This window comes from Lactuca serriola, chromosome 6 (genome assembly GCF_051521515.1).
Source record: "Lactuca serriola cultivar US96UC23 chromosome 6, Lser_US96UC23_V15, whole genome shotgun sequence".
NCBI classification, from domain to species: Eukaryota; Viridiplantae; Streptophyta; class Magnoliopsida; order Asterales; family Asteraceae; genus Lactuca; species Lactuca serriola.
Genome location: NC_136413.1, coordinates 186,976,498 through 187,039,592, shown reverse-complemented (window position 1 = coordinate 187,039,592; position 63,095 = coordinate 186,976,498). Strand labels below are relative to the sequence as shown.

At 36.7% G+C, this 63,095-nt stretch overlaps 4 protein-coding genes, 1 long non-coding RNA gene and 1 other non-coding gene across 6 annotated transcripts; 2 read left to right on the top strand and 4 right to left on the bottom strand.

The window, feature by feature from the left end:
• The first annotated feature begins 8,172 nt into the window (after window positions 1–8,172).
• Window positions 8,173–9,009, top strand: LOC145056758 (uncharacterized). The gene is made up of 3 exons (XR_013685914.1): window positions 8,173–8,235; window positions 8,657–8,840; window positions 8,953–9,009. It is a non-coding gene; the product is annotated as an uncharacterized LOC145056758 (long non-coding RNA).
• Window positions 9,010–15,183: 6,174 nt separating this feature from the next.
• Window positions 15,184–17,500, bottom strand: LOC145057568 (uncharacterized). The gene is made up of 3 exons (XM_079005435.1): window positions 16,462–17,500; window positions 16,126–16,375; window positions 15,184–16,020 (listed from the first exon to the last, which is right to left on the bottom strand). The coding sequence occupies exons 1-3, from the start codon at window positions 17,485–17,487 to the stop codon at window positions 15,746–15,748; spliced, it is 1,551 nt and encodes a 516-aa protein (XP_078861561.1). The 5' UTR covers window positions 17,488–17,500; the 3' UTR covers window positions 15,184–15,745.
• Window positions 17,501–18,045: 545 nt separating this feature from the next.
• On the bottom strand, window positions 18,046–18,968 carry LOC145060488 (uncharacterized). Its single transcript, XM_079008141.1, has 2 exons — window positions 18,751–18,968; window positions 18,046–18,641 (listed from the first exon to the last, which is right to left on the bottom strand). Exons 1-2 carry the CDS (start codon window positions 18,812–18,814, stop codon window positions 18,046–18,048), a joined length of 660 nt encoding a protein of 219 aa, XP_078864267.1. The 5' UTR covers window positions 18,815–18,968.
• A 3,750-nt stretch (window positions 18,969–22,718) lies between these two features.
• Window positions 22,719–25,904, bottom strand: LOC145057566 (putative receptor protein kinase ZmPK1). The gene has a single exon (XM_079005433.1). It carries the CDS (start codon window positions 25,242–25,244, stop codon window positions 22,755–22,757), a length of 2,490 nt encoding a protein of 829 aa, XP_078861559.1. The 5' UTR covers window positions 25,245–25,904; the 3' UTR covers window positions 22,719–22,754.
• Window positions 25,905–26,040: 136 nt separating this feature from the next.
• LOC145057567 (putative methyltransferase PMT25) lies at window positions 26,041–30,073 on the bottom strand. The gene is made up of 9 exons (XM_079005434.1): window positions 29,923–30,073; window positions 28,314–29,135; window positions 27,935–28,084; window positions 27,565–27,835; window positions 27,354–27,464; window positions 27,104–27,278; window positions 26,756–27,028; window positions 26,480–26,674; window positions 26,041–26,386 (listed from the first exon to the last, which is right to left on the bottom strand). The coding sequence occupies exons 2-9, from the start codon at window positions 29,103–29,105 to the stop codon at window positions 26,158–26,160; spliced, it is 2,196 nt and encodes a 731-aa protein (XP_078861560.1). The 5' UTR covers window positions 29,106–29,135; window positions 29,923–30,073; the 3' UTR covers window positions 26,041–26,157.
• Window positions 30,074–61,071: 30,998 nt separating this feature from the next.
• LOC145060752 (small nucleolar RNA R71) lies at window positions 61,072–61,178 on the top strand. The gene has a single exon (XR_013686936.1). It is a non-coding gene; the product is annotated as a small nucleolar RNA R71 (small nucleolar RNA).
• Window positions 61,179–63,095: the final 1,917 nt, after the last annotated feature.

The window sequence follows — 63,095 nt, the reverse complement described above, 5'->3', positions numbered from 1 at the left end:
GCCTTGTATCTTTCAATTGATCCATCTGTGCATCGTTTTAATTTATAAACCCACTTGCAGGAAATCGGTTTTATATCTCTTGGTCTTGGTACCAGTTCCCACGTTTGATTCTGCTTTAAGGCTGTAACTTCTTCTTCCATTGCCTTCTGCCATGCTTTATTCTTAACTGCTTCTTCATATGTCTCCGGCTCTTTAACACCGTCTTCTAAAATGGCCGCATTAGCATACTTAGGATTAGGCTTTCGGATTCTTTCCGTCCTTCGAAGTTGTGGAGGCGGCGGCTCCCTTTCACCGGCATCACTTGTTTGAGTTACTTCTTGCTCAATGACATCAGTGTCGCTCGGATCTTCAGGTGTATCAACACTTGACCAAATATGTGCAGTTTGCTCCCCCATCTTTTGTTTTAAAAATTCTTCAATATTTTCCGAGTCTGGTAGTACTTTCTTCTCTGAGGACCACCATGAAGATGCTTCATCGAACACTACATCTCTTGAAGTGTAGCATCTTCCACTTGTTGGATCACAACATCTCCACCCTTTTCTTTGATTGTCGTATCCAACAAATATACACCTGACTGCTTTCTTGTCAAACTTGCTACGTAAATGACTAGGCACAAATACGTAGCAAATGCAGCCAAATACTCGGAAGTAGCTAACAGTAGGTTTCATGTTCCATAGTGTCTCAAATGGTGAGATGAAACCTAACCTTGGTTGTGGAAGTTTATTGATCACATGGGCAGCAGTTTGCATTGCTTCAGCCCAAAATCTTCCTGGGACATTCTTCGCGTGTAGCATGCTTCGACAAATTTCTGCAAGATGTCGATTCTTTCTCTCAGCTACACCATTTTGTTGAGGTGTGTTGGCACATGTGAATTGATGACGTATACCACATTCTTTTAGATAGCGATTGAATTCTTCTGAGGTGTATTCTCCTCCATTGTCTGAGCGTAGACACCGAATCTTCTTTCTCACTTCTCCTTCGACCGTTGTCTTGAATTCTAGAAACTTTGAGAATGTTTTAGATTTTTCTTTCATGAAGAAAACCCACACATATCTCGAATAATCATCAATGAACGTCACCATGTACCGCATCCCGCTAACTGATGTCTGCTTGACTGGACCGAACACATCTGAGTGAATTAACTCTAATGGCTTATTTGCTCTAAAATTTGACTCCTTGTATGGTAATTGATGAGCTTTACCATACTGACATCCAGCACAAACAACATCTGTTTTAACTTCAAGTTGAGGTAAGCCATTGAGCATGGATTTCTCCATTATTACCTTCAACTTGTGATAACCAACATGTCCCAGCCGTGCATGCCATAGATCTGCTGTCTCATTCTTACGAGTCTTATCTACATAGGCAGACTCTGCGGAGAGCACATAAACGGACTCCACTCTTCATCCTTCCATTGTTGGCGTTTATGATATTTTAAGATCTCGATAGACCTTCACATCTTGTGGGCCAAACAAGACGTAGTTGCCTGACGATGTTAGTTGCGATACTGACAACAAGTTCTTCTTCATACCTGGCACGTGATACACATTATGTAGTGACACCATGTTAGATTTATTACCAGGCATGATCGTCGTTTTTCCAATCTGAGCAATTGGAAGTCGTGCATTGTTGGCTGTAAGTACCATGCGACTCCCTTTGTACTCCTTCACGTCTTGTAGTTTGTTCTGATCGCCAGTCATGTGATTGGAGCATCCTGAATCAATGATCCAGTCATTTTCATAGTTGATACGCTCTCCCATCATTGTCATGAGTGCCAACTCATTTTCTTCTATGGCACATAATGCCTCAGCATCCCATTCATCCTCTATTTCCTTTTTGGAAGTTACTACATTGCTTTCCATAGACTTTTTCTTTGACCAACAATCCTTGGACATGTGGCCCCACTTTCCACAGTTGTTGCAGTTGCCTTCGAACCTCCTCCCTCGAGAACTCTTATTGTCGGTCTTTTGAGATCTCCATGGTTGTGAGGTTCCTGGTTGACTCTTCCCTTTGTCAGCATTTTTGTATCCTTCTTTAGGAGGTGGCTTAAAATTCCTCCGACTTTTACTTATGTAAAGTGCTTCTTCTTCACTCTTCAGCGTGATGCCTCCTATTTGCTTAGCCATAGCTTCTTGGCTAGCCAGCAAATTCTCAAACTCTACAAGTGATGGTTGAGCGGGCCATCCTTGTACAGCAGTAACAAAGCTTCTATATTCCGGCCTCAGTCCATGGATAATGATCCTCTTCATTCGAGCTTCTGCAATGACGGATTGCGGATCTAGTTCAGTAATCTCCCGACATATCGACTTGACCTTGTGGAAATATTGAGCAATCGTCATGTCACGTTGTGAGATTGATAATAGCTCGTTCTCCAAAAGTTGTAGTCTCGTATCATTCTTCTTTGAGAAAAGCGTCACAAACGTATCCCAAGCTTCTTTCGGGGTGTTCTCATCCCGAATATGCTCCAACATCTCTTCTTCGATTGTGGTCTTCAAGGCAAACATTGCTTTGCCTGCTTTGATTTTCCATTTACGTAAAGCACCATTAACGTCTTCCTCTGGTGGCGTAGTTTCGCTTCCACCAACGACCTCCCATAGATCTTGTCCTTGTAAGTAGGACTTCATACATGTTTCCCACGTTTTGTAGTTGTTGTTGTTGAGTTTCTTGATTCCTCCGACGACTTGGAGATCACCCATCGTGTTGGCAGTACCTCGGTAATACCAAACAAGCTAGTTTCGATACTAAACTTGCAGAGTCACAAACTACTCACGATACAACGAGAATCACTCGTTCTCACTATCAAGAAACCTTGCTCTGATACCAGATTGTAGAACACGACTCTTTTATATGGGAAACAACAAGACTTTTATTAAGACACTTAAGGAGAACTTACACTTTGTGAGACTACTACACACTTTGCTTTCTTGGATGGTTTGGAGCAAATGAGCTCCATACCTATTTATAGGCCTCTTAGGAAGGTTCTAGATACTAGCATACACTTACTACATACTAGATAACTCTAGAACTATCTAACATACTCTACATGCTTCCATATGTTTCTAGAACGTTCTACCATGTTCTGGAGAGGTCTAGGTTGCTCCAGTGTCTTCTAGAATGATCCATATCCTTCCAGGGTCTTCCATGTCGTTCTAGAGTATTCTAGACTCTTCCGGTATATTCCAGAGTCTTCCATAGTCTTCCATAATGTTCTAGAATCTTCTAGAGCATTCTAGAACAAGCTAAAGTCTTCTAAATAATATTTGTTTTATTGGGCTAGTGATGATCTTTAACAGTGACGAACAAGAAATGGTGCAGCCATGATTTTGGTGGTGTATATTGACAAATTTATTGATCTAAAGATAACCGCCGAATCATCATCCAACGTTTGAGAGGGTATAAATTTGGTTAATCCGAGGTTGTCGAACGTTGTCTATACAGATGATCAAATTGGATAGGTGTGTTTGTTTGTAGTGAAGAGAGTTGGCACAATGTTATCACGCCAACTTTTATCAAGACTAGGAGGCTAATTTATAGTATTAGCAACTAGTTGTGAAATCCGTGTATTACACGGGTTTATTAAAAAACGTTTTGATAGCCATATAGACCATGTTTATAAAAACATTAGCAACGATTGAGTTTGTGACCTTTTAGTAAACCGCATGAACTATTTATGTAATTTGGTCATAATTAATGTATACTAATAAAATTAATTAATATGAATTCACAAATGGAATGTAATATCTCCATTAATATACATATACATTAATTAATATATTAATAGAAAGAGGATTTTGAAAATAGAAAGTTATTATGTATATTAATTAACTAGTTTATAACCCGTGAGAACCACGGTTATAAAATTAATTAAACTTTCATATAAAAAGTCAAAATTATTAATTAATTACTTTAAATAAATTATTATTTAAGAGAAATTTTTTTAGTTATATAAAATTATAATCGTTGATTTAAATAAATACATGAAGTTATATCATCTTATAATATGTATTAAATTTATTTTATTTTTCAATCTAATGTTATTAATTTAATATAATTAGAATGGCAAAATTTAAAATTTGAAATTTAAATAAAAGAATCAATTATTAGTTTAATGTAATTAGAGTGAAAAAATTTTAAATTTGAAATGAATAATTAATAGGTTGACAAATGGCATGATAATGGATATATAACATTAATAAGGTGTTCTAATTGTATGACACTTGTCAATAGGAGATTAAACCTATTCTTTTATTAGAATAAAGAGATATATTTATAAAATTAATTAATATGAGGTGGTATTTAATAGGTGAAATTTGAATATAAAAAACTATAAAAATGACAAGTGGATATTAAATAATTCAAAAAAAAATCTAGAAAATGACAAGTGTTAAAATGAAGGAGAACATGACATGTGGCAAAATGATTCTTATTTATTAGGGTAGATTTAGCATTTTTCTTGAACATCATTTCTTTATATTCTCTCAGGTTAAGTCATATTTTTATTTATACATTTTACTTTTTAAAATTTATTTTTACTCCAATTACATATCATATACAAATCTATATATTTAAAGTAATTTATTAAAACTTATATATATTATTTCTAACAAATTATATATTCACCTTGAAATTGATACCAATATCAAACAGGGTCGGCCCTAGGGGAGTTCAAAGTGTTCGATCGTACTGGGCCCCGAAAAAAATAGGGCCTAAAAATCTTCCTATTAACCTAGTAACGTTATATTAAATATAATATTACAGCCGTAATTAACCAAAAGTTGTTTAGTGCAGATGGTTGAAGGCGTGCGACTTATAAACTATGAACCCTGGTTCGATGCTTCTTAAGAGCTTTTGTAATTATTTGATTGCTTTAAAGGTAATATATATAAGCAGGAACATTTGTGTTGCACGTGTATTACTCTAGTTGAAATGGTAAGTGTGCTTGGGCTTCTAAACCATCGGCTAACCTCTAATCGATTCCTCCTAAGACTTTCGTGTTTGCCCAGGGCCTAAGATAAGTTAGGACCGACCCTGATATTGAATATATTATAATGTTACAAAATTGCATAATAAATTAAAAAAGAACACTATAAAACTAACACAAAATTAAAAATAAAAAAGAATAAAATCGAAATTACAAGACCCTGATATTGAATATATTATAATGTTACAAAATTGCATAATAAATTAAAAAAGAACACTATAAAACTAACACAAAATTAAAAATAAAAAAGAATAAAATTGAAATTACAAAATGTACGGGTCTAATAATTATATATATACTTAATTCCCGGGAGCCTTAAGTACAGTATAGTTTGCCCATTTGAAAATTTTCCACTAAAGTTTTTCATTTTTACCTGCTCTCTTTAACATTTTGGCCACCTAACATTTCTGTTTTTAGACTTTTGACACTATGTTTGTTTCTTTGCATTTGTGACTCGCTGCCGCTCCTTTCCTCCAATAAAATTCTCCACCGTCATTGACTGGCTGATAAAATTTTCCACCGCCATTGACTACCGTCTTTCTTATTCCCAATTTGATACATAGCCCCTTCCTACCTTCTTCTCTCTCGCCGAAAGTCGGTTCCAGAGGAAAGAGACTATACCTCCGTCTCCGCTTCCTTTCCTATGTGTGGGTATATGTGTCTAGAATTTCTGTTGTTTGGCCTCCAACTGTTCCACCGATTGAAATAAGTGGCAAACCACTCTGTTCCTGCGTTCCAGCTCTCAACATCTCCCGAAACTCCTAAATCGACAACTTCATTCGTCTTTCTTCATTCAAGATCAACGATCTTATTTTGTTGATTTTAATTTTTGTACAGGTAAGCACTGCGATTACAGGAAGATGTTCGATTAGGAGTAACAGTAGATTCACATGGGTGAAAGTTGCAGATACAATTGACAAAAAGTTTTTGACATCTTTTCGCATTGAGATGACAAGAAAAGGTTACAGTTTGGCCCAACTTTGTTTGCAGTTTAGTTTCGTGTTTCTTTTTACTTCCAATTTACACACACCAACTGTTTGATATAATGTATGTGTGAAGGTTAGCTAGACTATGATATAAGGTACAACTTAGCCTTCCTTACAACTTACAAACGTCATACTTATATGAAGATGTTCTTTGTTAATGTGACTGAAACTTGATGATTTATTAGTAAGCAAATATACTGTTAATATTGTTAATATTCTTGGTATTTCAATTTTACTGACCCCATTGCTTCTGAGATTCAGATGCAGATTAAATTCATGGATAACCTTTTACAAAATGGATTTGAGATTGATGTTGTAGATAAGGTATTGTTTTTATATATAATGGTTCCAAATCAGCAATTTACTGAAATTTAAAATAACTTATCTAGAAATGATATGGGTCAAAGTCAATTACGAAAAGTGGTTGACATTTGTCCAAAAGAGTTCTCTAATGCTTACAACTAGGGATGAGCATCGAAACCGGGTACCCATTTTTGGAACCGGAACCGCCTCTGAACTGCCGGTTTTGGAACCGGAACTGTCTTAGGCGGTTCCAGTTCCGGTTCCTAAAGTTATGGAACTGCCTTAAGCGGTTCCGGTTCCAGTTCTCGTTTTTTCAGAACCGCTACCCGTTGGGTACCCGCCGGAACCGGTTAATATATATATATATATATATATATATATATATATATATATGTGTGTGTGTGTGTGTGTGTGTGTGTGTTACTTAGACCAATTTAGAATATATATTGGCCCGGTTTTGTCCGTCTTTGGTCCGAATTGACTTGATTTGAATCGAACTAAATTGCGGTTTTATCGACAAAAGTTAACAAAATTAATGTAACTGGGTTACCCGCTCCCGGAATCGGAACCGCCGGTTCCGGGACTGGTTCCAAACATTTAAGAACTGCCTAGAGCGGTTCCGGTTCCGGTTCTAACTTTCTAGGAACCACTGGTTCCAGTTCCGGTTCCGGTTTTCGCCAAATGAGGCGGGTACCCGCCTATGCTCATCCCTACTTACAACCTCATATATCACTTTTTTTATAAAAAAAAAAAGAGTATGTGTTTTTGCAACTCCTTATGCCGAGTGAGACCACCCTTCTCCTTCAAACTCCATTTTCCATGTCATTATTCCTTTCTTTTATTTTTTCTCAAAATTACTAAAATGCCCTTGTCATAGGATGGTGCTACTCCACTTCATTATGCTATTTAAGTGAGTCTCATGCAAACGGTTAAGTTGCTCATCAAATGCAAAGTTGATGTCAATGTTGCTGATAATGTAATATTAATATTGATTCTTTTATTAATTTATTTATTTTACTTAAGTTTTAATTCAATCTTATTGTTTTATAGGAAGGGTAGACCTCATTGCATCAGGGAAAAACAAGACTCTTTGATTTCAACAACCCACCCTTTCTGTTAGATACAATAACACCGATTCAATGTAATGTAACCCTCACAAACACTGTTTCAAATTTTTAATTGCCAACAATTAACTATAAGTGCTAATAAATACTATTAAATATTTGCTTTTGTCTTTAAAGAAGGAAGCAGTTAGGCAGCAAGAAGAAGAAATGCAAGTACGTAAAAATTTGGTTTATTAATACATTAATCTTTATTCGCATGAAATTAAACAAAAAAAAACAAAATCATACATTGCTTAGCTTTCATTGATTTATTTTGACCACGTTCATGTGGATTTCAGTTTTGGTCGCCAAAGTGCAATCTATCAGTAAATTACTTGGACATATTACTTGTTGTTTATGAATTGCCTGTATATTTGGCAAGGTATGTCCTCTTTTACAAATAAATTCCTTATTTGTATGATATTTTTTAGGTACAATGATTATTTTGGTAGTAAGAGGTAATATGAAGACTAGAAGAGTTTTACTTTTATATCATCACGTTCATAATAATATCGTTCTTATAATATCACATCTATTTAACCTGGACAAAATTTCGAATGAATAAAATGGTTAAAACATTATTCACTCTTACTTGTATTGGATTATTTGATGTAGTTATCTTCTTTCATCCACACAAAAAATGGAGCTAATTAGACGTTTTCCCTTGAAATGCCAATTATTTTTAAATTGGCAACCATTTAAGGTACTACTACTGTCTTTTATTGGTTTGAGTCTTGAAACAACTCATAACGTTGAATTTTTTTAAGTTATTACCATGAGCAAATTACATTTTTAGTGCAGATGATCAGTTTTGATTACACTTCTCTTCATCGAATCCTATGTTGTCACTAATACACATAAGGTGAGCATATGTTTCTTCTTGTTTCCTTTTTTTATATTGTGAAGATTGAAAAAGTTGGTAATTTTTTTAATGAATATTTAATTATATATAAAAACTTATATAAGAATATGATTTGTACATGAAAACTTTGGAATGAAATGACCATGACTAAATCTAGAAACATCATATGAAAACAAAATGATTTTTCTACTTGGTAATATGGTATTTTCTTTATAAAGATGTTCAGTGCATATAAGGTGTTAGACAAAATGCCTCAGTGAGTTTTTTCTGATATATGATGTTTATATATTCTGAATATCACGGTGAAGAATATTCACAAGTAAATTTACTAACCACCTTAATGAATCTATGATAATATGGTATACTGTTGATTTCTTTGAAAGTGGCAAATAAAAGAACATGTATTTTCATGTTATAACAGATGGAACAGGCAAAACGAATCCACAACGCATTGAATACTATAACAACCTCATTGATTTCTATTTTTTGGAAAAATGTCCAGATTTGGAGTCAAAATGGCTGCTATCATTAGTCAAGGTGTTTATGAACTTACTCCCCTTGATGCGGACGATGCTTTTTGAAGTTCTAATATAGCTTCTAGAAATGTAAGCCTAAAATAGATCGCTCTATTGCTTACTATTTATTTTCATTTATTCACCACCTAAAGGCTAAAACACTATTGATTTCTCATTTTCACATATATTATAACAACCACAGGTAGCAAAATCCCATTTCATCCTTTCTAAGATCCCAGTGTTAACATGCAAAAAAAAATGTAAGTACTCATAAATTGTTCTCTAGTTGACTGTATACCATTTAATTGTTAGTATTTTTTCGATTTATTTGTTTACTATGTTTGATTAAATGCCAGTTCCAGGGAAAATTCATGGTGTTTTTGTTCCATAGGGACCTTTTTTTTTACTTAAGTATGGACTATTTCTATAAAATATTTCTGCATAAGACCTGTTTTGTAATCTTATTTATACAATATTAAATGAATTGAAATATCCGCAGTGATAAATGACATTTTCTTCAAGCTTTTGTTTCTTTTATACATACATATTTGAAAAAAAAAATCCTCTGTTCTCATGCAGTTTATGCTGTTTTTTTATCAGGTAAATGAATGATGTGGTATCACTGACAACTCAATTTATCATAACCTGATACTTCCATTCCTTTGTCATCCAACTCTTCAGCTCACTTTTGATTCAGAAAGGAGAGATAGGACATTTTTTCATGTGTTCATTTTGTCTTATTATTATTTCATAACCGATATAATGATGCAATTCTTCTATAATTAGTGTATGTTCTTACCTGACAGCCTCTTATAGCCTTTCTCTCTTACCAACGACATAATTCTTTATGCAATTTTGAATTATATATGGCAAATAGATTGGTGGAAGGCTATATATATATATATATATATATATATATATATATATATATATATATATATATATATATATATATTGTCGTCATACGTAATAAACTCTTGAGTAGAGTTATATGTTGTTTTAATTCGAGTGTTAGTTTGCCATGTCGAATTTGTAGATTTTAATTCTGAATTTTGATTAATTATGCTTCAGAAATAATGTTTTTATAGTAATTACTCTCATTTGATTGAAAGTCAAATTTCTTCTACAAATTTGATCCCTTTTCATTTGGGTGTCTCCTTTTGATTATCCTTTGTAATTATAAATTCACTTCTTTTTATTGAAATTATAGTTTAATATCTTTTCTATACTTGAAGCACATTTGATGATGGGAAAGTGGTTAATATTATTGAAATGAGATAATTATAATTATGTATTTTCCTTTCTAAATCATTATATATAAATCTTATGGTTTTGTATATGATTAGGTCATAAAATGGAAAATGTTAAGATTCTCATAAAAACTATAAAAACTTTACAAAAAATGATATTTAATCATAAATGCTCATATGCATTACATTTTATTAATAAAATACTCATTTTCTAGAAAAAGATAATATGATAACATAAAAAATTTACAAAAAAAAAAGAAAAAAAATCGGAACGATTGACTAATATCAGATGAAACATGGTTAAAAACATTCATATATGAGAACATCAAAACACATAAGTAACAACAACTAACCCCGCATCGCGGGGGTGATACTTTCCTAGTTTATGTATGAATTGCCATTTCAAGACAGCAAAAGAATCAAAATTAAAAGTTAAGTAAAAGAATCAAAAGAATCAAAATTAAAAGTTAAGTAAAAGCTACATTATTCAAAGTCAGAAAAATAACTATATGAACTGCCGAATCAATATGATATACTTTTCTCCTCGAATTTGTATTATTGGTTTGCATCTTCAGTTTCAAACTTTCCATCATCACTTGATATAAAGTACATACTCTTGTCTACAAATATTAAATATATTTAATGTGAAAACTTATGTGGTCTATTTTATTTTATGATTTATTCTATAATTACTTTTCGTATATTTATCATTATAGCTTTAGACCATCCGTTTTTATCAATTTGTAGTGGAGATGTAATATTGGTTATGAAAATTGATTCATAAAGGATGATCAATCAACTTTGACTACTCAAATTTGTTTGGCAGAAAAAGAGCTATGAAGAATTCAAAGATTTAGTTTATGCACATCTTAGAGTTGACAAGCAGACCCGGTTTTAAGGGGGGGGAGGGGGGGGGGGGGGTGCCCAGGGCTTCGGAAAAAATAGGGTCCGAGTTTTAATTAAATTATATATTTAATAATTAAATATATATTAATTTATTCAAGATATTGCATAAAGTTTGGGTAGTCTAATTGGCAAAGACGCAGGTTCGATTCTTTTTCAGGTATTTGGATGTTTAAAATTCAAGTTACAGATTTTGCCATTTCTTTATGCTATATATTTCATAATCAACCCCTCCTTCCAATATGTTTAACAAATTAGTTTTCAAAAGTTTCATAATTAGCTCTTGAACATTTTATAAAATTCCACATGTTCCTTTTTAATTAATTTATTTATTTTTAATTTTTCCGTATCCATAATTCATCGTCTTAAATTTGTTTTCCTTATATATTAAAAAATGGTATTTAGGGCCCCATTTTTCTTCTTAGCACAGGGTCTTTAAAATCAACGAGTCGGCTCTGTTGATAAGACATCATATAAGTCGAATATCTTACTATGTTACCAATTTGGCTGTATATCTAATATTTCATGAGTCATAAGTGACTCGAATTTAAAAGTGATGTATGCTTCATAATTTTGAGATAGCAGTTACGATCTCATGATTCTATGGAAAGCTCCTTTAATATACCATTTCCTTTGTAAATGATGATAAGGTTTAGGAGGATGATGACTTTGGATTTGGTCATTCCGGTGCATTTTATAATGAATATGATATTAATTAGTTATTAAGCGATGTTAGGGATGAGTCTAATTATATAAATGAAACTCTAGTTATGAATTTTATAGATAACATTCGAGATGTAGGAGATGATGATGTAGCATATGTTTGAGACAATATTCGTCTGTGTGTGTATATATATATATATATATATATATATATATATATATATATATATATATATAGGGGGGGTGCCCAGGGTTCCGAAAAAAATAGGGTCCGAGTTTTAATTAAATTATATATTTAATAATTAAATATATATTAATTTATTCAAGATATTGCATAAAGTTTGGGTAGTCTAATTGGCAAAGACGCAGGTTCGATTCTTTTTTAGGTACTTGGATGTTTAAAATTCAAGTTACAGATTTTTCCATTTCTTTATGCTATATATTTCATAATCAACCCCTCCTTCCAATATGTTTAACAAATTAGTTTTCAAAAGTTTCATAATTAGCTCTTGAACATTTTACAAAATTCCACATGTTCCTTTTTAATTAATTTATTTATTTTTAATTTTTCCGTAACCATAATTCATCGTCTTAAATTTGTTTTCCTTATATATTAAAAAATGGTATTTAGGGCCCCATTTTTCTTCTTAGCACATGGTCTTTAAAATCAACGAGTCGGCTCTGTTGATAAGACATCATATAAGTCGAATATCTTACTATGTTACCAATTTGGTTGTATATCTAATATTTCATGGGTCATAAGTGACTCGAATTTAAAAGTGATGTATGCTTCATAATTTTGAGATAGCAGTTACGATCTCATGATTCTATGGAAAGCTCCTTTAATATACCATTTCCTTTGTAAATGATGATAAGGTTTAGGAAGATGATGACTTTGGATTTGGTCATTCCGGTGCATTTTATAATGAATATGATATTAATTAGTTATTAAGCGATGTTAGGGATGATTCTAATTATATAAATGAAACTCTAGTTATGAACTTTATAGATAACATTCGAGATGTGGGAGATGATGATGTAGCATATGTTTGAGACAATATTCGTGTGTATATATATATATATATATATATATATATATATATATATATATATATATATATATATTGTGTATGTAGGATTAATTGTGGACCAATCATTTTAGTTATTTTAAGAAAAGTGATTAATAAATATTATTGAATTAAAAGATAATTGAAAAATATCATCTAATTTCATTGTAAGGGTATTTTAATTAATTAAAATAAATTAAAAAAAGAAAAATTACAGATTTTAAGGAATAATTAATTGTCTTAACTTTAGAAATCTAATTTTTCTAGATAATAATTCTATTAATTCGGACATTCTAAAAAAATGTGTTCTTGATTATCTTGAAAAAAACATTATATATTCAGACAGAATAATATAAACATATATTATCAAGATTATTAGTTTTTAATGAATACATATTTTATATGAAACGAATTTTAATAATTTAGAATTAGTAACTGAATTCATTCTTAAAGAATACAACTATAAATATAAATTACATTATGCTTAAAGAATATGACTACTAATGGTTAACAATTATATTTATTTTTAAATAATAAAATTTAGAATTGTTAAAAATAAAATAAAAATATTGAAATCTAAGTAAAACATAATACATTCTAAGAGAATATTGTTGTTAATCCATCCTGACAGATCCATTCTTTCACTTATCTTCATTCTCTTGGCCTATAATGATATCAATGTTTAGAAATTGCATTAATTACCACTTATTTAAAATTTCTTCTTCACCAATTGGTGTTGCACATGAGGAATTGAGGTCGATTTTCTTTCTTTTTGGTGAAATAGTTTATGTCAAAATTCATGCATCAAAAAGATGCAGGTTGGTTCAATTTTTTCAACTGGTAATTGTTCTGCCATAATGTTTTTGATAAGTGTAATGGTTTTGTTGATCTCATCTCCTTTCACCTTCTCTTAAACAGTCACTTGAAGAAAACGAAGTAGTTGTTAATGTCTATAATAAAATAAGAAAATCAAGTGATGGGAATGACACAATAAAGTGGGCTCAGAATCCAATATGAATGAAATCTAATTTGATTAACATCCAATTTGTTATAACCCACAAAATTTATCCATGATGAAATATGAATTTTAAGAATATCCATAATTGGTTAAGCAACAAACACTAGATTATATGTTCATTTCATTACAAATTAGATGAACTAAAATAAGCTATATTGAAATTTTCCATTCTTAGACCTTTACATCAAGAACTAGTTACATTTATGTAGGTTGGTTACATGTAAATCATTATCTTTATAGAAATTTATATAGTATCTTAAAAAGCATATCCAAATGCAGTGACAAAAAAAATGATAACATGGAATATTTGGAAGAAATGAAATGTCAACAAGTCATGATGCCTCTGTTCATGTATGAAAGTGAACATCAAAATTTAAAGAATAAGCTTTGAGAGGAAATAATTAGTGTTCCAATATGATTGAATCAATAAAAAAAAGAGTAAATTGCAAAAATGGTCCCTGTGGTATGCAAAATTTTGGGGTTTTAGTCCAAACCACGAGTTTTTTGGAACCATAGTCCTTTTGGAGTGGTTTCTATGTGGTTTTGGTCCCTGGACTTAACTCCCGTTAAGTTGGAACTGTTAAGCCCCCTCACGTGCCTCACACGTGAGGGTAATTTCGTCATTTCATGTTAGGGACCATTTTTGCATAAACGGTTTTTTGGATTAATTCCTTTTAAATACCCCCACTTCCTGCGATCTTCTTCCCCAACGTCTCTTTTCTTCTACCCTTCTTCTTCTTGAGCTCTGCTACAACAAAAATGGTGCTATGTTTTTGTGGAAAACTTGCTGTGGTGAAAACGTCTTGGACCCCTCTGAATCCAGGAAGGAGATTTTTTGCATGCCCTATGAATGATTCCGTTTGTGGGTTTATTGGGTGGCTTGATCCCCCAATGTGTGCTAGGTCTAAAGCCATCATACCTGGTCTGCTAAGAAATTTGAATTCAGTGCAGGAACGGTGCAATGAGTTGGTTAGAGGTATGAACATGCTACAAGATCAATGCAATGGACTGATATGCAAGAACAACATTTTGGTGGCAAATGTCAGAGCATTGAAGGATGATAATTTGAAGCTGAAAATGTACATGTTTGGAAGTTGGTTTTTCTTTGTGATTGTATTCTTTTATATTTGGTTTGTGTAGGGGTATACTCTGAAGGGTGTTTTGGTCATTTTTTTTGTAATTTTATGTGATCAAGTTTGTAGTGACTTATGATGATAATGATATATGTACAATTTTATGATGCAAGTGTAATGAATGTTTTACCAAAATGGTATGAATGTATAAGAATTAACATATGAATAGAAATGGTATGAATGTGTTACCAAAATATATATATTTAGAACCAATTGTACATAACCAAAATGCATATTTCATTAAGATTTGTAATATAACAACCAAAGTTTCTAAACATAACAACCAAAGATTCTAAACATTACCAAAAGGGACACATTACCATACCTAAGATAACAACCAAGTTTTCATAACAACCAACCAAAAATTTTCAACAAAATATTGTAATTATAACAACCAAGTTTTCATAACCAACCAAAATCACAAAAAACTCCATGCATGCATGACACATTACTTCTTGGATTGATTCCCACCTTGCCCTTTACAGGTCCTAGAGTTGTGTCCCTTGTTCTTGCATTTGCTACAAGTAACACTGATATGCTTCCTTGATAGCTTCTGCACTCCATCATTTGTTGGTTTTTGGGAACCTCCTTCTTGTGCAGCATTCACTCCATCACCTTGACTTGCCTTCTGCTTTTTGCTTAACCTTTCACCCTCACTTTGTCTTCTCTTTTTCTTAGGCCTTCCTACCTGAGTGCGATGTGGAGGAGGGATTAGCTTTGTGGGACATTCACTTTTGGGCCACATGGATCTACCCTTAATTGGCTCCACCTTAAAAGAATAAGCCTTTTTCCATGTCTCTAGAAAATACACCTTGTGAACCCATTTGTAAATGTCAAGGTCAGCCTCTGGGTCTTTACTCATCTCATTCAGAGTTGCAATTGCATGTCTGCATGGAATTCCAATTAATTCCCATTTTCTGCAAGTGCATGTTTTGTTCCTAACATCAACCACATGTTGATCCTACAAAGCTCCTGTGACTTGATACTTGTCTCCCCCATTCCACCTAGCAATGTATTGTGAAGCAACTGTTTTTCTTGCAGTTAGGATGTCTGTTGCTGTGGGTGTTAGTGGACCTTTAGCCTTTTTCATTTCCTTCATGACATTGCATATCCTCTTCATTAGATACTCCCTTATGAATTCTAAACATCCAATGACAGGTTTATCCCTTCCTTTCTCTATCTTCCCATTAAACACTTCACACATGTTTGATATCAACACATCAGAAACTGCTCTTCCTGTGTGTAAATTACCATTAAAAAACATTTAATACAATTCACATACAAGTAAAACAGTTCACTAAGTGAAAGACATAAGGATCAAATTGGAATATATAGATTTACCTGAAAAATGACTCCTTGCCCAATGTTTAGGAGGAATTTGCTTCAACCATTCACATGCCTCCTTATCATACTGACTAAACTCCTTCATCAAATGTTCAAACTCAGGAATGGTGGTAGCTGATGCACACCTCCATAAGTGGTCCCTGTACTCTGTTTGCCTCCATCTTTTCCTCATATTGTCATGAATATGTCTGATACAATATCTATGCTCAGCATTGGGAAAAATTTGCTCAACTGCAGTATGTAAACCCTGCAAAAATTAATTGTCAATCATTAGAATTAACTTACAACCACACTTTAAATGACCAAATGTATAAAAACTACTTCCAACTTTACCTTTTGCCTGTCACTTATGAAAGTAAAATTTGAGTTTCTTCCAAGGTCCAAGTCATCCCCAAGGTTATCTAAAAACCATTTCCAGCTTTCTGTGTTTTCAGACTCAACAATCCCATATGCTAATGGGTAAATTCCATTATTGGGATCAAGACCAACTGCTGAAAGGACTTGCCCAGGGAATGGTCCTTTCATGAAGGCACCATCAAAACCTAATAAGTCCCTAAGGCATGCCTTGAACCCTTTTTTCAGTGGACCCAAGCACACATAAATTCTTCTAAACTGCCTAGTTGGGGAATCAGGGTTAGGCTCAGAACATACATCTATTTTCACTGTGGTGTCTGGGTTGGTGGCTTGAAGTTCGAGAACATAGTCCCTCAACAGTTCATACTGCTTTGTGTAGTCACCAGTTATATGCTTTCTTGCCTTATCCTTTGCCCTGAACACCTTGTCCATACTAACACCCACTTGGTAGGTCTTTTGAAAGTGATCTTGTATGGCTCTCAAAGGTATATCTGGATTCGCCTCAACTTGATCAAAGATTTTCTTGCTGATTAAAGAAGCAGTACAAGCCCTGAGTTTCCTTGTTTGCAAACATGTGTGAGTTTGGTTTAAGGTCCTTATAAACCAGTCGGATTCAGGATTTGACCTAGATGCATGAATGTACCAACCACATGTTACTTTTTGTGTCTTTAATTCTTTACCCTTTCTTTTTGAAGTGGTAGCTTGACTACCCACTTGGCCTTTATTGGTGACAGGTACAACACCTCTACACTGTGCCCTAAGCCTTACATTGTCATTTTTTTTAAAGAAAAGATTCCTTCTTGATTCTAGTGCATGCAGATCAATTGCCTCCTTTAATTCTTTTTTACTATTAAATTTATCTCCAACTGAAAAAGATTGTTTATGTACTACCCCAAGACTGCACCTTTTTTCTTTTCTCAAATTCTTGATAAGAGCTCTTCTCTCTCTGTCTTGGTCGGATCCTTCATCCAAAGATTCAAATTCCTCATTGTTAATCACTTCCATATCTTCAGGTTCATGCCCACCTTCCACATCACTTTCAACATTGAGAGTGAAATCTCCCATGTCCACATCCACATCCTATATATTGTTGTCAACATCCATTATGTCATCCATATGATCTTCATCTTCTATTTGTCTCTCATCTTCTTCATACTCTGGATCACTATTTTCAGATTCATCATACTCTTCAAAATTTGGATCACTTTCTTGAGACTCATCATCCTCTTCATACTCTTGATTACCCTCTTCAGATTCTCCATCCCCTTCATACTCTGCATTATCATCATCACTCCCAATCAAATTTTCCATAAGGTTATCAAATAACTCATTCAATTGTTCATCAGCATTATTAACAGGGGGGTGTTGTAGCCTTCTTCATCAAAAGTTGATGCCTCTTGAACAACATTTGCAGCCTCCCTAACACCATCCATCTCATCAATATGAACACAAGTTGCTGCCTCCTGAACATTAGTTGAACCATCCAGATCATCATTCTTTTCCTTTGAAATGTGAACAACCTCATCAATATAATCTAAATTAAGCCTATTGCTACAAGAACTTTCACCTATTTTTGGAATTCCCAACCCTACCCCTTCTATACTCTGGTGAGAAACTATCATTCTTACTCCCAAAAAGAATCAGAGACATGAACTCACCAATAGGCTCACCATTACCATGGTTCACATTTTTCATTGGAGAATCTGCATGAACTTGACCCTCAACTTCAGCCCCTTGATCATCATTTTCTGGTAATTCCTCAATGACAACTTTACCCTTTGCATTTGGTGACATGAAGTAAGTCAATAAATTTGTCTTTCCATGCTCTGTGTACACCTCAATCAGCTTGTTATGTGCAATATATTTAGAAAGGTTGATCACATCCTGATCATTCCCTAAAGCTCTAAGACCAAATTGAAAGTCACCATTGGGTATCCTAAAATGGTAGTATATAACTGGGGATTCATCAGCGAATTCAAAATTCCGTGGGTCTGGGTAACCTAGGTCAAGCATTATGGCATCAAGTTCATGCACAGAAAACTCATCAATGTCCACATAATCAACATAACGCACTTCACCTCCAATGTACTTTATATCAGGTAATTTAGTAAATTTCCCACCGTGATGAAGCTTAATACTAAACCATGTGGGTGCACCAGCTAAAAATCAAAATTATACATATTAACAAAGTTAAAATTTTGCATTTTTTTGTTCTAAATCAATAAGAAAATGCAAAGTATAAAAGTTAAAGAAAACAGAGCAGCTTACCATATACAGTTGATACATCAACAACTTCGTGTTTTGGTCTGATATGCCACATTACGAACACCATTTCCTATTAAACGTATGCCCTTATATGTGTAGTGTCGATTATCTTGTTTAGATAAGCAACGAGGGTTTTTTGCAGGTTCAATGGAGCAGAAGCAAGAAGGAGGGAGTTGGGGAGTTGACGAGTGTTGGGGAAAGTAAATGAGGGGTAAATGTCAATTAATCCAAAAAACCGTTTATGTAAAAATGGTCCCTAACATGAAATGACGAAATTACCCTCACGTGTGAGGCACGTGAGGGGGCTTAACAGTTCCAACTTAACGGGAGTTAAGTCCAGGGACCAAAACCACATAGAAACCACTCCAAAAGGACTATGGCTCCAAAAAACTCGTGGTTTGGACTAAAACCCCAAAATTTTGCATACCACAGGGACCATTTTTGCAATTTACTCTAAAAAAAACTATGAAATCAACAGTAGGTGTTTTCTTGGTAAATACAAAAAAAGTGTAAAAAATGGAAAATTCAACATTAAAATTACAAAGGGCATTTTACATATATAAATCAAATATTAATATAAGTCTAATGACAATTATGAAAGAAGATAAATCAATTTAGTGTGTCAAATGTGAAATCCTAATATATGTCAAATGCAAAAAAATTAACGAAATTGGAAATTCAAAGAACCCTAGAAAGTAGAAAGTGATTACCTGACAAGAAATCATGAAATATCATAGCTGCGTCGCCTTAGTCTTTCTTCTCTGTCGTCACCTCTAACCTTCTCCCCTGAACAGTACCAACAGAAACCACATCTTTGTTTTCCTTTTCTCCATCTAGGCTCGATCTCGCTATTTATCATCATTGTCTCTATTTCTTAGTTCTAATTCCAAAGATATTTACATAAATTTGTTTTTTTTTATTCTTTTCATGTAATAGAACACCCACAAGATGTAGAGATGATTGTTCATTGAAGTGATTGTTGGAATCGATGAAGTGGATGAACAAAACGAATGCTCTAGAATAAAGAATGGAAGGACGGGAAGATGGTGGTGGTCGTCAGCAATAAAGATGATGGTGGTGGTCAGTAGCCGGTGATTGGATGGTCGACGTCAAGGGGTCTTCAACTGGTGTCTACAAACGTTGATGAACATGGATCCTACATCAATCAGGCACCTTTCTTGATGGGGATTTTGTAACTGAGATTTAGGTCGACGTTCTTTCTATGGCAGAATGGGGGGTTTTCAAAGTGATGTCAGCTGTATATATAAAAGGGATAAATTACGTTAAAATCAATGTAACTAGCATCATTATAGGGAGTATTTGTGGAAATTATTTATCAAATTACCTAATTACCTTTAATTATTTATTTTTCTTTTAAATTTTGATTGATCCACAATCAACCATACATCCATACAATACTTAATTAGAATACTTGAACCTATCTCTCTCTCTCTCTCTCTCTCTCTATATATATATATATATATATATATATATATATATATATATATATATATATATATATATATATATATATATATATGTTTGGGAGAAATCACTATACATAAGAAGGTTAGGAATATAGTTTGATAGTAAGTTACTGGTAAAAACAGTAGTAACACTTTGGTCGATCACCCAGAATGAGTATTAAGTGTTCGAAAGTAAAAGTAACTCAAGGGTAGCAAATTGTAAGACTACAGACAAAAGAGAAAATTCCAATAATTCGTCGTATACATCTCATTGCACATGGTAAGTTCATGCAATGAATAAGAAAACTTATCATATTTAGAAGATTACACGATGGGAGGATGCACACAATTATTTTGGATCTTGTATGTGTAATAATAATATAACTAGCATATATTAAAAATAGTTTGAATGTTGATATTTATTATTAGAATGAATGACGTAGTGGGAGAAAAGCCATAAACACTATTTATGGAACATTTGAGAGTAAATTTGTTGCATTTACAAAGTATATAGCAGCTTTGAACCCTTCAAATCCTAATACAATTGTGTAATGATTTCATAAACCAAATATATCATCATGTTTGGCAACATTTATACATATTCTTTAGGCTTTTAGACGATGTAACAACTGTATTTTAGGGCTAGAAGTTTTAGCCTTTTAGTAACATTTATTAAAATTTTATATAAAATATAAAAATTAGATTTAAATTAAATAGAAATAAATAAATAGAAAATTGTGATTTTAGGAGTTTTTCAAGGATAATAGAAGGTTAAACTTGGTTAAATTATTGGTTCGACCTTAGTGTTCAACTTGGTAGTAAGATGGCAAGCAATAGATCCAATAGCAAGCATCACACAACTCCATATTCCTATATTTTAGGTGGTCCATATGGATTATGGAACATCGAAATGAAGACATTATTCTGATCACAAGATGTGGGATCTTGTGAAATATTATGTGATTGAATCGAGCCAAGATGATGCAATAAGTAAGGAAATACAAAAGAAAGGTGCAATGTCATGTTCTTTATTCAACAAGTTGTACATGAAAGTATCTTCTCAACAATTGGAACAAGAAGATTAACAAATGAAGTTGATTTTGAAAAAACATTTTCTCCCATAACGAGGTTTGAAATTGTTCAGCAAATTCTAGCCATTACCGACCGATCATCACATTGGAGTGTGTTTCAATTTGATATAAAATCAGTATTTACTTAATGGTAACATGAAAGAGACTCTGTCTTCCAATATGAAGGATTTTTTATCCACGGAAAAGAAAGCAAAGTGTGCAAGCTAAATAAGGCCTTGTATGGCCTTAAGCAAGCCTTGAATAGTTAAAGTGTCTTAATGGTAGTGGTAGTCGCAGTGCAAGCTAAATAAGGCCTTGTATGGCCTTAAGCAAGCCTTGAATAGTTAAAGTGTCTTAATGGTAGTGGTAGTCGCAGTGCAAGCTAAATAAGGCCTTGTATGGCTTTAAGCAAGCCTTGAATAGTTAAAGTGTCTTAAATCGTTCTAAATTATGATATTTAGTCGAGATGTTAAAGTGTTGGTTTTGTAAGATAGTTATCAGAGTTCCAACCTTTAACCTTTAGGAGACATATTTCTTTTGAATTTTCCAATCACCCGTTGAATTACATAATTATATATATATATATATATATATATATATATATATATATATATATATATATATATATATATATATATATATATATATTCGTAGGTAAATAACATACAGAATACCTACAAAATTGATCTATTAAAATACATAATCTACCATAAATTAGTAGGTAATTACCTAGGGAATTCCATACACATTTATGATGTAAAAAACATATTTGGGTAGGATTTATGCATTTGCCAAAACATGTGACACGTGGCAAGTCATAATAGTTCTATGGACATCACAATCCATGTTTTTAGACAGATTCTTAAGGTTTCACACCCCCAAAATCGAGATCCTCTCTCTCTCTCTCTCTCTCTCTCTCTCTCTCTCTCTCTCTCTCTCTCTCTCTCTCTCTCTCTCTCTCTCTCTCTCTCTCTCTCTCTCTCTCTCTCTCTCTCTCTCCAATTTGCAAGCTGACAATTTTAGATCTTTAGAGTTTTCAAGTATTCAAACAAACGTTTATCTTCATTAAACCTAGTGGTTTTATGCTAAAGCTTACAACAATTTGAGTAATGTAAAAATCTTTAAGAACATGAATCATTTTGAGCAATAAGTCAGGGATCTGCAATCTTCAATTTGGTTTTAATTTTCGGCCTTATATTTTAATTCTCCAAACGGGGCAATTTTTTTCCTACAAGATTTAATCGCGAATAATCAATTTGATCTCTAGACGAAACTTGGTAACTAAGTAATGATAATTTAATTTATGACGTGCGACGATTCGCTATATAATTTTCAGTATTATTTATCGGCTTCTTTGCGATTGATTTTACCAACGATTTGATATTAGTTCACAATACTAATTGTGAGACAATTATTTGTTTGTCAATTCTCAAATACAACTATACCACAATCTTTCATACTATCTATCATTCTATTGATGTAGAAGCATATTAACCACCTGCTTCATCGATGGTCGCACCTTCATATCTTCGTCGGCACATTTCAGTGCAATTCTGACTAGATTTTCCATGGCGGTTCGATCGTATTCACCACTTATCGAAGAATTTACAATCTCCTCAACCCAAGATTGGCTTCCATCGACTTCTTTAATCCTATCCCTCACCCACTCCATTAGAGCATACTCCCTATGCCCACTTTCATTGATTCGTTGTTGCTTCCCAGCTGGACTCCGTCCGGTTATCATCTCCAATATCACAACCCCGTAGCTAAATACATCAACTTTTGAAGTGATTGGAAGATTAAACACCCATTCAGGAGCCATGTAACCTCGAGTCCCTCGTACTGTTGAAAAGTTCAAGTTCACAATTCGATCTCTATCGAATAGCTTTGAAAGTCCAAAATCCGCCACCTTGGGATTGTAATTAGCATCTAAGAGTATGTTATGAGGTTTTACATCGCAATGTAGAACCCACTCCAAGCACTCTTCATGTAAATAAGCTAATCCTTTCGCTGTACCTTTTGCGATATCAAACCGTGTCTCCCAATCGAGTTTCCCAAGACGCAAGTTTCCAGCCAACGATCGGTTCTCCATGTACTCGTAAACAATAAGCCTGTGCTTTCCTTCAGCACAATAACCCCATATTTCTATGAGATTCATGTGATTCAACCTCCCAATTGTGCTGATCTCAGCTTGAAATTCATCTTCATCATGGTGGTTTGTATTCTTGAGCTTCTTGATTGCTGCAATGCGGTTATCTGATAAAATCCCTTTATACACGACACCAGCACCACCTCGACCTATCTCTTCACTGAAATTAAGTGATGCCCTTTTCAGCTCACTGTATGTGAACTTCCTGAAGGCTGTTGCTACAGGAAAATAACTTTGATTGATTGTAACCGAGTGTTTGCTGCTTTTATACCAGAAAATTATTATGCCAATGATCTCAATAAACCCAATCACGCATCCTAACACAGCCACGTCGCTAAGTAGCTTGTTATCATGTTTTTTCTCGTACAATCTTATTATAGGTGTCCCCATCTGGCCTGCGCAACTGAAGTTTGATTTACCGAATCCCATTTTCGGATTAAAATATGACGCCAACTGTCTCGGTAATTTAATATACATATCACTGTAGAATCCCATTTGCATGTATCCATTATACAAAGAAGTCTTCATGTAGCAATAAAAGCATGCTCTGTCATAATCGTATGAATACTGGAACCCTTTGCAATTGCAATCATCTAAGCATTCTTTCTTGCATTCACTAACAGTGTAGTTGGGGTAATACCGAATATCGTAGCCATAGAATTCTGCTTGATGAATCACCACGAAACCCTCATCCTCTGGTGTACACTCCTCGAATTCGGGTGCACATCCGTAACTCCAATCTTCAGAATTCACCATCTTGTAGCCATGTATGCAAGTGCATCGCCTACCTGAATGTTGTGAATGAGTACAAAGACTATTTGGTCCACAAATACCATGAGCTTTGCAAGAATGGGAAACAGCTTGCCATTGGACTTGCCATTTCTGTCTTCTTTGATGCCCAATGATCCGACTGTAAACTCTTAGATTACCATCGACGTCAATCCTCATCATTCTTTGGGGTCCAATCCCAAAATCAGACGATAAAAATACAAAACCGTCTGATGAATTGAATTGACCCTCGGAATCAAGGCTCGCTCTTTGATTGTTTATGTACTGATTTCTTCCACCTTCCCGACCTAGAGATTCGGGATCAGGCCAGTAGATGCTAGTTGATTCTAGACCTTCGTAACGAATACGAAGAATGCTATCAAGGTCGAAAAAGAGCTTATAGAAACCAGAGGAGTAATTAGTAGCACTTCTTGAAGATACAAGTAGTTTGTTCCTAGTTAAGGGTTGATCTGGAAGAAGGGTGTCTGTTGGATGATCAAAGCTTTCCCAACGAATTTGTTCTCCTTCATAAAGAACAAGGTTACCCGTGTCATGAAGTTGCAATAGAAACGAAGAAGATGTTGATTTTGTGTGGGTTGACCAAATAATCGACTGACCAGCGTCTATTAAGGCAAGATTGCCATCTTTGAATAATGAAAGCTTCGAGTATTTTCCATTTACAGGTGCATCTCGGTTAGCCATCCATACCACAGTGGGACCCCCGAACTTGGGTTGATCCGTGAACCACACAGAGAAGCAATAAGCATTATATCCGACTTGATGAAAACCGGCTGTGAAAACCCGATTTGGTGAAACTAAAATGTCGTTGGTATTTTCTACAGATAGAGATGAACCTCCAGTTAAGCCATGAACGGAGAAGAAGAGGTAGGAGAGGAAGAAGAAGAAGAAGAAGAAGATGGTATTCTTGTGGTGATGAACAAGAACAACAACCGGTGAAGACATGATATGTAGATTGAGAGAAACAAGAGCATTTATTGATCTAAAGAGAACGGTCGAATCATCATACAACGTTTCAAAGGGCATAAATTTGGTTGATCCAAGGTTGTCGATAGTTGTCTGATGAGCAAATTGGATAGTTGTGTTTGTTTGTAGTTATTCATTGGCAGCAGTTTTATCAAAAATGGAATAGGCTAATTTCACACGCGGGTGATCAACGAATTAAGTGAAGGTTCAAGATTGTGAGAACTGAGAATATTGCCTAAAATGATGATTTCTTTTTTTTTTTCTTTTTTTTTTTTTAAAATTTACTATTGAAATGGGGTATTTTTTCAGTTAATCTCTTCACTTCAGGTAGTTCGTTTAGATGTTTTCTCAACCATGAATAACTCATTTATTACAAAATGGTTGAAAATGTTAAAATGGTTTTCTTTTATTTATTTATTTATTTATTATTCAGCAACTTTCCCAAATATGTTTTTATTTTCATTCAAGCATCTAGATAATGCACCCTCTAAATTAGGGATAGCAACCCATGTCATGACATGAGAAATTAAATTTCGAATTCGTGTTCATATCAATATTCAACACGATATTAACATATGTTTGTCGTGTGTATCATCGTTGTCATGTTTTGTAAGATTAATTTTGAATTAAATAACTAAAAGATTATTTTATTTTATCTTTTTCATATTTTGTTTTTATCGTGTTTTAATTTGGTCATTTTCCTGTTAGTAAAAGAAAACACTAACATCGTGTCGTATTCGTTTTATATACAAATTTCTTTGTCGTGTCGTGTCAAGTAAAAAGATCTGTCACCCCTAATGATTTCCTTCCATAGACTAATGTTATGGTCATGAAACTCATGTTAGAAATCGTAAGCTTTTTCACAGATTAAATTTTGATATCTTTCACCTTATATCAAATATAAATACAGGGAATTAGCTGTAAGTATTCAAGTCGAAAGATTCTAAGACAACTGAAACCAGAATCACGAATTCTATTGAATGGCATAGGCTAAAGTTTCTACCTCAATTGGTCTCCATAATGTTTTTTCAACACACAACAACCCTTCATTATCCTTGTTGTAACTCAAACGAACATTCCAATGAAGAGACTTAGCCATATTTTCAACCTCAGCAATTGTCTCCACATTGTCACGCACAATTAATTTTCCTTCTGGCCTTAAAATCCTGTCCACTTCTGCAATCACAGATGCTAACTTGCACCTGTCACATGAAACAAAACACACAACGCTATAAAGAAAAACAATTCCACAAAACTACATCGAAAATGAAAAGAAACTTCCGAATGATGTATACCTTTTTTTAAGATCTGAGAAAAGATGATCAGCATGAAGAAGATCATATGAACGTGGGTAAGTGCTGAATGATTCACACCAGTTATGATATATCCCAAAGAGTCCACGTTCATATATAATTGGAAGTGTATCTGGTGAATCAAGTGGGACCACATTCATCACCCATACGTTTAAATCTTTCAATGCAGCAGCAAATCTACAAACATTTAACAACAACAACAATAAGAATATATAACAAGAATCAAGACAAGATATTGTTATGACTTCATTTACTTACCCTCCATAGATGGATCTCATGTCCATGATATTTCTTATAGAAGACCAATCAATTCCTAAACCATTCAAATATGACTTAGACACAACACGTTTCCAGTGTTCATAGTCAGCAGTGAAGTCTTCAGGAGCTGGTTTTCCATAAACACCAGATTCTGTGGCTTTTAACCAATAAGGTGGTGATTCCAACCTTTGAGGCCATGTTTTTGGCCACTTTGTTCCTCGAATTGATTCATCAACAGGGGCTTTATGCATGCATGCTTCAAGTTCTACATTCCTGTATGTATCAACACAATTATGTTAGGTATCATTGAAACTTACTTTTTGTATCAAGAAAAACAAGAAAGTTTACCAGATTGCATCTGGATCATCATTGGTTTCACATATAGGTGGATCGTTTTGTTGTCTGTTGTCATAACATTCATCAGAAGTTGGCTTTTTGTATATTGCTGCACCAACTTGGTTCAATTTGTCACTATAAATCACCACCAACTCCCAACACATAGCCTTTGTTAATTTAGACATAGCTGCCACAAGTTTTCACATAACAATTTAATCAAACATTCAATGTGATTATATATAATTTGTTGATTTACACATACCTTTCCATATTTCAGAATCTTCTGTATTGTTTTGGTAAACTGGAGTAGCAGACCAAATAAAATAACCACCAGGTCGTAAAAGTCGGTTGAGCTCCAGTAGAAGTTTTCCACCTGAAAAAATATTTATATATCATACTGTATACTGTATACTGTGTACTGTGTACTGTGTAAAAAACGGAGACTTTAAAAAAAGAGTGCATGGAAGAATGACCTTCAATGTGCCATGGGACTCTGCAACGAGCACAATGAATGGCATCAAAGATTTTACTAGGGAAGGGCAATCTTTGGGTACCCATGACTGCTGAAATGGCAGGAATACCCCTCTCAAGAGCAAATTGAACTTGAGCTTCATGCTCATCTTTTGGAGCAAAAGACATTGTAATTACATCACGCTCAAAAAGATACCCTCCAAAACTAGCTACTCCACATCCAACATCAAGTATCACACGGGTTCTTTTGCCCCATTTGATATCAGGAAGTGACTGAAATTATATAACGAATAACGAATCTTATTTTCACAGAAAATTACAAGAACAGCTTTTTATATATGGGAGAATAGAAAAGAAGCATTGGTGGCTTACTTTTTTGATATGATCGATATAATGAAGGGCGCCATTCTTGAACTGAGTTCCACCCCCTGGAAAAGAAAGATACTCTCCTGTAACTTTGACCCAATTTTGATGCCCTTTGACCTCAGCTAGCTTTGTGCGTGGAACATTATTGTACCATATCTGAATGATATAATTAGAATCAGAGTTAAAAAATGAAAATCCACCAATCGTTAAGAAGTTTGACTTTTCAGGTCAATTAAACTACTTATAAGTTTCATTGACGTTATTGGAAACTTTCGATCAATCAACCAGACCTTATATTGAAATACCAATATGTTGGTATCCGATTTCTAATAGAATTCAAACTTTTTTAAGAAATTATAAAAAAAAAAAAGTCGAACTTTTTTACCTGGTCTCGGCTTCGAGGCCACCTGATTGGGGTCTTGTAACCTTGAGGAAGAGGGACAAGGCATGTAGGGGATTCAACAGGGCAATGGCGTTCTCTGTGTTCATAGTGGAGTGTAGTACGAATCTTTCTAAGAGCTCCGATATTGTCAAGACATGGAATAAAATCTGGACCTGTGGTCACGTTACATGTCTTCCATTCGTATCCATCTTCGTTCTTCAAAACATCTGGTTGTCTTGATTCTTTCTCACTTGCTGACTCAGCTGCTTGTGTTGAAAAAGCTCCATTTTCGGTTCGGGATTCGTTCAAAATTTCAGATTGATCAGCAGCTGGGAAAGATTCTGTCTTTTTATCGCTTTCTGGTTTCTTTTCTTGTTTATCAACCTCAGAATCTGACTTTAGGGTTTCATTAGTATCACTATTAAGATCATCCTCTGACTTTGACTTGTCACTTTGACTTGAACTAGAATCATCTCCGGTGTTTCTTGATGTGGGTTCTTCGTCATTTGTATTTTCAGCCTCAATTTTTGATGGCTCCTCTTCATTACTAGTCTTTTCATCTTCAGGTAAATCACCAGAATTGTCTTCAAATAGGGGAGAAGGGTTTGTGGACACCTTGGCTTTTGACTCTGTTTTAGAATGCTGAGCTGGCAAGTCTTGATTTTGACCAGGGGCAACGGATGTTGACATGAACATCCATACACCAATTAAACAAACACCGAAAACAACCACGATTGTTGCTGTGGAACATGATGACTTCTTGCCATCAACTCGGGAGTATTTTCCCTGAGCCATGTATTAGAATCCGGTGTTTCTAATAAATACCTGAAGGGCCCAAATGGAATTTGCATATTTAGTAGAAACTCACAGAAGGTCATGCATAATTTACAGAAAAGCCGACATTTTTCCCACAAGAAAATGGACAAAAAAACAAATAGTTTAGTAATGAAGACTGGGGTCCGAAAATAATGCATGTATAATAAAGGAAAATGGCATCATGAAACCCTTGTATCATGTCATCATGTTGCAAAATAAAGACAAAAAACAACCATGGCTGATGTCAATTCAATGTTTGAACCACTAAATTAAAAAAAAGGTGGAATCACCCTAATCCTAAAACTCGAAGTTAAGTAGTAAAAAAATATGCATTAATTATTGGAATAAATGAGAACATGAAACGACTATAGTGATAGATACATCAAATAGCACATATTAAGAGCAATAGTGTTCCTTGAGCTTGCTATATAATGCAAAATCAAACATGCAAACACCAAAAATCAACTAATTTAATGAATTAACAATTCGTCTCATGTTGCAAAAGAATGCATTTAATCTGAACTAGATTAACGAAATTTAGTAATTTACTACCAAGATACTGTTTGGAATTCCTCGTAGCCCAAACACTGCGATTAATCTAAATGCCAAATTCTTAAGCTATCAAATCAAAAATAAAAGCAAAAAGGTCTATGTCCATCAAGCTTTACAGCTCAATTAAAGTGTATACCAGGGGTGAAAACGTTAAGTAAAATATTAGAAGCTTCTTCGTACCAAAAGTTTTGTTCTTGTGTATGAGGCTTACGAAACATAAATTTAGTAAGAGAGAAGGGTTTACCTTTAGGATTGTTCTTCTGGATCTGACAGAAGAGTTACCCTTTGAAGCTCATCTCCTTCAAGAATGGCAGAAAAATTAGTACGGAGGAGTAGAGGATATATAGGGAAGATAGAGCAAATGGTGAATATAATAAGAAACTGGTGTGGGGGCGGAAGAGGATAGTCGGATACGGTGGCGACAAAACGGGAGCAGATCCAGGGGTTCCGGTTCGCCGACTACCAATGAGGGGGTGATTTGTAAGTTTTGTAGATTAAGGGATGAATCATGGATAATCACAAACTTTAGATTTCTTTTACTTTAATTTAGAATACACACCCCTGGACTTTACCCTAAAGTCGGATACTTCCCCAAAAGACTTCATAATAAGAAGGAATAATATTAGCCAATTCAGTAAAGATATGATGGAGTAAATTAGATTAGGATCGTTTGGTAACTTCCGATTGAGAACAAATGCCCCAAAATAATCATAATTATCTATTTTTTAATGGAACTATTTAAGGAAAAAAAATCGGTAGAAATTATAATCGATCTTCATGCTTTATCGATTTTGATGTTCTATATATTCAACCAATTCAAAAATCAAATAAATGTTTGTAAATGATTTCATTGACATTAATAGATTTCTTTTGTCATAATTTTGAATTGTTTTTTGATTAGTTATTCAAGATTGAAATTATTTAAATAATTTCAATAGTTAAGGACCGGATGCAAGTTGATTTAATGGTTCCGCTTCAAGGTTGAAAGTATCCAAGTTTGATCCACAAATACTTTTATAGTTTTATTACATGATGAATCAAGCTATTTATTTGTCAACCTTCAGCTCGCTTTCCAAAAGGAAAGCTTGTTTTACACTCTACATAACAGGTTGCCTATTCCTCTTATGTAACAAATGCTAAAAAAATATGTCAATGTTTGCGGTCGAACCATCACGACCTCATTGTACTTGTAATAAGATCTATTGTATAGTATTTCTTGTTTTTGAATGTTGTTAAAGTCATTACACTTAGATTTGCAAACGGAATAGTAGAATGCCCTAATTGTCTCAAAAAGTTCATGATCATTAACAAACGAAAACTATTAATAAAAATAAGTGTTATTAATACATGAAAAATAAAAAAATTTGTATCAAGTAAACTTATGAGAAATTGACACTCTAATTGGATAGTGCTTGTTAACACGACTTCATGCATATAAAGATTGTCAAAAATAGAGTTCGTATGCAAAAGTTACGGGTTTTAAAGAAAACGAAAAACCAGCCGGCGAAAAAGTATAAATTTACGAAACTTAAAATGCTTCGTTAGGTGCCTTAAATAATGAATCTTCAACTCCGAACAATTTTCTCTCGATCACAATAAGATCTAGTACTTGATTTTGAAGCTACCCCATTTTGCCCAAAAAAAACAAAAAAAGTCGGATGGTACGACGTAAGTTTATTCGATATGTGGAGTTAGCTACGCATCTCGTTAACTATTTTTTATCGTGGTTTTTAAATCAAACTATTACATAATATTTGATTTCATTGTCAGAATATTTTTCAGTTGGAGTTATGTCACTTTCACGAAAAAAAACGTCAATCACGAAGGTTATAAATTATAACGCAATTGTAACTTCAAACACACTTTTAACATAGCATCATATTTCGTATGATATTTTCAATCACAAATTCGAAACCAATATTTTCAATCACAAATTCGAAACCAAAATGTTTGGGACAATCAATTGGCATGTTCGGAAAAAAATCTAAAAGTTAGAAATTGTACACGCTTTTCAAGGCGACAAGCAGCAAAAGGAGGAGTGAATATGTAACATTTTTTGTTCTAAATAAAGATGCAGATCATCCTAAAATGGTGGCATTCATCTCTCTCTCTCTCTCTCTCTCTCTCCCACTCACTCACTCACTCATATTTGAAACTACTAGCCGCCGTTGGTGTCACCGACGACAACCGCTGCCCTTCTCTACCCTCTTCCATATTGTCACTTTGTTGCCTTGTCTCGAACCACATGTCGTCGATCTCCCTTCCAACGAGCAGCTCTCTGACGACGCGAAAATCAGCCAAGAAAGGTTTCACCAGCATCACGCGCCACGTAAACTGACGGAGCTCCAGTAGGATTTCGAAAAGCTTTTCCGGCGAAGTCCAATCAGCATAAAAATTAGTTTTTCGTGCTCCTGACAAGCAGATCTACAATCCTACAGTGTTGGTTCGTCTAAAAAGTTTCCCGTTCAAAAGTCTAGTAATATGAAACGATACACGATTCTCAAAAGAAACATTTTTCACGCTTCAAATGTGAGTTCTACAATACCTTCAAATGTGGTTCGTCTAAAAAGTTTATCGTTCTCGTTTTACATAAACGTTAAAAATATTTGTAACGTCTAGTTCCTGGTATGTATTTAACTTATAAATTATTCGTTTTTATAGAGCAACTCGACGAGTTGGAGGCCCCAGACTCGTCGAGTAGAGATGTTTTGGACTGCGTGTTTTGGTGACCAACTCGACGAGTTGGCTGGGTGAAATGAAACCCTAAATTCAGGGTTTTGCACCCTATTTAAACACCTTAAACCTTTCATGTTGGCCTCATTTCCCAACCTCCACTGTCCTAACCCTAAATCTCGAAACCCTAAAGCTACTTTGAGTGATTGTGAGCCATTTTAGGTGTTTTTGGTGTGTGTTGAAGCCATTGGAAGAAGGAAAAGCTTAAAGACTCGAGAATGAGCTTGAACATTGCCTTGTAGTTGAGTATATCACCTTTTGGGGTTATTTTGCTTGGTTTTTTTCAAATATCATGGTCCTTGGGAGTTGGATGTCCCAAATGGGCTAACACTTTAGATCTAGGGTCATGAGGGGTCTTCATGGCATAAAGGTGCCAACTTTATGGCCATGGGAGTCCCATGCAACCTCTAGACCATCCTTTTGGCCTTTTGGAGCTTCTAATGGCCATGCATGTAGAGAAAGTTGGTACTTTACGTGATCTTTATGTCCCTAGAGTCCAGATCTATGACCTCATGGTATATCTTGCAGTTTTGGTGGTTTTTGGATGAATACCTTGGCCTTTTGGGTTAGGGTTTGAGCTTAATCCCTTTAGGAAAGGTATTAATGGGTAAAGTTGGAAACTCTACCCTTCTAGAGGCACTTCCAGCCTAAATCTGGAGTATAGGGTGTAGATCTGAAGAATAAGGGCTTAATGTATTAAGAATGGTTAACAGACTAAAGAACTCGACGAGTTCACGGAAGGAATCTACAAGTTGTATTGAGATGTCACAATTTTGTTGTAAAGGACGAACTCGGCGAGTTGGGGGAAAACTCGACAAGTCTACCCGGGATATTGCGATTCTGTGAGTTATGGAAACTCGCCGAGTTGGATCGCAATATCATGATTCTGTGATTCATGAAAAATCGGCGAGTTGAAGGGCAAACTCGACGAGTTGAGTCAACTCAGAGTGTTGACTTTAACTTTGAATTTGACTTGGACCAAAGCTGACCCTTGAGGGGATTATGAGTATGAAAGGGTAATTAAGGAAATCTTTTATGTGTAGGGGATTGAGTTGGGTTGATATTCGGAGTCGGGGATTGTTTAGCTACTTCTAGTTTTCGAGGTGAGTTACCTTCCCGATATAAGTGGGTCAAAGGCACCAATGTCGGCCTACTAGTAGCTGTTTACAGTAGAGATGATTGTCTTTGTGAGAATTTTCTGGTATGCCACTATCTGTTGAGATTTATGTGCTTGTATGTTATGTTATTACATGGTAGTGGTAGGGGTGAAGAAGACCCCGTAACCGGTCGAAAGAGACCGAAGGGGGGGGAGGGGGTAGGCCAAGCACCCAAATATGCTAGGCAGTATGTGATTTATGTGCTTATATGCCAAGATAGTATGTGGTAGTGGTAGGGGTGAAATAGACCCTATAACCGGTTGAAAGAGATCGAATGGGTAGGCCAACACCCAGATATGCTAGGCAGTATCCAGTTGAAAGAGACCGAAGTGGTAGGCCAACACCCATGTATGCTAGCGGTAACCGGACACCAAGATATGCTCGGCGGTAACCATTTGAAAGAGACTGAAGGGGTAGGCCAGCACCCGAATATGCTAGGCAGTATGTTTATTGTATGGTATGTGGTATGATGGGGGGAACTCACTAGCTTCATGCTTACGGTGTTCAGTTTTAGTTTCAGGTACTTCTACTTCGAAAGGAAAGCAGTCGGCATGCTCACAACGCATTATACTATGATTTTTTCCGCACATAAGATCTTTGGGAGAATGTACTTTGATAATGTTTTCTTATGACATGTTTTGATTATTGAGATATTGGCTTTGATTATGATATGGGGTAACACTATTGTGATTTTCAAACTACTGGTTTTTATAATTATGTAATTAAAAATGAAATTTTTTGTCATAAATTTTGGGATGTTACAATATTGTAAAAACAAGTACAAAATTGTTGTTTTGGTTATATATATGCCGAGTTGTTAAAATGAAAGCGTTTAAAACTATATATATATATATATATATATATATATATATATATATATATATATGGGAAAAAGAAATATACATTACAGCCCCACCTAAGCTTAGGTAATAAACCTCTTGAAAATAAATTGTTTTATTATATAAAGATTACGATTAATGGATTCACGATTAATATTTCAAAATGTAAATTCAAGATCGACATAGTAAGGTTTAGTGTTTAGGGTTTAGGGTTTAGGTTTAGGTTTAGGTTTAGGGTTTAGGGTTTAGGGTTTAGATTTGAGGTTTAGGGTTTAGGGTTTAAATTTAGGGTTTAGGGTTTAGTAATGTTCACTTGGATGAAGTAATAACCGATAATTGAAGAAAGAAAACAGAGATGGTAAAACGATAATGAAAGAAAGAAATGTTATGGAGGATGATATATTTACCAAGTAAAACCAAACCGGATATATTTAGCATGATAAAACAACATATATTAGAGGTTTAGTACCTAAGCTTAGGTGGGGCTGTAATGTATATTCCCTATCTCCTATATATATATATATATATATATATATATATATATATATATATATATATATATATATATATAAGTTGTATCAAATAAATCACAAGTCATATTTAATGTTTTGAAATAACTAAAATTTGATTTTAATATAGTTATAAATGTTAAAGGAATCGTTTGTAAGTTTATAACTACAATTGTTAGTTGTTGTACCATTATATTTGAACTAAATTTGTTAAGTGGTTGCTTTGATTTTATAAAAATGTTGATTTATTATCTACGGGTTTTATAAAAATCATTATATTTTGTGTTGTGAAAAACGAATAGATTAAATATAAACTTATAAATCAAACAAAACGTCAAGATTTATGTTTTTATGTATTAAAACGACTAAAATATACTTTTTGTTATATTTATAAACAATTATAACCATTTATTGCTTATAAAAATAACGATAAAGAAAGTGGTTAGAATGTCATTTTTGTTGTAAATAATATGTTTACTGTTTTACGAACTTGTATATTAGTTGAAATTGTTGGTTATTCTAAATAAACTCGATCTAAACATGTATACAATTAGCACAACGTCAACGGTTCTTATTCATTAAGAATCAGTTGGTTTTCAATTACTTACATAAAAAACCTCTCTACAAATCACTCATACACTCAATACAACGATTCACATATATATTCTATCTAAACTACTCACACTAATCTATATTAAACACTAATATATATTAAGAACATCTGAAGAACAATAAGAGAAGAAACCCTAATCTATACAGAAAGAAGACGAGAGCTATACAAGATGTATCTGATAAAAAAATAAGAAAGAAGACGAGAGTTATACAATATGTATCTGATAAAAATAACTAAGACTTATTAAAATAACACACAAAAATGAATATATATACTTCAGATCACAACCGGGTCAATCTTGGAGTAAACCACGGATATAATCCACCCACAAATAGGATCCGCATGTTTCTAACATCAACCATACTTTCAATGTGAGCCCTCGTCCACCCTTATACAACATTAGACAACTTACACCCCTTATGCACAAATTTATACAAAACAAGAATCCAAAAATAACAAAACAAACCCTGTATAAAATAAAATTAAAAATTAATCATTGGAACATTAACATTTTTCTTGAAATGGATCAACAAGACCCAATCTTCCACATAGCAAGTTATGTTGAACAGTTCCCAAGGATTTGGTAAAAACATCTGCAACATTGTGACTGGAATCAATCTTAAAAATTTCAACAAGTCCCTTTGAAACTTGATCTCTAACAAAATAATTATCAACATCGAAATGCTTAGTCTTTTCGTGAAAGATAGGATTAAGAACCAACTTAATTGTTGATTCATTATCATAGAAAACTGGAACAAGTATTAAGTCTTTAACACCAAGATCAAACACAATTTTAAGAATCCACATAATCTCACAAGTCATAACCCCAAGTGTTGGATACTTAGATTCAGTGGTGAAACAAGCCAAAAATACGGTCCAAAATTTTAATTTTAATTTATAAATAAAACCATAGTAACCCAAATCATCTCATAAAAATATAAGTAAGAGTATCTCAAAATATCATATCAAAACACTGTATCAAAATCACATGTCCAAACATCAGAGTAAATCAACCCAGACTAAATGTTGTGGTGTGTGCAATGCAGTCATCCTGAGCTCTTCCCCTTACTAGCGGAAGTACCTGAAACCAAAATTGGAAACTGTAAGCACGAAGCTTAGTGATTCTCCCCAAACTACCACATAACGCATACACATAAGCACATAAATACATAACACATAACTTGGGCCTAGCCCATTACATCGGGCCCCGCCCGGCATTAAACCGAAGTCCATCATCGGACCAAAATCCAGTATCGGGCCCCGCCCGGCATCGAGCAAAGCTCGGTATACATAAGCATATCAACAAATACATATAAACATAAACATATAAACATTCCTCGGTGTCACACCCCAAAACTGGAACGGCGGAAACATTCTGGGGCGGAGGACGTCATGTACAGTATCACAACAAAGCATAATAGTAAACAAGCAACAACATCATCCATTGCATTAATAATATAATTTAATACAAGTGTGTTCTGTATAGTTTATAAGAGACCAAAAATATGAATCAAAATAAGAGATGAGTCTTGAATGTGCTCCATCTTCTCAAACGCTGGCATCGGTACCTGTCTACTGATGACCTGAGAATACAAGTTATTTTGAAAGAGTTGATCGGCTTTAAAGCTGGTGAGTTCATAAGCATTTTAGTGTCATTGCTTGTATGAAAATGTTTGTAAGTGTTTGATGTATAAGTTTGTAAAAGTTTGTAGTAAATGTTTGTATCTCCTAGAAAATCCTATATTTTCTACTAAAAGTAGCCTTCTACCAAGACATCAAATGTTCTGTATGTTTGTTTCTTGTAAAAGTGTGTATTGTTCCCAAGTGTGACTACCATTAACAAAATATAGTTTTTACATTACCGTTTATGTGAGAAGATCACAATGTGAATGCAATGGGAAAATAATAAAGTATTGTAGTGTTGTATTATAGTAACTACTGTTGTACTAACTACCTTAAGCCAATTGTTAATTAAGGTATAATGTGATATGATTGTAACCATACTTGGTCGACTTAGTAAAACACGACGCTCGAAGATGTCGAAATGGTATGACATTCGTCACCCATAGACCTGCAGGTCCCACTGTAGCTAGCAGCAAGGTGTAGGACGGTCAGTCCCGTATAGATCTATACACAAACTCACGCTCTCCCTCCAGGAGACTCTGGTTACAAAACAAGCCATAACAGTGACGCCATGCCCCGAAGCAATGATTCACATTTATGTTATAGTATTCTTGTATATGTATTGTATGTACTAGTGTAGTGTATGTTCTCTCTGTCTAGTATGTAGTCTGTTCTCTTGTATAGTGTAGTGTATGTATTGTTTCTAGTTATAGTATTCTCAATCTGTTTCTCTTTATAGTAAGTATTATCTCTCATTATAGTATTCTCTATCTGTTTCTCTTTATAGTAAGTATTGTTTCTCGTTATAGTGTTCTCTATCTATTTCTCTTTATAGTAAGTATTGTTTCTCGTTATAGTGTTCTCTATCTGTTTCTCTTTATAATAAGTATCGACTCATGTATGAACTGACTCTTTGTATGTTTCATTGTACTAGAAATAGTGAATAGTGACTTCCTAAACTATACCTATTATAGTTTACTAGTAGAGTTGGTATAACTAAGTGTATTGAACTGAGATAAAAGATTTCATGTCTATACATATATACATAATATATAACTAAGGATCAAACGACATTCGGACAAACAACAGGGTACTCTAAGTCCACAACCAAACAAGGAATAGGAAATAAAGTGAGTTATCAGTCCTAAGTCCTTTAAACCTTACTTATATAACTATATATGCATTAGACATGGTTTCGACAATATATAAGTTTGAAAGAGTTAAAAGAAAAGGTTTGGCATATAAGAACAAGTTTGGTAACGAGTTTAGCATGTAAAAGAGTTTGATAAGGATTATGAAGTAGTTTGTTTGATAAACAGTTAAAAGTATAGTAAATCCATTTGTTTGATAGTTATTAATCACATGTGATTGATATAATAACTATAATGTTTCAACTTGTATCCCCCCTCCCATAAAATCATTTAAAAGGTTGATTAAGGGGTATGAACTCACCTGTAGTGAGTGGTTTGGATGAACGACTGGTATAGGATGCTAAGTGCCAAGTGAAGACTTGTGCACACTCATGGATCCTATTTATCATATAATGATACATATATGCATCCAATTAGTGATTAAACAACTAATTAAGCAAGTAAAGACACCCTAGGACATGGAAAAAACTTCAATTCAAGTGCTAGAAGTACAAAGGGTTGCATCTAAGGGGTGTAGGGCCTCACTTAGAAGTTTACGGCCTAATGGTAATTTCCCCTTGAGTTTACGGCCCAATGAGTTTACGGTCGTAAACTCATGGTATCTTGTACCATTTTGTGTGTTAAGGTCCTATGGTCTTCCTTGAAGTGTTCTAGACTTAGTTCCAAGGCTTAGGAAAGAGTTGTGGCAATATTGCACCACTAAATAGGGTTACGGCCAATGGAGATTGCCTTGGCCGTAAACACCCTTTTGTTCTTGATTTCTTGATGTTTTCAAGTTGTTTAACAAGTGATTCAACTATATAACAAGCTAAGGGTAGTGTACTTACGTAGTAGAAGCTTGCAAGGGTGATTAAGGTCCAAAAACACTTATGTGTTCTTGGCAAAATGAAAAACACTTGAAGATATATCAAATAGAAGAGATTTCATGGATGAAATCATGTATATTCACTAGATATGGAAGGATATAAAGTTGAAAATGGAAGGATTACTTACTAGATTGAAGATCAAGATGAAAATTCTTGATGATAGTTGAGATTCTAGCCTTGAAAAGATGAAGAATGAGGAAGAAATGATGGAATATCATGTATATAACATGAGTTTATGGCCACCATTTGTTTACGGCCGTAAACTCACATCGTGTAGCCGTAAAATCCACATGATGATGTTTAAAGCTTGATTGTTAGGTTATAACCTCAATAGAAACTTCCTTTCACTCATTCCTTTGGCGTACTAGGCTCAGAATGCTCAAACAGACTCTAAACAGTGCTAAAAGTTAGCAAAAACAAGTCTGACTTTGATTGAAGTGAATGGTTTATACAAGATAGAAATTTCGGGTTGTCACACTCGGGCCCCGCCCGACATCGGACCGAAATCCGGAAACATATAACATAACATATAAGCATTCCTCCGGCTTACCCCGGCATTGGACCGAAGCCCAGAACATATAAACAAGCACATGCAAGAATCAAGAAGACATCAAGCATACAAACATTCCTCGGGCTTTTCCTCGGCATCGGACCGAAGTCCGGAAACATATAAACCTACATCGGGCTATCCCTGACATCGGACCTAAGCCTGGAACATACTAGCATACATATACAGGCCATCATTGGTGCCTTCGACCCGTTGATACATGAGGAAACTCACCTCACAAAGCTGTGTGTTGAGTCTCACGGTAAGGAATCTCTAGTGGCTGCTCTAACGACTCCTCGACTATCATTATCACAAGAAGACTTAGTCAAAACCCATAATCCTTCTTAGGGTAAAATGATCATTTTACCTCCTAGTCTAATTTGGACCATTACCTAGGCCTAATTCCATCTAATCTTTCTAAGCCCAATGTTGGCCCACTAATGGCCCAATTTTCTAAATTGGCCCGAACTCCTCAAATGGTCCTTCCCTTAAGCCCAAACATGTCCTTGGTTCATTAACTGACTTGTGATGGCCCATTAAGGCCCAGTAGCTGATAAGTCCAAAGGTTGGCCCAATCCAAGGCCCAAAATACGTAAAGCCCAAAACCTGAGAGTACGCTAGGCGTACCATTGTGTACGCTAAGTGTATTGCTGCATGGCTAGTACGTTACGCGTACTGGCTCGTACGCCCATCGTACTACCCTGTTAAGCCATAAACTTCAAAATTGCTTAGCATGTCTTAACTCATAAAGTCGACTACTTGGTGGCTTGCAACCCACCAAATGAACCCAAACATGGAATATAGCAACTAACTTCAATGGAAATGACTAGAACTCATGCATGGTCACAAAAGAGCCTTAAATATCAAAACTTTACTGATATAGGGACACATTTAGCACTAAGGGTGGCAACCCTAAGCCTAGAAATGAAGTCGAATCATAAAAATCCATTCTTGGGACCTAAGGAGGTCCAAAACACCATTAACATAGATCTAAGCATTCATGAGGCAAGCTGAAAGCTTTATACCTCCAATAAGTGACAAATGGTGGTGAAATCTCGGATCCTTGAGCTCAAGATACTCAACTTCTTCTTCTCCAACTACTCCTTTCTTCTTCCAAGTTCCAAATCACCAAAGTAAGCTTGACAAGGCCAAAAACACACAAGGATGAAGTATGAAAGGGTTTCTAGGGTTTTTGAACCGAGGTGGCTGATAAGGAGGCTAGGGTTTGGGACATAATGTTGTATTTATATGGCTTAAACCCTAAAAATTAGGGTTTGGAGTCTGCTCACGTACGTTGCACGTACTCCTTGGTATGTTGCGCATACGTGCATGCATCCCCCCGAATCCAAAGCTCCTATACGCCCCGTGTATGCCAAGCTTACTCCCAATGTATTTCTTCTGTGTAGCCCAACTACACGGCCAACTTACTAATGGTCCACTCAATAGTCCATCTATCAAATTCTTAGCCCAACAATTAATTAAAGAAATATTAAATGATTATTTACAATTCTCCCCCACTTGAATCAAAATTCATCCTCGAAATCTGCTGCATCCGGAAATAACTCCGGGTAGTGCTCCCTCATATCCTCCTCGGACTCCCAGGTCCACTCTGAGCCCTTGCGGTGTTGCCACTGCACCTTCACCAGCTCGACCCTCTTGCTCCTCAGCTCCTTCGTCTTCCTGTCTAGGATGGCTATTGGTCTCTCGATCTAATTCAGGCTGTCATCAACCTGAATATCATCTAAAGGAACATCCGTTAAGTCATCCACTAATTACTTCCACAACTAATAAACATGGAAAGTGTTGTGGGTCTGGCTGATGTAACGCCCGTGTTTCTAGCCTAGGCATTAATGATGATGTAACAATCTAGGTTAACCTTTGTAACTCGTTTTGGAATAATAAGAATGTATTATTTGATTATTATATGTTTATTGCTTAATTGTGTGATTTAAATGGATTAAGGAATAAAAATAAGCGATAAATTAAAAATATTAGATAAGCCCGATATCGATACATGAAGTTGTAGTGGTCATGGCAAGGTTTCCGACTATATAAAGAATGTCGAAATCCGAGTTATAACGAAGAATTTATGACTTGTCGAAGTTCCGCGACAGAACCGATACGACGTTGAATGACGTAAATAATGAAATTGCGATAGAGCAATATTTAGCCTTAGTGATCTAAACGAAAATTGTAGAATACATTAAACCGAGAGCGTCCATAAAAAGAACGTCTAAATCTGACTTCGTATGAGGAAGTTATGATTTTTCTAAGTTTCGACTTAGCGGTATACAGCCCAAATCTCGAAATTGAACTCAAGGGCTGCCGAGTTTTGTTGCTCATTTCTTTCCTCTCACTTCTTATTCTCTTGTTTCACGTGCAAAATATACCCCAAAAGCCTCGGTATCATCCCGACACCCGAAGCAAGTCTCGACGCTCTGAAGTTCTCGAGAAGATTATATTTTCAAGCCGAAACTTTGTCCGCATAAAGCTCGGTTTTATCGGAAATGATTGTTTTAAGAGACATGGTGTTGTCCGATCATCGTCTTATCAAGTGAGTGTATATTCCTTTTCTTCTAACACATAGATACAAAGTATTCTCTACAAAATACGTGTTATGTGTTTGTATATTATTTTCTTATTTGAAATAATTATTGACTGAATGATTTGTACGGGTTTTAAGTTGTATATAAATGTATATATTTTATCTACTAATATGTTGGGTAGAACATCGGTAGACATTTGTTGTGTGATGAAATAAAATGATGAGAGGCCTTAATGTGATTGTGATCTAATCGTCCAATAGAATATGGATGACAACCACGGACTTTTCTAGACAATTCAGTGGAATGTTGGCAGGCTCATAACCTGTAGGTGTAGTGAACTTGGGTGTTCATTTGTTGTATTCTATCCCCCTCATGGTTGCCTTAGGACATTCATTGCTGAGGAAATCCCTTTGTAGTAGTGTCCGTCCCGATGAAAATCATAGATTAGGTCTCTTGTAATAGTTGTTTTCATAGGGACATAAAGTGAGGATAACGGGAATGTAATCGGGTTATTGTTGGTTGGTGAAATTAAATATAATTATTTATTGTGGGTTGAAAACCCTATATGCTCACCAGGCTCCCAAGCCTGACCCACTCAGTTTCTTTGTATTACAGGTAGCGGCGCGAGAGCATAAGTTGGGGAACTTGTGAAGATGTTTTTGTTAATAAACCAGTAGTTGTATATAACTATGTAAGGTCTATGTTTTATTGTTTATGCTTTTGTGTCACAACTAGAAATTTTGTGCCTTGTAACTACAACAATTTAGTAAAAATTATGAATCAAAGTCTTAAATGCATGTATGATGCTTACTTTATGACAACAAAATTTGCAATCTAATACACCATACAAGCATTACAAATAGTCAACAAGCAAATGGGAAACCCTAGAAGTTCTTGTTTAGGTCCATTTTGGACTAGGACTTCCTTATTGGGCCCAATGGACCAATAAGCTTCCAATTTGACTATCTTGGGCTTAGAATCCTTTAATGGGCTCTAATTGGACCCACTTTCATTTATTTCAACATTTTGGGTCATATTGGGCCTAGAATGAAATAAATTAAATATTATGAACCATTATGAACCATAATTAACCTAAACTAGCCCAACAAAGTATAAAAATTACACTTATATTTTATAGGGCCAACAATCATTCAACTTAACTCTAGTATGGGCTTAGAGGCAATAAAGCCCAAAAATCTTTTTCTTCTCTTCAAATTTCGGCCCAAGCCCATGAAAAAGGGAGAGTTGACTTTCATAGCCACCTCATTTTTGCATGTTGGTTCTCCATGCAACCTATCTCATACTTCCATGCACATATCACCTCAAGATCTATTTCTTTCTTTCTCTCTCTCTTGCTCTCGGCCGATTTCAAGCACACACACACACACATTTCACTCATCATTTCTCTCAAGAAACTCTCTCATTTCTCCTCCTAAATTTCGAGATCTAAGGAGCTTTCAAGAAAATATCTCCACAAATTCTCCACTTAAGGTAAGATCAAGTTAGGATCTATGATTTTGGTACTTTGTTTTATCAAAATCTTCTTCTAATCCATGTAAAAATCTTGATCACTCTCCTAGAAACTCTCTAAGTTCAAGATCTTCCAAGGAGAGGTACTAAGGCCAAACTTTCTTCTCACTTCTTCTAAAAGCCGAAACCACACCCAAAGGTGAGCTTCATACCCCCTATTTTTCGGTTTTTATAAGTTTTGTGGTGGGGGGGGGGGGAATACAAGCAAATGTGTAGATCTATGAGTATATGTATGCTTTGTATGATTTCTATGCTTATTTACATGTTCTATTGTGATTATGGTGTTGGATCTAGTCCAAAAGAACTCAAAACCGAGATCTACCTTATGTTGAATGAAATAAGTATAAATCATATTATTTCATACAAATCAACTCTAGAAAAATAACCAAGTTGGTTAATATGAACTCTTTGGGCTAATAATCCCATTTTTGGACTCAAAATGTTAAAAATATAAAGTTAAAGGGCCCAAAATGAAAAAATACGAATTCTGATGGTTGAAATGAGTCAAAACAGTTTCAACAATGTATTTTCTGGAAATATTTTCTTTTGAAGGATTAAAATGTGAAATTTTAAGCATAATGGGCCAAAAATGAACTTTTCGGCCCAATAAAGCCCAAATTGCGAGATTTTCAAATTAGAGGGGCTGAAACTGTATTTTTCTGTAAAACAGGGGACTACTAGTGCTCCAAGTCCATTTCAAGGGTTAAAAATACTTTTCATATTTAAAAGGGACCAAAAATGCAAAAAAATTCTATTTTGGGCCAAAAATGTAAACATTGCGAAAATAGAGGTTTCAGCCGAGAAAACTTCATTTTGAGGGACTAAAACTGTTTTTCAAATAAATTTGAGCTGAAAAATAACTTTTCAACAAGTTTTTATACTAAAGTGTCAAGAATAATGGTTTAAGGACTAAAATGGAAATTCTTTTATACAAAGGGTCAAAAGTGTAAATTTATCCAAAAGAAAGGGGCTGCAAAAAGTAAAATTCTAATGTTTTAAACAATAAATCCGACATGATGAAATACTAGTACCATAACTACTGACGAAACATAATACACCTTCAACACCAAAAATCGTTATCAAACGAATTGATTCAGTCTCGAATCAATAATGAATCAAAAATCTATACACGACGATACAACAATACACACGCTGAAATTACGGGAAGTCAATACACATGCGGAAATATCGGGAAATCACGTGGGAATACACCAGACGTCGATACACCATCTTTGGGCCCGAAAGTTTCAAATCGTGCTTGTTGGGCCTAGCTAGCCCAATGACATGATCTTTAGGCCCGAAGGAAACTTGCTTACATGTAGTTGGGTCTTGTACTGCTAGTAAAGTCGAGAATTCACCAATGCGAGTCGGGCCAAGGGCCCTTCGCATTCACGATAGCCTTGAACGACTTATGGAAATATCGGGGGCTTCGCACCCTTTTTTCCTCCTCGGTTGTGGGGCTATGAGAAGTCCGGGTGATTGGATTAAGTGAATAGTGCGAACGACGCCTAAGGGATCGTTTGTATAGTTGTAAACTAGTCATTTTCATTAATGTGTGTTTATAACAATTCACAATCCATAATTAATCCAATGTCACCGGGACCCAACGAATACACACGTCGCAACGAAATAACAAAATATAAAACGCTTGATTCAAAGTATTAGGAAACATTGGGTTTTCCTTGGGTTTTCAATTAATACACCTACGAAATGCATACCGAGTTTAACAAATTTTACTTTTACATTTATAGAAACAAACAAGCATACTTACAAATCTTCACACTTTTTATACTATGCTTTTTTCAGAAAATATCGGATTTTCTGGTGATTTTCAAAACAATACAAACCATTATATTTCAAACATTACTTATGAACTCACCAACATTTCATATGTTGACGCTTTTCAAAATACTTGTATTCTCAGGTAACAGGTAAATCGAAAAGGAAAAATGTACTCAGTAACGTCTTGATGTTGGTTTAATTAGTATCAAACAATTTACTTTTGGGCATGTAATATTATGGATCAATGTACTGAATGTAAACGCTACCAGTTGTAATGTTTCAATGCTTGGTGATGTATAATGTTATGTTTCATATATATTCATTGTGATGGTATTCAATTGAGTCACAATAGCCCTCGGACGTTTCCGCCGTCTGGTTCGGGGGTGTGACAGGTTGGTATCAGAGCTCTGTTTATAGTGAACTAGCATATCTAACCATACATTGATATGCAACTATAAACCAAAAGAGGGACTAACCCAACTCTGAACAAAACAAGTAAAACATAATAATAAAACACCCCTGCTTGTATTAGGAATAAGAACATAACACTGAACCAAACAAGATAATGCTAGTATCTCGGTTAATTCAGGATTGTTCTTAGTGGTACCAAGGAGTGGATGTAGCCTGATCAACTGCATTCTCTCCAAAGTATAACTAACACACGTTCTGATGAGATCGTGATAGCTAGGGAACCTAAAACTATACCCCTTTATCACCAAAAAGAGAACGCCTGCTTAGTCTGTACAATAGTTGTAGCATCCTAGGAATAATGTTAGCATATTTACATACTCACGCAGACAGCATGGCTGGTTTTCATCACCCCGGAGATCCTTATTTCCCTAATCAGGGGAATAATGGATGGTTAGACGAGGAGCCTGAGGAAGACCCCGAAGAGGAATCTGACGGGGAACCGGAGGCAGGAGTCGAGGGCGAGCCTGCCGAACCAAAAGAAGAGGAAGGAAGCTTCGAGGAGGAACCCGACGATAGTGAAGGGGGTGATTCGGACGCGGAGTCCGAAGTCATCAACCCCCCTTACCCGATCAGGGTGCCTGCTTACCGTGTGGGCCCCACTGATCCTACACCTCCCTGGGGTATTGATCTTCGGAGATGGAGCAGACAACAGGGACAGCGACCCCCGTTCGTCATGTCACGCGAGTTCTTTGACCTGAAGGACGGAGGACCGGCCGAACGAGCCCTACCGGTCATGGTGAGACGATTACGGAACACTGGCGATCTTGCTCAGGGCACTGCTGATCAGGTACGCCAGTTGTGGACTAGGGTCGAGCGTGCGGAACAGGAGACACGTGACGTCCTTCGAGAGTTCCACATGAGGCAGGTGAGGTGGGAGTCTCGACTCCAGGACGTAGAACAACTTGTGGCTCGTCTTCAGGGAGCATCCACATCCTCGGCACCACCTCCGGACACAGCTCATCGCGGTTAGGGATAGACTTATCTTAGTAGGTCATTAGGAACTATGCTATGTACCCCGACTCTATGTTTAAGTGACTACACTACTCATAGAGCCGTTATGCTGTCGAACTAGTGTCACTCATGTATGCTCTTACGAGCAAAATTTTCATGTATCAAATGCAAATATCGATGCCTACATATCGAGATTTAGTGAACTATCTTTGTTATGCCCGGGTATGATCACCTCGGAAGGAAAGAAGATTGAGCGATTCATCTGGGGACTAACATCACCAATCCAAGGAAATGTGATAGCTGCAAACCCCGAAACATTTGACAGTGCAAAAAGATTGGCGAAGAAGTTGTATGACCATAACAATAAAAAGGGTGAGAAGCCAGCGGAGACTGAAGGCAAGAAGGAAGGTGATGGCAAGAAAGGGAAGAACAACAAGAGGAAGGGGCGTCAGGGCCCCGAGACCTCTAAGAAGCAGCAGACAGTAGCAGTTAATGCTGCCACCGCACCGGTTCCAGCCACACCACATACTCCAGCCTCAGCTGCTTCAAATGCTCCCAGACCTTATTCCGGTAATCTTCCCAAGTGCAACAAGTGCGGTTTCCATCACAATGGAGAATGCAAGGAGTTGCAGTGCACCAGTTGCCATCGAAGGGGACACACGGCGAGGTACTGCAGGACTTACCCTCCCCAGAACCAACAACAAGGAAACAGCAACAACAACAACAATCGCAACAACAACAACGTCACCACCGGCGGCAACAATGCAGGGCCTAGCCACACCTGCTATGGGTGTGGGAGGACTGGGCATTTTCACCGAGATTGCCCTAACAACAACAATCCCGGAAATGGAGGAACAGGAAGGATGCTGACCATGGGTCAGGGAGAGGCGATTCAGGACCCCGCTGTTGTTACCGGTACGTTTCTCCTAAACCACACTTATGCATGCATCCTATTTGACACCGGAGCAGAGCGAAGTTTTGTGAGCAATAGATTTAAGCATTTATTAAAACAACAACCCCAGAAGCTCAATGAAACCTTTACGGTGGAAATGGCTAATAGGAAAACCGAATCCACGGGGGAAATCTACATCGGATGTACCCTAACCCTGAACCAACACGTCTTTCGAATAGACTTAATGCCTGTGTCCATTAGGAATTTCGACGTGATTATTGGCATGGACTGGTTAAGCCCCCACCATGCTGAAATTATGTGTCACGAGAAGGCCGTTCGCCTTCACCTTCCCAATCACGAAACCCTAGTAATTTACGGAGACAAACCTAGCATGAACCTTCGCCTCATCTCGTGCATCCAGGCACGGAAACATCTACGAAAGAACAATTTGGCATTCCTGGCTCACATAGTGGATAAAACCAAGGAAGAGGTTAACGTTCAAGACATTCCCATAGCATGTGAGTTCCCAGACGTGTTTCCTGAAGATCTTCCTGGAGTACCCCCAGAGAGACAAGTGGAGTTCCGAATTGACCTCGTTCCAGGAGCAACTCCTCTCGCTAAATCACCCTATCGGCTAGCTCCTGCTGAAATGCAGGAATTGTCCAGCCAACTCAGTGAACTCTTGGACAAGGGATTCATCCGACCTAGTTACTCTCAATGGGGAGCTCCAGTCCTCTTTGTCAAAAAGAAGGACGGATCTTTTAGAATGTGCATCGATTACAGAGAGTTAAATAAACTCACTGTTAAAAATCGCTACCCATTCCCCCGAATCGATGATCTATTTGACCAGCTCCAAGGAGCTAGTTATTTTTCTAAGATAGATATACGGTCCAGATACCATCAACTCAAAGTCCGGGAAGAGGATATTCCAAAAACCGCTTTCCGAACTCGTTACGGACATTATGAATTTGTTGTAATGCCCTTCGGTCTAACAAATGCCCCTGCCACATTTATGGATCTGATGAACCGGATCTGTCGACCATTCCTCGACAACTTTGTCATTGTCTTCATCGACGACATTCTCGTCTATTCCCGAAGCGAAGAAGAGCATGGCCAACATCTCCGACAAATCCTAGAAACTCTGCGATCGGAAAAGCTATATGCAAAACTCTCCAAGTGTGAGTTCTGGCTCTGTAGTGTGAACTTCCTATGTCATGTTGTTAACCAAGATGGAATTCATGTGGATCCCTCTAAGGTCAAAGTTTTTGAAGGATGGGCAGTCCCGACAACACCCACGAAAATCCGTCAATTCTTGGGTCTAGCAAGCTACTATAGGAGATTCATTCAAAACTTCTCTAAGATCGCCAAGCCACTTACCTCGCTTACACAAAAGGGCGTACCATTCAAATGGATGGACAAACAAGAAGTCGCATTCCGAACCCTGAAACAAGCTCTCTGTAGTGCCCCGGTACTATCACTACCGGAGGGAACGGAAGATTTCGTGGTCTACTGTGACGCGTCAAATCAGGGTTTAGGTTGCGTTCTCATGCAGCGAGGAAGAGTGATAGCTTACGCATCCCGCCAACTAAAGACACACGAAGTGAATTATACGACCCATGACTTAGAATTCGGAGCCGTGGTCTTTACCCTAAAAATTTGGAGGCATTACCTTTACGGTACGAAGTGCACCATCTTCACGGACCACAAGAGTCTCCAGCATATCTTGAACCAAAAATAGCTTAATATGAGGCAACGAAGATGGGTTGAATTATTAAACGATTATAAGTGTGAAATCAAGTACCACCAAGGCAAGGCCAACGTGGTAGCTGACGCATTGAGCCGGAAGGAGTACTCTAATCGTCGTACGAAAACTCTCTCAATAACCATTCAATCTCACCTAACCACTCAAATTGCAGTAGCCCAGTCAGAGGCCATGAAGACGGAAAATAGATCAAGCGAAGCATTGCGCGGAATGGAGAAGAACCTAGAGGCAAAGGAGAATGGAGTATACTATTTCATGAACCGTATTTGGGTCCCTAAACTCGGAGGATTTCGGGAGGTAGTTATGAAGGAAGCCCACAAGACGCGATACTCCATTCATCTTGGCTCAGACAAGATGTATTTGGATATTAAACAACACTATTGGTGGCCTAACATGAAGGCGGAAATTGCCACCTATGTTAGTAAGTGCCTTACTTGTGCCAAGGTAAAGGTGGAGTACCAGAAGTCCTCAGGGTTATTACAACAACCGGTAATCCCTGAGTGGAAATGGGAGGGGATTTCTATGGATTTCGTGACCAAGCTACCCAAGACGTCGGATGGACTAGACACCATATGGGTAATAGTCGACCGACTGACGAAATCTGCCCATTTCCTGCCAATAAAAGAATCCTACAAGATGGAGAGATTGACACGTTTATACATTCGAGAAATCATGAGACTCCACGGAGTACCAGTGTCTATTATCTCGGATAGAGACAGTAGGTTCACTTCACGTTTTTGGCAATCACTCCAAAAAGCACTAGGAACTCATCTCGACATGAGCACCGCTTATCATCCACAAACGGATGGTCAAAGTGAACGAACCATTCAAACGCTCGAAGGCATGCTTCGCGCATGTGTGATAGACTTTGGGAAGTCTTGGGATACCCATTTACCCTTAGTCGAATTCTCGTATAACAACAGTTACCATTCGAGCATCAAGGTCGCTCCTTTCGAAGCACTATACGGGCGTAAGTGTAGATCACCGTTATGTTGGGCTGAGGTGGGTGATACCCAACTAGCAAAAGCACATACGTCGGACAAGGCGCTAACGGGACTGGAGATCATTCGTGAAACCACGGAAAAGATCGTTCAAATCAGAGCTCGATTACAAGCATCGCGCGACCGAGAAAAGAGCTACGCCGATAAACGGCGAAAGCCCTTAGAATTTCAGGTCGGGGATCGAGTACTGTTAAAAGTCTCACCCTGGAAAGGAGTTATTCGTTTCGGAAAACGGGGAAAATTGAACCCACGATACATTGGACCTTTCGAGATCGTCGCCCGAATAGGTCCAGTGGCGTATAAACTGCAACTACCCGCAGAGCTAAACAGTGTACACCCCGTGTTCCATGTCTTTAATCTAAAGAAGTGTCTATCGGATGAAACACTCGTCATTCCCCATGACGAGATCGAAATCACTGAGAATCTCCTGTTCGTTGAAGAACCGGTTGAAATCATGGACAGGGAGGTGAAGCGTACTAAGCAAAGTCGCATCCCGATCGTGAAAGTATGGTGGAACGCGAAGCGTGGGCCAGAATTCACGTGGGAACACGAAGATCAAATGAAGAAAAAGTACCCTCACCTATTCTAGCATTCTCAAATCTAGCTTTCAAACAGAATTTCGGGACGAAATTCCCTCTAACGGGGGGATGATGTCACAACTAGAAATTTTGTGCCTTGTAACTACAACAATTTAGTAAAAATTATGAATCAAAGTCTTAAGAGCATGTATGATGCTTACTTTATGACAACAAAATTTGCAATCTAATACACCATACAAGCATTACAAATAGTCAACAAGCAAATGGGAAACCCTAGAAGTTCTTGTTTAGGTCCATTTTGGACTAGGACTTCCTTATTGGGCCCAATGGACCAATAATCTTCCAATTTGACTATCTTGGGCTTAGAATCCTTAAATGGGCTCTAATTTGACCCACTTTCATTTATTTCAACATTTTGGGTCATATTGGGCCTAGAATGAAATAAATGTTATGAACCATTATGAACCATAATTAACCTAAACTAGCCCAACAAAGTATAAAAATCACACTTATATTTTATAGGGCCAACAATCATTCAACTTAACTCTAGTATGGGCTTAGAGGCAATAAAGCCCAAAAATCTTTTTCTTCTCTTCAAATTTCGGCCCAAGCCCATGAAAAAGGGAGAGTTGACTTTCATAGCCACCTCATTTTTGCATGTTGGTTCTCCATGCAACCTATCTCATACTTCCATGCACATATCACCTCAAGATCTATTTCTTTCTCTCTCTCTTGCTCTCGGCCGATTTCAAGCACACACACACACACACATTTCACTCATCATTTCTCTCAAGAAACTCTCTCATTTCTCCTCCTAAATTTCGAGATCTAAGGAGCTTTCAAGAAAATATCTCCACAAATTCTCCACTTAAGGTAAGATCAAGTTAGGATCTATGATTTTGGTACTTTGTTTTATCAAAATCTTCTTCTAATCCATTGATGTGTGTAAATTCAACTAGTTTTATCCCTACTTTTTATTAATAATTTGAGCACACAAAGGCAGTGAACCTGTCTTTAAGTGGTATAGATTGATAAGTGAGGTATCGAACTCAGGGAACGGGTAATTAAACTAATAGCTAATTTTAACTAAAACAAATAATAAAAGTAAAGGGTTTTTCTCTAGTTTTGCAAGACTAGAAACTTAGACAAACTAAATTAACTAATTAACTAAAGCAACAACTATTCACCAAATTTGATAAAGATGTTTCTATTTAGGTTCAACCAATTCACTCCTATGGTTATTTAAGTTAAGATGGATTAATTGCTATTGGTTACCAATTATAATAGTTAGGTTCATATTCATTACTCCTAACCCTTAGACAATTAACTAATTTAAGCATTGATCAAGTGTTTAAACTAATTAATTCCCTAGATTAATTATTTGGATTAAATAAGATTTGTAATGGTTAATTAAGTTATTAATTCAATTAACCTCTTGTTGATGGTTTCTCAAACAAGCTCACACATTAATCTTCCTATTTTCTTATTAATCTTAGTTTCATAATCATTACTTCTAAGCATATGTTTTAGCATTCACATAGACATATGAGGTTAACAATTAAATGATGTTCATGCAACCTAATTGCCTTCCAATTAACAGAAAATAGTAGTGATTAATACATAAGGTTCTTTAACAAACTTAATTTAATAAATCACCAATAGACAATTAAGCAAAAATCAATAATTAAACCATAGGAGTTCTTTGGTATTCCCCAAACAGAAACAAAAACGAATTTAGCTCATAGTTGCAGTAGAAACAAACACAAAAACAAAGTTTATTAATGCAAACATGTTTAATTCCTAAGTCTAAGTGGTAGAATTAACCTAATTGCTTGAATTCTTCCAACTCTTGAAGCTTAGGGTTCCTTAGCGCCTTCTGAACCTTTTAGTCGCAGCTGATCCTTCAAAAATCGCCAGGAATGCCCTCTCATGGGATAAGGATTCGTCTTTTATAGATATCCCCAAACAGAGGGTACTCGGCGAGTAGCAGAATCAACTCGCCGAGTAGGTCCATACTTATCCATCTTGAATTAGCAGTCGTATTTATCTTCTGGCATATCGTCATGCACTCGCCGAGTAGGGTCGATCTACTCGCCGAGTAGAACTCCTTCTTTCACTCTTTTATCTTCACTTGCTTTCCTTTTCTCCTTTTTGCCTCCAAACATATCTTTTGGACTGAAAACACAATTCACAACATTTTAATACCTTTTGTCCACATTATTCTCATAATTAATCAAAAATAACTAAGAATATATGTTAAATAATTAACTAATTATGCACATATCAAAATACCCCACACTTGACTTTTGCTTGCCCCCAAGCAAAACTAAATTTTAAACACATTAAAATCACATTAATAACTCCAATCCAACCCAGCCATTATGCCAAGACCGCAACGCATGCATTTGTGTCTAAAATTCCTAAAAACCCCCCATACTTCAAATACTCACAATCCTCATAAACATTCGCCCACTCACCCCGAACTATGCTCATTTTATGCAACCCTCCGAATCCATCATCAGAAAATCTCTTTACCCTCAAGGTATTTTTAATTGAGCAACCCAAGCATACATATTCTAGAATTACAACTTTTCGATACCACTATGGAATCCTTTGAATTCTTCACTTTCTTGAGAATTTGATCTTTGATATCTTTGAATTCACCAACTTGTATTAACTTTCGGTATCTTCAACTTTTTTGGATTTTTGGAATTTTGATCTTTTGATCTTCACTTTATTTGCTCCAAAATTCTTACAACTTTTCTTGTAATTCTCTTTTTTTTCATGTATTTCTCAATATATTTTTTTCTTTTTTTTTCACTAAAATCCCTACATGCTTAAGCAGGGGCGCTCAATCTCAACCTTTATTGGCTAATGATAAAAACTTTCCTGGATACATTTCAGGTTTAGGCTGCTAAACATATTGCATCCCTCAGGCTGAGCAAGGTCGTGTTTTTGTCTCATGATTTCACTGAAATAAGGAAGCCACAAATGCACTAGAACATGTATAGGCTCAACTAAACATTTGGGTTCTCATGCAATTATTAACACAATTCTAATATGGAATCCTAATTTTTACCAAAATTTTCTAATTTAAGCCCTAAGCATTTTTGATTTTGATTTTTTTTTAAAAAAAATAGCCTAAATTAAGATTCTAAGTGTTCTAAGATGTGACTAACCCCCTACCCCACACTTATTTTATGCAATGCCCTCATTGCATATTATAACAACTAAAAATGCAAATAGAGAGAAAGTTGGAACAAACTCCCCTGGGGTAGCAGTCGCTAGGTTGACACTCCCTTCTTCAACTCCTTCTTCTAGTAATTTTAACCATGGGAACAGCTCATCCATGGCACGGGCATCATACATCTCGTGTGGTTGATAGCTCGAAAACTCCAAGGAAAAAGGGTTGTTGCATAATCCTCAGTAGTAATTCATAAAGAGTGTATGAATGGCGCAGAAAAACTAGCCAGAACAAATCAGAAACTCCTCTTGCAGCAGGCTACTCAGCGAGTAAGCGGTCAAACTCGGCGAGTAGACTCGATTGGCAAAGCGATCGTGCACAAGTAGATGTACTCGCCGAGTAGTGTTAGTGCACTCGGCGAGTTGAGCATATATTTCCAGAGTTTTATGAACCGCTGTCTCTCTTTACGCTAGTGTTGACATGGAAACATAAATGTACTCTCCCGTGAACTTCCTAAGCAGCAACACTTCAATAAACTCTCGGTTTGTACGGACTCAATCCTAGAAACACGACTCCATAATCACTTATAAAGACTCTCATTCCTCTCTTGACCTTTCCTAAATAGCATGCTTCCTAGCTTCAATACCTGAAAAGAAAACTAAAAGTAACACTAATATTCCAACCACATAGCCAAATGTAACATGTCCATAATTGTCTTAAACAAACATCATAACCAAACAAAACAAAATAAAATAAAATCTTCATTCTTCCTCTTCCATCCCGGCTTCTCCAGCTCCACTACCTCCTTCTCCACCCCTTCTTCGCATCCTTTCGTCCCAATCCATAATGTAAGGGTAGCCGGGTCCCGGTCACGGGTCAATATGCATTTGTTGAAAAAGATACTTGAAGGATTGATTGGTGTAATTAACCCCTCGCCCTATATCATCCAAGTATTGTCGATACTCCACTTGGTTCCAACCCTCGTTATCCTCCACCGGAATAACCGGTGGATCTTCTCGTACCCGCTCGTTCCTTGGCCTAACCCGCCTTCCCGGCTCCTCGGGGACCGCTGGCTCATCCTCATTCGGAATAATAAAAGAATCACCAAATTTTTCAACTATCCGAGCCCTCCTATAAAGTGCAGTGTTGAACGGAGGAGGGTGAATAATCGTTAGCGTTTGAGCTTGCGGTAATTCCAAGATCCCAAATGATCTCGCAAGCCGAGTAATGAACATGCCCCCATTGATCTTCGAGTTTATCTTCTCCTTAACTGCCCCCTCCGCAAGAAATTTAGCAACGCAGTACGGGAGGTTGCAGAAGACATCGGGAGTAATGATACTCCACAAGTAAAATATATCAAGGGTGGGAACTTTGTCCCAATCCTTCCGCATGTTGATCGTGCTTGCAACAAACCGGTGAATGAGTCGATGGATTGGAGAACGGATATGACCTTCTTGAGCAGTGGAAGGTATGTAGACCCGGTTAGCAATTGTACTCCACCATGTCGACGCCACCACCCCCTCGGGAAGTTCTTTGTAGGTATTTTCCAAGAAGGCTTCAAAGTAGTCCGTCATCGACATGTCTTGATCGTAGATGCCCAACCGCCAAGAGAACTCAACCATGCTGCATTGTCGCAGCTCTCCTCCCAAAGAAAACGAGATCGTGTTTGGATTGTAATACTCACTACCATCTCGGAATGAAATGGTAGCGAAGAATTCCCAGCACAACTCCGCGTATACTGGCCCTTGTATTTTAAACAATTGCAACCAACCATCACAAGTGATGTTGGCATAACCCAAGTTACAATCTTTCACCAAATATGGAGTAAGTTCCTCTTCCAAGCCGACATTGCCCATCCATCCCCAATCCACTGCATTAGGCAAGTGGATTTCTTTCTGTCGCAGCGCCTCCAATTTGTTTAGGGCTCGAGTTTTGGAGGATTTGGAGGTGATTTGTTGAAAGGCTAACCATGGCATATCACCATGGCCTCCTCCACATGATGACTGTCTTCTCCTTGCCATGCTATCTGCATAAATATACCAAGAACACAGCAACAAACAACACCCCATAGTTTAAACAGGAGAAATTTTTTTGATCTGATTGGGACCTACTCGCCGAGTACACGAACATACTCGCCGAGTAGTATGAACTTTTTGACAGATCGAGATCGGATCTGTGTAATCTGTGTAATAGTCCAATTTGTTCATAGGGTTTTGTTGTAATTACTTATCTAACCATCGTTCTTGAAGAAATTACTCCAAACAACCTCTAATTCATGAGTAAATCAAAGCCCTAAAAATTGGGAAAAACTCCCCAAATCCGGAATCATAACAAATAGGGGAAGATATGTGATAAAGATTGGACCTTTCATAAAATTAGAGGGTAAAGATGTTACCTTGTTACTTGAATGAAGAGAAAGAAGAAGAAAATTGGAGAGATCTTGAAGAACACTTAGAGATGCGGCTGAGAGGATATGCTCGACGAGTGTGGGGGTGAATTGGTGAGTAATAATAATTTTTACAGGTTTTAATTTACTGGGTTTTAACCGGCTACTCGCCGAGTAGACACGCGTGTTATCGATTTTTGGCTGTAAGTGGACATTTACTCGCCGAGTATAGTCGATATACTCGCCGAGTAGATGTCTCAGGTTGAAAAATTTTCTGAATTTGCCAATTTTACTGTATGAATTCCTTTGTTTAGCCCTTCCACCCCACACTCACAGTATAGCTTGTCCTCAAGCACTTAGAGAAATAGAATAAATGAAGAAGAATGAAAAAAAACAATAAAAAAATAAAGAAAAGGAAAGAAAATGCAAACGTGAAACTCGGGTTGCCTCCCGAGAAGCGCTTCTTTTGATGGAGTCATTAGCTGGATTCCGCCCCGTCTACGTGTTTGCGATTCCACACAGTAGCAGCTCCTCCAATCCTTCATTTCGGGGGACTCCTTCTTCATATTTCTTCACTCTATGACCATTGACTTTAAATGGTGTGCCGTCTCTTGAGATCAATTCTATAGCCCCGTGAGGAAACACCGTCTTGACCAAAAAGGGACCATCCCACCTTGATTTGAGTTTGCCCGAGAAAAGTTTTAATCGGGAATTAAAAAGTAGTACTTTTTGGCCTTCATGGATGTCTTTGCTTTTGATTCTTTTGTCATGCCATCTCTTGGTCTTTTCTTTGTAGAGCCATGAACTAGAATAAGCCTCATTTCGGAGTTCTTCAAGGGCATTCATTTGCATTAGACGGTTGGTCTTCAATTCTTCCATGTCAAAGTTGCACCTCTTTAACGCCTAATATGCCTTATGCTCGATTTCAACCGGTAAATGACATTGCTTTCCATAAACTAACCTATATGGTGTAGTACCAATAGGTGTTTTGAAAGCGGTACGAAATGCCCAAAGCGCGTCATCCAATTTATCCGACCATTCCTTGCGGTTGCTTCCCACCGACTTCTCTAAAATACGCTTCAAAGCTCGATTGGTCACTTCAGTTTGTCCACTCGTTTGCGGATGGTATGACGTGGAGAACTTATGGGTCACCCCATATTTCTTGATCACCTTTTCCAATTGATCATTGGCAAAGTGTGTGCCACGGTCACTAATTAGGGCCTTCGGAACACCAAACCGGGAGAATAGTTTTTTTAAGAATCGTACCACTACCCGTCCGTCATTTGTAGGTAAAGCCTGCGCCTCCGCCCATTTCGAAACATAATCTACCGCCACTAGGATGTACTTGTTGCCTTTGGAGGTGGGAAAAGGTCCCATGAAGTCAATGCCCCACACGTCGAACACCTCACACACTTGAATGCTATGTTGTGGCATCTCATTTCGAGATGAAATGTTTCCCACCCTTTGACAAGCATCGCATTCTTTGACATATTGGGCTGCATCTTTGAAGATTGTAGGCCAATAGAACCCAATGTCAAAGATCTTCCTTGCGGTATAGTGTGCTCCATGATGGCCTCCCGTGGGCCCGCTATGGCAGTGTTCAAGTATTCTTCGACTTTCCTTTCCGAACAAACATCTTCTTATAATTCCATCCGCACAACTTCGAAAGAGGTATGGATCGTCCCAAAAGTAATATTTGATCTCCGCAAAGAATTTCTTCTTTTGCTGACTACTATAATCCTTCGGAATGTAATTTGTAGCTAAATAGTTAGCTATGTCTGCGAACCATGGCTCCTCTCCCACGGACACCATAATGTATTCATCCGGAAAGTCGTCTCCATCCTTATCTTCTTGCAATGTCGGGTTCTCGAGCCTAGATAAATGATCGGCCGCTACGTTCTCCATTCCTTTCTTGTCTCGTATCTCTATATCGAATTCTTGAAGAAGCAGCACCCATCGTATTAGTCTTGGCTTGGCATCCTGTCGCGTTGGAATTAACTCCTTCTTTTCGTTGGTAATGACCGTCATTCCTCCTTTCTTGGGCACCACTTGGACCGGACTCACCCATGGACTATCGGAGATGGATTAGATGATTCATGCATCCAAAAGCTTGACCACCTCCTTCTTGACGACTTCTTGCATGTTCGGGTTTAATCGTCTTTGATGTTGCACCACCGGCCTTGCTCCTTCTTCTAAATTGATTTTGTGAGAGCAGTAGGATGGACTTATTCCTTTGATGTCGGAGATGCTCCGTGCGATGGCTCTTTTCCTTTTCTTCAACACGTGTACAAGCTCCTCTTTTTCCGTTTTGGATAGGTCCGAGGCTATGATCACAGGCTTCTGATTTCCTTCTTCCAGAAAGGCATACTCCAGATGATCAGGTAGTGTTTTGAGCTCCAATTTGTTTTGCATAGTGACGGACTCGCCGAGTGCAGGTTTGGTACTCGGCGAGTTGGTGGCTGCATTCACGACTTCTGGCTTTTCTTCAGTTGTACTCGGCGAGTAGATCGGGTCTACTCGGCGAGTAGTTCTTTCAGCTTGCTTCTTTATTTCTTCATACTCCGCTTCTTCCAACAGTCTTTCAATCTCTAGTAAGTCCTTTTCTGGATCAAATTCTTCATCCAAAGCTGCAAATTTGCTGGAATCTTTAGGTATGTCTTCTTCCAATATTTCGTCAAGCATGTCGATTGAGAAAGTCGTGTCGTCACTACTCCTTGAGTACTTCATGGCTTGGTCTACCCCGAATGTCACTGAATTGTCCCCAACTCGCAATGTGAGCTTAGAATCTCTCATGTCTACGATAGCGCTAGCGGTTTGAGGAAGGGCCTTCCAAGGATGATTGGCACTTGCGGATCCGCCTCCATGTCGAGAATGATGAAATCAGCCGGGAAGACAAATTTGTCTACTTTCACTAGCAAATCTTCAGAAATGCCTTTTGGAAAAGTAACCGTCTTGTTTGCCAAATGAATTGCCATTCGAATTGGCCTTGGCTCCGGGAGGTCCAGCTTCTTAAAGAACGAGTATGGCATAAGGTTCACACTTGCTCCAGAATCAGCTAAGGCATGAATTGCAGCCAAGTTGCCAAATTGGCAAGGCAAAGTTAAGCTCCCCGGATCACCCTTCTTCTTTGGTAATTTGTTTAGCATTGCGGCGGAGCAATTCTCATTAAGCACTACCTTCTGCACTTCCTCCATCTTTCTTCTGTTAGTGAGGAGTTCCTTAAGGAACTTTGCATACTTGGGCATTTGCATGACGGCTTCAATGAAAGGAATGTTGATTTGAAGAGTTTTAATATGATCTAGAAACTTCTGATATTCCTCTTCCTGCTTCTCTTTCTTGGCTCGGGCTGGGTATGGCATTGGAGGCTGGTATAGTTTCAAGGGCGGCTGTTCATTTGTTTTAGCAGGGGTACTCGCCGAGTCCATCGGTCCTACTCGGCGAGTAGGACTCTCAGATTGTGAGTGTTGGTTTTCGACTTGTTTTTCTGTTCCTTCCTTCTGTGAGTCCTTGGTTGCTTCAGTTCGAATGGGGGCCAGGGGAGTAATGATCTTCCCACTTCTTGTGGTAACAATATTTACTTGTGCACCTCGTGGGTTGTTCTCGGTTTTGCTAGGAAGCTCACCCGGTGACCTTTGGTTTAGTTGTTGAGCAAGTTGCCCAAGCTGCGTTTCTATGTTGTGGATGGATGCTTGCTGGTTCCTGAGCATTGTTCTTGTTTCTTGGATAGCAGCATCATGGTCACTATGTCTTTTCTCGGAAGCGGCCACAAATTTAGTTAGCATATCTTCCAAGCTTGGCTTCCTTTCTTGCACCGGCTCTTCCTTTTGGTAAAAGCCTCTTCCTTTTTGTCTGTACTTCTCCTCCTTGGCCTTCTTATACTCTTCGTAAGGCAGCCACTCCTTCTTTTGTTTGCGCCAGTCTTCATCATACCGGTCACCACTTGAATAACATACTTGTGCCTTTTTGTTGCCGTTCTCATCCAAATCACAATCTCTAGTGAGGTGAGGTCCATTGCAGTTTTCACAACCCACCCGTATGGCATGGATAGTTTGATCCATTTTGTCCATTCTCCTATCCATGGTTTTTAACATGGCCATGACCGCGGATAAATCTTCAGTAGCAGCGTACGCGGCTCCCCTCGTGACATCATTCCTAGGGTTGTGGTATTCTCTAGAGTGTTTAGAGAATTCTTCAATCAATTCTTTAATCACCGGGGGTGGCTTCTTTGTAAGTGGGCCTTGTGATTCTAGCAACTGTCGGGTTGTGACATTGACTCCATCATAAAAGATGGAAACTTCTTGCTGGCTGTTTAGATCATGGTGTGGGCAATTTCGTAGCAGACTTTTGTACCTCTCCCATGCTTCATATAAAGATTCTCCAGCTTGCTGTTCAAAGTTTGCAATGGCCTTCTTGAGTTTGGATATTTTGGATGGTGGGCAAAAGTGATCTATAAATTCTTCCTTCATTTTGGCCCAAGTAGTGACTGACCCGGGGGGAAGTGATTTGAGCCAGTCTTTAGCAGCACCCTTGAAGGTTACCGGAAGCATCCGAAGTAGTTGAGTTTCGCGGGTTACATTTGGAATGTTGAAATAATCAGCAACATCATTTACTTCATCCAAATGTTTGTAGGCATCTTCATGATCTTTCCCATAGAAAGGTATTTCCTTAAGCGCAGCTAGGATATGACCTTTTAGCTCGAAGGTAGCAGTTGCGGGAATTGCGGGTTGCACAAGTCCCGGGCCATGGTCGTCGCGCATCCTCTTCTTCCATTCCCCCATGGGAATTTCATCAATGTTAGCCATAGTGAATGCTAACTCTTCCTCCGATTCGGTTTCTTGTTCGTACGTTGCCTCTTCTTCTTCCTCGGTCTCGTATCCAATATCTTCTTGAACTGGCTCCTCAATTGTCAAGGAAGCGCTAGAAGCTCCTGATTTAATGCTCTTCTTTTTCCCAAAAACAGTCTTCAAGTTGGACAATGGTGATTTCTTTGGTGTGCTTGAACTCTCCACGTCCTTCCCTTTGTTTCTTTTCAATTCGGATTCGGGATCTTCAAACGGGGGTACCAGTGGTGTGTTTGCTCCTCTGGTCATGAGAGTCCTGAAATTAATAAAAAAAAACATAAAAAGAACAAAAAGATTGTAAAAAAAAAATTGCTGATTAAACTGCTACTCGCCGAGTAGGTGCGAGTGCACTCGGCGGGTATCAGTGATATTTCAAAAAAAAATTTAAGTTTTAACCTAACTAAAACAGATACTAAAACCTAATTACTAGTTACTAAATTGCAATAAATGAACTTTATGCAAGTAAACTCACACAGAGGATCGAAAAAATTAGGAATTAGCTTAATTATTTAGAACCGTTCCCCGGCAACGGCGCCAAAAACTTGATGTGTGTAAATTCAACTAGTTTTATCCCTACTTTTTATTAATAATTTGAGCACACAAAGGCAGTGAACCTGTCTTTAAGTGGTATAGATTGATAAGTGAGGTATCGAACTCAGGGAACGGGTAATTAAACTAATAGCTAATTTTAACTAAAACAAATAATAAAAGTAAAGGGTTTTTCTCTAGTTTTGCAAGACTAGAAACTTAGACAAACTAAATTAACTAATTAACTAAAGCAACAACTATTCACCAAATTTGATAAAGATGTTTATATTTAGGTTCAACCAATTCACTCCTATGGTTATTTAAGTTAAGATGGATTAATTGCTATTGGTTACCAATTATAATAGTTAGGTTCATATTCATTACTCCTAACCCTTAGACAATTAACTAATTTAAGCATTGATCAAGTGTTTAAACTAATTAATTCCCTAGATTAATTATTTGGATTAAATAAGATTTGTAATGGTTAATTAAGTTATTAATTCAATTAACCTCTTGTTGATGGTTTCTCAAACAAGCTCACACGTTAATCTTCCTATTTTCTTATTAATCTTAGTTTCATAATCATTACTTCTAAGCATATGTTTTAGCATTCACATAGACATATGAGGTTAACAATTAAATGATGTTCATGCAACCTAATTGCCTTCCAATTAACAGAAAATAGTAGTGATTAATACATAAGGTTCTTTAACAAACTTAATTTAATAAATCACCAATAGACAATTAAGCAAAAATCAATAATTAAACCATAGGAGTTCTTTGGTATTCCCCAAACAGAAACAAAAACGAATTTAGCTCATAGTTGCAGTAGAAACAAACACAAAAACAAAGTTTATTAATGCAAACATGTTTAATTCCTAAGTCTAAGTGGTAGAATTAACCTAATTGCTTGAATTCTTCCAACTCTTGAAGCTTAGGGTTCCTTAGCGCCTTCTGAACCTTTTA

What these genes read in the sequence shown, in the direction of transcription:
- LOC145057568 (XM_079005435.1), bottom strand. Translation starts at nt 17,487, where the DNA reads ATGGAAGTGATTAACAATGAGGAATTTGAATCTTTGGATGAAGGATCC. An exon ending in TCATAAGTGACAGGCAAAAG is followed by an intron (nt 16,376 to 16,461) that starts GTAAAGTTGGAA and finishes TAATTTTTGCAG; the next exon opens with GGTTTACATACTGCAGTTGA. An exon ending in GGCAAGGAGTCATTTTTCAG is followed by an intron (nt 16,021 to 16,125) that starts GTAAATCTATAT and finishes ATTTACACACAG; the next exon opens with GAAGAGCAGTTTCTGATGTG.
- LOC145060488 (XM_079008141.1), bottom strand. Translation starts at nt 18,814, where the DNA reads ATGGTGTTCGTAATGTGGCATATCAGACCAAAACACGAAGTTGTTGAT. An exon ending in TGATGTATCAACTGTATATG is followed by an intron (nt 18,642 to 18,750) that starts GTAAGCTGCTCT and finishes TTTGATTTTTAG; the next exon opens with CTGGTGCACCCACATGGTTT.
- LOC145057566 (XM_079005433.1), bottom strand. Translation starts at nt 25,244, where the DNA reads ATGCCCTTTGAAACGTTGTATGATGATTCGACCGTTCTCTTTAGATCA.
- LOC145057567 (XM_079005434.1), bottom strand. Translation starts at nt 29,105, where the DNA reads ATGGCTCAGGGAAAATACTCCCGAGTTGATGGCAAGAAGTCATCATGT. An exon ending in GATGATCCAGATGCAATCTG is followed by an intron (nt 27,029 to 27,103) that starts GTAAACTTTCTT and finishes TGATACATACAG; the next exon opens with GAATGTAGAACTTGAAGCAT. An exon ending in TTCTCAGATCTTAAAAAAAG is followed by an intron (nt 26,387 to 26,479) that starts GTATACATCATT and finishes TTCATGTGACAG; the next exon opens with GTGCAAGTTAGCATCTGTGA.